Below are 72,089 nucleotides of genomic sequence, written 5' to 3'. Positions count from 1 at the left end.
CAATACTTCCTAATTTAAAGATGGTCACACATTAGACAAATATATTAAACTGAATCAAGCATAGTTGAGCTATTTTTTTTTTAAAGAACTGTCCAATTGATACAGCTTGTCATTGTTGGATCCATTTTTAGATTCCCAGAAATAGATTCTTAGAATGAGTGAAACACAAGGTTGGATTGGAAGTTTCCTGTTACATCTCCAGGGAGAGTAAGTGGTTTTACATGGGAATTATATAATTATAGAAGTAATATAATTGATTCTATTTGGTGATAATCTGAGGTCTTACCTGGCATATACAGTAAGTACATATACTAACTAGCTATATAGAAGTGTGTAGTCATATTCAAGAAGTGTATATATCTTTTGTCTCAGAATAACCCTGTGTGAGCTAGTCTTGGGCACACTTAAATGCTTCTATGAGGAAAAAAACTACCCTCAAAGATCTTAGCCTTTTTTTGCACCTTTTAAGGTTTTCTGGTAAAGCACTCAAACTTGATACTTCTACAAATGCATATTTGTTAGCTGTATTTCATGACACAATGTGTCCTGAATTCAACTAAGAAAACTTCTTTTAATTGTGTAAAGTTAATACTCTTTCCTTTCTACAGTGCTCACCTTCCAATGTCATACATCAATCTAGACAGGGTTGACTTATTTTCTGGGGACGTTTTCTCCCTTACATGACTATAGTTGGCAATGGATTAATCCACTCACATGATCTGTGCTAATGCCTCATGCCTCATGGGAATTGTGGCTTTTCTGTCAGGTAAGTAATCAGAAAAGCCCTTTGGTGTCCCTTAAGTACCGGGTGTGGACCTTGCCTCCTGGACTGAGAAACTTTTTAGTGAGTCAGAGAAACAACAGGTCATGGCATTTAATCTTAAGTCAATCGGCCACCAGGAAACATTTGCTACTTATTCCGCAATCCATCTTCCCTATTTCTCCATCACTCTCCATATTCCACTCATATGACAAAGCTCATCTGAGTGTGAAAACATTGCCAGCAGCCTTTAACTTCTTCTCAACATGAGAGCATTTGTCTTTGTGCATGAATACACCCACTTATTATCAGACACAGTAAAACACTGAAAAAAAATTGGACCATTGTCCACACAATTAGAACGATTGTCTTTTCCTTATAAATCGCTTGTGATTGACTCATTGACAGTGGACACAGGATTTGTCTTCCCATTCGTAGTGGTGGATTTTCAATCATTCAGCCACACTTGTGTGCTTCACTGCTGGTGACCATATAAGCAAGCAATTTGAGAGACATTTGCCCAGAGGTAGGGAATGAAGTCATACCTGAAGTCTTTAATCCTGTCCAGGTATGCTCTTGTTCATGGAGTGATGTAAAACAGGTAAAACAGCAGATACATCGTTGTGGTATTTATATATAATATAATATATGATATAATATAATATAATCAATTACAAATAAACCAAAACTAATCATATCCCACTGGGCTCTGGGAGTGACCACACTCCTCACCAAGGGAACTCAAATAACATTTGCTATCTTCTCCATCTTAAGTTTCTCCTCACACTGTTTTCCTTCCATTTTGATAATACTGTGGTGAGATTTGAGGGAAGTCTTCAGAGTTTCTTCTTTTTGTATCTTCTGCTACCTTCTAGTAAAAGGAAAACGTTGGGGTGGCTGTGCTTTGTGAGATGACTTACTTTGGCTCAGCTCACTTAATTACTGAACTATCTTCTGAGCTAACTGCTTCCACTTCAGTTTTGCCACGTTTTCATTCTTTAATGAGCTTGAGATCCACTGTACTCCATTTGTGAAAATAAAGAGTGTCTACTGTACACAAAAGAAGTGTTCCACATTGTTTTGTGTGCAAGAGTACACCTGAGGACCAGGGGTGTTTCAGACATAGGATGCGAACATTGAGACTATGCCCAACAATCCCTTTGAACTCTACAGCCACTGGTCATACTTTCTACTGAAATTATGAGAAATTTTTGTGGCTAGTGTCCCGCAAGGAACACATCGAAATTTTCAGTGTAAGCCGACTCAATGCCTGTTAATGGTGTGGTGGTATAATTGAAAAGGATTATCAGCATCAGTTAAATTACAGATTAAGTAGTTTTAGTTTTGGTTGGAAGCCCAATCACCATTTTCTAATCTGACACAGTAGCACATTTTTACCATTGAAACAAAAACTCATCTTAATACTCAACCTAATACTTTGAAGTCAGAAAATAAAAGGGACACATATGTGCACAACAGAGAGGCAAGGGAAGATCAATCCAATACACAAGTAGACAGAATTTATGTTTTGTATGAGGACAAGCTTTATTTGAGGGTGAGGAAACATGTCTATGAATTTGCAGAGTTGACCATGATACAGTGATTCCAGGCTTTGGGAGAATAATGACTATCTTTGAGAGAAGGTGACTGACTGAGCAGTCTAGAAGCCTAATAAAAGAAGATTCACTCTACCATGCTGCAATATCCAAGGCCTGGCTTCAAATTAAAAAAAAAAAAAAAAAAAATCAGCCGGGCATGGTGGCTCATTCTGTAATCTCAGTACTTTGAAAGGTCAAGTTGGGAGGATTGCTTGAGCCCAGGAGTTTGAGACCAACCTGGGCAACATAGTGAGACTCCTCTATCCTGGTTCCCACCTCATCTCTCTAAAAAAAAAAAAAAAAAAAAAAAAAAATTTGTTTTCCTGCCCCTGGACTCATTTTTCTTATGTGTCAACTGATTGAATTCCATTAATCAGTGATTTGGACCAAATTGCCACAGGCAAGGCTAATGTGATTCCCTACCGGAGATTATTCTACTTATACAGCTATGAAGATTCAGTCAGTCACTCTTGCGTTTATAGCAGAAAAGATGCTGCAATAGTGGGGCTGCAATAGACAAACTATTCACCTGTGGTCCTTTATTGGTGTAAAACTATTCTAGGCAATTAAAAAAAAATTTTTTTTTTATTATGAAGTTGTGGGGTACAGTTAAGGGTTAGGTATACAATTGCGTTTCATTCAGGCACCCTGTTGATATGGGGTGTTTCCCTGTTCCCAGACAGATATTTGCTACTCTTAATCCCATCTCCCTCCCCCCACCATAGTTTCCCAGTACGGTCAGTCATTTTTCGTATAGTATTGCATTGGATGTTTAAGGTCCATTATATGAGTGAGAACATGTGATACTCGGATCTTTGTTTCTGTGAGAGGTCACTCAGTATTATAGACTCTAGTTCCATCCAGGTTGCTGCGAAATTCATGATTTTGTTCTTTTTTATGGCTGTGTAGTATTCCATCGTGTATATGTACCACATTTTTTTAATCAAGTCCTCTTTTGACGGGCAGCATGGCTGTTTCCAGGTTCTTGCTATTGTGAACAATGCTGCGATAAACATGCGTGTGCAGGTATCTTTTTTATAGAGTGATTTGTGTTCTTCAGGATATATTCCCAGTAGGGGGATTGCGGGGTCATATGGGAGGTTGGTATTTAGAGCTTTTAGGAATCGCCACACTGCTTTCCACAGAGGTTGCACTAGTTTACACTCCCACCAGCAGTGTAGAAGTGTTCCCTTTTCACCACACCCTCTCCAGCAGCTGTTATTTTTTGACTTGTTGATAATTGCCATTCTGATTGGGGTTAGGTGGTATCTCAGTGTGGTTTTGATTCGCATCTCCCTGATGATTAGTGAGGTTGAACATTTCTTCATGTGTTTGTTGGCTGCTCGGATGTGTGCTGGGAAAACTGGCTGACCACATGCAGAAGATTGAAACGGGACCCCTATCTATCTCCATGCACAAAGGTTAATTCCAAATGGATCAGAGACCTAAATGTAAAACCTCAAAGCATAAGAACCTTAGAAAATGAAGGAAATACCCTCATGGAAATCGGAACTGGCATCCAATTCCTGAACAAAACCCAAAACCCACAGCTCATAAGAGAGAAAATAGACAAGTGGGACCTTATTAAACTGACAAGCTTCTGCAAAGCCATAGAAACCATCAAGAGAGCAGGGAGACAGCCTACAGACTGGGAAAAAGTATTTGCCAACTCCAGGTCCGACAAAGGCTTAACATCCTGGATCTACAAGGAACTCAAACGTGCTGAAAAGAAAAAAACAAACAACCCCATTATAAAATGGGCAAAAGATATGAACAGACACTTCACAAAGGAAGACATCCGAGTATTCTAGGCAATTTTACTCTCAAATCCTGGTTACAGGAACCAACATATTAGGATTGAACCACAGTGCCCTCTAGCCTGCTGTCTTCATAGCTGGGCTCCAGGATTCTGTAAGAAAGCCCTGGACATTGTTAGTTGGGGATTTTCACACAATATGTTTTCTTATCATTTGTTTATGTAATTTATAGACTTCAAAAGTGTTGTTCCCTCTTCAAGTTAAAGGAAACTGTTATTCGTTTTAGGGAAATGAATGGTACCACACCCAAGGCCGCCTCTACTACACTTATCTAACAGTCTTTGGTAGTTTTCGTTTTAAGGAAAGAGATTTATAGCAAAGTGTCCTGATATACCTGGCAGTCACTGAGCATTTTATAATCAAATGTTTGTAAAAGCAAATAGACACGCTTATAATATTAGATAGAACCACACTGCATTTCCTTAAATCATGTTTGATCTAGCAAAGTGGCTTTGGGATATGTTTCACCCTAATATCTAAAAGGATAAATAAGAACTAGAGGAGGAGAACTGGGGGACTGGGAGGCATATGAGAGGCAGACATTTTTCTCTACATATTCTTTGAAATCCAAGAGCATTTTTGCCGTATGCATATTCACAAATTAATATAAAACATTTTAAGAAGCCGGGTTCGGTGGCTGTAATCCCACGCCTTTGGGAGGCTGAGGTGAGTGGATTGCCTGAACCCGCGGGTTCGAGACCCGCCTGGGCAGCGAGACCTCAGCCGGGCATGGTAGCTCATGCCTGTAATTTCGGCTACTGGGAAGGCTGCAGCGGAAGGATCGCCGGAGCCCAGCAGGTCGACGCTGTGGTGGCTGGGAGTGAGACTCCAACTCAAAAAAACAAAAAAAAACAAAAAACATTTTAAGAGAAAAAGAAAAATGCATAGTCATACATTTCCCTAGACGGACTTATTTTCTCCTCTTTCCACATTTCCCCCCATTTTCTTCTCTTTTCTGCCAGTTATTTATTGAAAATACAAACCATTATTTTCAAACTTGGGCAAATGATTTTTAGGAATGTAACCCAAGGAAATACATCATCCAAGTACAGAAATATATATGTGCAAGACTTTTTGTTCCATTGTTTTAGAATGATGAGAAATTTAAACATAGATGGGAGATTATTTCAATAAAACATGATACATTCATTTACTAGAATACTATGTAGGCATTAAAAATTATAGGCCGGACTTGGTGACTCAGGTTGTAATCCCAGCACTTTGGGAGGCCAAGGTGAGTGGATTGTCTGAACTTGTGGGTTCGAGACCAGCCTGGGCAACTTGGTGAGACTTCGTCTATACAATGATTAAAAAAATTAGTCGGGTGTGATGGCTCATGCCTATGGTTCCAGTTACTTAGAAGGCTGAGGTGGAAGGAACGCCGGAGCCCAGCAGGTCAACGCTGGGATGGTGGTGAGCGTGCCACTGCACTCCAGCCTGGGTGACAGAGTGAGACTGCAACTAAAAAAAAATATTTATTTTTGTTGATATAAAATATGTTTATAATGAGAAAGTTTATAATATCTAACTTTTCTAATAAAATGTTATGAATAATATTTTTGAACATAAATTCTCAACTTTCTTTGCTTTTATACTTTTAAAAGTTTTTTTAGAGGAAGAGTGATCTTTGCAAATGATTTGAATTCAATTTTTCATGAGACACTGAGGTTCTTCCTAATAGAAGTTAAAGAGAAATTACAATTACAAGAGAAATTGAGCAATGGTACAGGGCAAAGGAGGACAAAGGAAGGTGGGAATGGCCAAGGAAGATAAAACATGCAGTCAGTCTAGACACCAGGAGTCCTGAAATCTAAAAGTGGCCCAAGAGAGCATCCCTCTCCAGAAGGTGGAAGGCCAGCGTGTCTAAGGAAGGACTGTGATAAGGTGCCCATAGCCACATTGGAACAGATACTTGCCAGCCAGGCAACTACACACACTTCCTACGACAGAGACTCTGTCCACCCAGGACCTGTGCCTGCCCATGATCATCCAATCTGTGTTCTGGGGGAACTTTCCTCTGCCTGTACCACGGACTCACCAGCTGATTGTCTATCATGACAAGCCCAGCCTGTGCTTTCTGCCACCACGTGGCTGCTCGCTCAACGTCTTGCAATGTTCTTAGGGCACCTATTAGCCTGAGGGAACTTATTGGTGTGGGGGTGGTATGGGAGGGATGGGGCTGACAAATCACAAATGAAGCACCGTGTGGTGGCTCACGCCTGTAATCCCGGCATTTTGGGAGGCGGAGGCAAGAGGATTGCCTGAACCCAGAGCTTTGAGACCAGCCTGGGCAACTTGATGAGACATCATGTCTACAGTGAATCAAAAAATTATTTGGGCATGGTGGCGTGCGCTACTTGGAGGGCTGAGGCGGAAGGTTTGTCTGAACTCAGCAGGTCAAGGCTGTGGTGGCTATGAGAGTGCCACTGCACTCCCACTCAACAAACAAGACAAACTACAAATGCTTCAGGATCCTAAGTGGGGGAAGAGCACCGGGGAGTGGACTCCACTGTTCTGTCTGAATATACATAGGAAAACGTCTGGGAGGACATACACCAAATTAGTACAGAACAGTTTGACCTCTCTGGGACAATTTTTTCCTCTCTATTTTTATGTGAGATTGACTTTATTTCTAAATATCAGCGCTTTAATGATTACTTATAGCCTGATAGATACTCACAGTTAAAATATTACTAAGTTTTTATTTTCATTTTACTGAAAATATTTTATTCGAGGGATAGCTTTTCTATGTAAACTTTACAATGAAACCAGATGCAGTGGCTGATGCCTGTAATCCTGGCACTTCGGGAGACTGAGGAGGGAGGATTGCTTGAGCCCAGGAGTTTGAGCCTAGCCTGGGCAACATAGTGAGACCTCATCTCTATTAAAAAAGTTTTAAAAAATAGCCAGGCATGGGAGTGTGTGCCTGTAATTTCAGCTACTTAGGTGGCTGAGGCAGAAGGAGCACCGGAGCCCTGGAGATAGAGGCAGCGGTGAGCCATGATTGTGCCACTGCACTCTAGTCTGGGCAACAGAGTGAGACCCTGATTCAAAAACAAAACAAAAAAAATTTACGATGAAGATTTTTATTGAAGCTAGCATCTCATAATTGACCTCTTTTTGGATTCAACATGACCATCAAATCTAAGTTTTCCATGTCAACCTTTGCAAATCTAACCTTTTCAGAGATTGAGTTTTCTCATTAATGTTAGTCAAATTTCCATTGTGTATCACTTTAGTAATATTCAGTTTTATTTTGTGTTCATCCTTTCTTCTAAGCCTAAATTGTTGTGGGTTAATGTGTGCCGTTATCCTTCAGTAGGTTTCCTGTGACAACAGAGTGGGATCCAGGACACAAGGAGAGACAGTAGATGCGGAAGGCAGGTAGATTGGGTCGTTAGAAGATGAGAGAATGTTTATATAGTAGTTCCTATTTCTCCGTAATGTGTGAGACCAGGTGAGCAATTAAAAGTAAGAGACAGACCAGGTGCAATGGCTCATGCCTATAATCCCAGCACATTGGGAGGCCGTGGCTGGAGGATCACTTGAGGCCAGGAGTTCAAGACCAGCCTGGACAACAAAGCGAGACCCCCCCCATCTCTAGAAGAAAAAAAAAAAAGAAAGAAAAATTAGCCAGGCATAGTGACATGTCCCTGTAGTCCCAGATACTCGAGAGGCTGAGACAGAAGGGTTGCTTGAGCCCAGGAGTTTGAGGTTGCAGTGAACTGTGATCATACCATTGCATTCAGGCCTGGGTGCCAGAGCGAAACCTTGTTTCAATAAATAAATAAATAAATCCCAGCACTTTGGGAGACTGAGGAGGGTGGACATGAGTACATTTTTGCAGGGCGGAGAAGCCATCATATTTAAGGAAATATGTTGAATTGTTGATTGGTATGAAATACTCGTTTGAGATTTGCAGTCACATTTGAGGTAAGGCCAGCTGTGCATTTTTCTTTCGCTATGTTCAGCTGCTTGAGTTCAGGAGAGTGGCAGACAATTGGGTTTCACTTTAGCTGCAGTTGGGCAAGGTGTTTATGGTTGAGGGAGAAGCATAGCTCCCATAATTGCTCTCTCCTGCACCATATCACTTTTACTTATTGATTATTTCCCTTGATATAAGACGCGCTCCAGTACCAATCATCCCTCAACAACAACAAATACAACACAAAATACAAATAACATCTTGCTTTTATCCCACTCCTCTGAAAAGAGTCCTACTAACCCATTTATCTGTTTCCCCTTGAGAGCTTCACTTCCAGAATAAACTTTCTGTAGTCTCTGTCCCGTTTTCTTATTTCACATATTCTCTTTATTTCACCCATCCCAATCAGGCATTGGTCCCAACACTCTCCGAGATCATGTGTGTCATAGAACTAGGGACTGCCATTGTGAGGAAGTAATGGGAATTCTCATTTCTCATCTCACTTGATCTCTGAGCGCTTGGCCACTTGCAACCCTTTCTTCTCCTGGCCACCTTGACTCCCTTTCTCTCAGCCCACCCACATTTCATTGGCCGCTCCTTTAGGGTGTCCTTTGCAGGATTTTTAAATATTGGAGATCACGTTCCTGGGAATCAGTTTCTCTAGTCTTGTTTTCCCCAGGGAATCTCCTCTATTGCCAAGGATTTTAATATTACTTGTATGCCAATGAACCTCCATAAATAGATTTGCCAATGTTAGAGAATTCTTGAATTCCTAGACCCACAGTTGGTGATGATATAGTGTTATTTTTACACGTTGATGAGTGGAAATTGCTAATACTTTGAGTTTTGCATTTGTATTTATCAGTAAGATTACCTATAACTTTCTTTTCTTATACAATCCTTGTCCAGGTTTTCATGTCAAAATTATTTTAGCTTTGTAAAATGAGTTGAGTAGCTTTGTCTCTGGTTTTATTTGCATTACATTTTAAAAACATGTGTGCCGGGCTCAGTGGCTCAGCCTGTAATCCCGCGCCTTTGGGAGGCTGAGGTGAGTGGATTGCCTGAGCCCATGGGTTCGAGACCCGCCTGGGCAGCAAGACCTCATCTCTACAATAAATCAAAAAGTCAGCCGGGCGTGGTAGTGCATGCCTGTAATTCCAGCTACTTGGAAGGCTGAGGCAGAAGGATCACCGGAGCCCAGCACGTTGAGGCTACAGTGGCCGGGAGCGGCCACTGCACTCCAGTCTGGGCAACAGAGTGAGACTCCTACTCAAAAAATAAATAAATAAATAAATAAAAAATAAAAACATGTGTTTTAGGATAGGGATCTTGGGAAATAATTTGAATTACTTTGTATTCTTTAATAGCTGTAGCTTAGACAAATTTTATGCTTTTTCTTTTGCCAACTATGCTAATTTGTGTTTTGGTTTTAAATTTTATTTTATTTTTTTAATCAAAGTATTTCAAAATGTTTGTGTAAATTTGTCTCAGTGTAGTGGACATGGTGAACTGGACCCGACATCCATTCAATCTCCTTCCACTGTGTCTTTCTAAAGAATACAGGCTAAAAAGCTAAAACCTGTACTCCCAAGCTTTCTGTTCTAGATGCAGGTTGTCACTTAGGTTTTGTCAAATAGTTGTGTAAGAGGTGAGATTTGGAAGGTAAAGTGAGGCAGAGGTCATCACCCCTCATGAAGGTTGCTTCAACTGTTGCTGCTTGCCAATGGGCCATTGACTAGGTATTGGCTCTTTACTTCATGGACCTTTCAATGTTCTGATATTGATTTTATGAATGTTGAGAGGTAAATGTGACAGCAACAGCGTCTCGATTTCTGAGCCTCAACGAAGGCGATGCGTTCTTGAGTTAACATTTCCAGTGGGGGGTCAGCTGATTCCATATTATCCAGATGGTATTAGTTATCTATTGCTGTGTGATAAGTTATGCCAATGTTTAGCAGCTTAAAACAAACATATATTATCTCATGTCTTTTCTGTGGTTCAGGAACCCAGAGTGGCTGAGCCTGGTGGTTTTCTCTCGGGGTCTCTTACAAAGTGATAAGCAAGCTGTCCAATAAGTCTGTGGTCATCTGAAGGATTGGCTGGGGCTGGAGCATCTGCATCCAAAATGCCTTATTCAGGTGGCTATTAGCTGGAGGCCTCAGCTTCTCAACTTGCTGGACCTTCCTTAGACCTGCTTATAATACTGCAATGGGTTTCCCTAACAGTGAGACATCTGAGAGTAAAATAGAGGGAGATAGAGACAGAAGAAGCAGTATCTTTTATAACCTATCCTCAGAAGTGACCGACTACCTTTCCTGCTGTTATATTATTGGTCACACAGACCAACTCTGGCATGATGTGGGAGGAGACTATGCAAAGGTGTGAATACCAGCAATAAGGATCATTGGGAGTCACGCTGAAGACTGGCTTCCTTTATAATCAACACTGCTTCTGCACATTAAATTATCTCCTAACTCTGGAGAGATTTGCATTTGCAACTTTTGGTTTCTCTCAGTGTATCTCTTAGGTGGATTAACTCTAAGACTCAAAATAAATTACTTTAAAAAGTGAGACGGGAGAATTAGAAACAGCATAAATGCATAACTTAAAAAAAACCTGGAAAATATTATGTTGGAGGCTCATGTTCTTCATGCTCAAAAAGTACTTTAGATTCAACATGGAGTGAATGAAGACGAAGGGACTGGGCGCTCAGAACTCACCCCCTCTGGGGTAAGTGCACCCAGCTCTGCAATTCTGAAATCAGTATCAACGCCATAGCTGGAATCCCCTGCCCACAGTGAAAATACATTTCATAAAGTTATAGTTGGTTGATACTACTTAACTACACTAAGCAACAGATTCCCAGTGTAGACGAAACAGCCTTATATAGAAAGATGGTTTTAAAGATTGTTTGTAACTCTATCATGTCCTTACATTCTCCTCTGTCTCCGGACAACAAAACCGGAACAATAAGTTCCTAAGGCCTTTTCAGCTACTCTAATGTGGAAGACTCTATTGCATGGCTACTCAACAGCCATTCCTTTCTTTCTTGCTGTCAGGATCCCCGTATTTTTGGAATGAGGTAATAGTTTGAATCCTTGTTCCCAATTTTCATTCCTTTTCTAAAATTGAATTATACACCTGGGCATGCCATGCTGAAGCACTTTCCACTGGAGTAGGCAAAGTATATCTGCCTTGTTTTGAACCTAGCTAGGTGATTTGTTTGGCAAATGAGATGTTACTGGACAGAACATGAACAGAGATCCTAAGTGGACTTGTGTTATTTTATCTGGCTTCTTTACACACCTCCTATTTTCCATGAGAAGAACATGCCAAGGGTGGCCAGTAGTGTCAGAATAAAAATATGTGAGGCAGACCTGGGCAACTTGGCAAGACCTCATCTCTACAATAAATCAAAAAATCAGCCGGGTGTGGTAGCGCGTGCCTGTAGTTCCAGCTACTCAGAAGGCTGAGGTGGAAGGATTGCCGGAGCCCATAAGGTCAAGGCTGTGGTGGCCAGGAGTGGCCACTGCACTCCAGTCTGGGGGCGACAGAGTGAGACTCCAACTCAAAAAAAAAAAAAAAAAAGAAAACATACATAGCCTGGATCCAAGACGAGTCAATCATGACCTACATGCCCATAAGTGAAGACCAAATGCTTGCTTTTATAAACCACTAAGATTGGAAGGATTGCTTATAATGAAGCACAGTCATACAGGCAGCAATCTGCCCAGTTCCAGAGGCCGAATCAGAATGAGTCTAAACTAATCCTATCCTTTTCCAGATACTTGATTTTTATACTCTCATGGGACTGAGGGATGGCAGATGACCTAGTCTTGGCCAATGGGATGTATAAAGATGTCTATTGGGACTTCTGAAAATGCTTTTGCTTCAGAGATAAAAGGCATAGTAGAGGTTGGAAGTGGTCTTTCCCTCTACTTGCTTGAAAATTCAATGTCCATCTTGAGACCCTAAGTTGAAAGGCACGGAGATAAAAACCTAACTTCTAAGGGTGATGAAGCAAACAGATAGAAAGTCTATACTCCTGAGGGTGTATGGTTTAGTGTTTGACCAATACCAATAACCACCTCTCTCTAGATTTATTTAGTCAGGTTTTCTGTTTCTGGCTTCCCAAGGCATTCCTAACCTAATGCAGTCTTGCATTACTTAATGATGGGGATACATTCTGAATAACATGGACATTAGGTGATTTCCTCCTTGTGTGAACATCATAGAGTATACCTAGATAAATCGCCTACTCCATACCTAGGCTACAGGGATACTTGTTTTATTGTCCCTCACTTTATAGCACTTCAGAGACACTGTACTTTTACAAATTGAAGTTTGTGGCAGCCCTGTGTTGAGCAAGTCTATCAGCACCATTTTCCAACAGCATGAGTTCACTTTGTGCCTCTGTCACATTTTTGTAATTCTCATAATATTTCAAAATTTTCATTATTATTATATCTTTTATGATGATCTGTAATAAATGATCTTTGATGCTACTATTATAATTGTTTTGGTGGTGCCATGAACCGCACCCATATAAGAAAGCAAATTTAATAAATGTGTGTATTCAAACTGCTCTACCAACTGGCCATTTCCCTGCCCCTCTTCCTCCCCCAGGCCTTCCCATTCCCTGAGTCACAATAATATTAACATTAGGCCATCTAATAATCCTATAACGACCTCTAAGTGTCCAGGTGAGAAGAAGAGTCTCACGTGCCTTACTTTAAATTGAAATTTTTAATGATTAAACCTTTTGATATGAGGAAGTTATGTCAAAAATCAACATAGACTGAAAGTTAGACCTCGTGCACCAATTAGCCAAGCTGTGAATGCAAATAAAAAGTTCTTGAAGGAAATGAAAATTGCTACTCCAGTTAATACACACATGATGAAAAAATGAAACAGTATTAAATGGGAAGAAAATGGTTTTAAAGTTTCCAAGTACAGGCTAATTGTTAGAAGCAAATGCAGCTGGTGAATTTAAGTGAAAGCTAGTGCTCATTGGTTATTCTGAAAGTCCTAGGGCCCTTAATAATTATGCTAAATCCACTCTGCCTGTGCAGTATAAATGGCTTTGTCATCCAGCAAAACACATCTGTTTATATTATGGTTTATTGGATATTTTAAGCCCAGTGTTGAGACCTAATGCTCCGAAAAAAATTTTTTTCAAAATATCACTGCTCATTGCACCTGGTCACCCAAGAGCTCTGATGAAGACGTACAAGGATATTAATGTTGTTTTTATGCTTGCTAACACAGCATCCATTCTGCAGCCCATGGGTCAAGGATTAATTTTGACTTTCAAGTCTTATTATCTAAAAAATACACTTCATAAAGCTATAGGTGGTTGCCATAAATGGTGATTCCTTTGATTGATCTAGGCAAAGTAAATTTAAAAAACCTCTGGAAGGGATTCACCATTCTAGATGCCATTAAGAACATTTGTGATTCATGGGAGGAGGTGAAAATATAAACACTAACAGGAGTTGAAAGAAGTTGATTCCATCCCTCATGGATGACCTTGAGGGGTTCAAGACTTCATGGGGGAAGTAACTGTAGAGATGGTGGAAATCACAAAAGAACTATAATAAGAAGTGTAACTTGAAGATGTGACTGAATTGCTGCAATCTCATGATAAAATTTGAACTGATGAGGGATGCTTCTTGTAGATGAACAAACATGTCATTTCTTGAGATGGAGTTTACTCCTGGTGAAGATGCTATGAACATTGCTGAAGTGACAACGAAGGATTTCGAATATTCCATAAACTTTTAGTTGATAAAGCAGTGGCAGCACTTGAGAGGATTGACTCCAATTTTGAAAGAAATTATATTGAGTAAGATGCTATCAAATACATCACAAGCTATAGAGAAACTTTTCTCGAAAGGGTCAATTGATGTCATAAGCCTCATTGTTGCCTTATTTCAAGACATGGCCACAGCCACCCCAACCTTTACCAATGCTATCAGTCAGCAGGCATCAATGTTCCACCATCAAAAAGATTATTATTGCCGGGCTCGGTGGCTCAGCCTGTAATCCCGCGCTTTGTGAGGAAGACATGGGTGGGTTTTGCTGTGTTGCCTCTTTGTCAGAATGTTTGTGAAAACAATGAAGCAACTGGTACCTTTAAACAAAAATGGGGTGGGATGATTTGGGTACAGTACAGTCCCTCCTGACCAACATGGGAGACCATTTGGTCCAGTGGTGATTTCTGAAAAGGAAGCCAAGTCAACTATGGAGCCACACGGTAAGAGCATCCCAAAGGGGGCCACTAGAGAGCTGTCAAAGGTGTTCAAGAACTGCGTGATGTGTAGGACACCAGCATCTTCAGCCAGCCCTGGGCATACCCTTGGTGTGAACCTGGAGTGTAAACTGCTACCAGACGGAGGCAAAGAATCACCACGGGGTTCTGCCTACATAGCTTTCCGTTGGCCGAGATGCCTGAAGAATCAGGTAACCAGAGAACTTGATGCCTACACAGAGCATTCCTGGAAAAACTCTATGCTGCTGGAGATGGTTCATTTTCACAGTTCAAACTGTGGAATAAAGGTAAATTAAAATTTTGCCTGTTCAAATAGGCAATTCAACCTCTTTTCAAAGCTGGCCTCAAAGGAAGACATAAAATAGACTTCCTGAGTTGCAGGAAAAGCTCTTCTTGGCCTGCGCTCTTGCAGAACCATCGGTACTGGAGCTAGCAGCTGTGGGGTAGGGTGCAGCCTCCATGCCAGCGGGCAGCACCAAGTTGGCCTGTCCAGCTGACACATCTGCTTTAAGCTGGCTGACAACCTAACTAATAGGAAGGTCAACAAGGAAACAAAGAGGAAAGGGACTCAAGAATATACCAAAAATCCTTGATGACATCTTTGCTTCTTTGATGAAAAATCAGATGTCTTCTGGTTTATCTAAGAAATCTCCAGGGTTGATGACAAGCCTGACATTCTGACATGCCTCACAAACTATGTGAGCATCGCTTGCTGTGCTTGCAAAATCCCAACAGCAGGAACACCTAGAATGTGTTCAGGGTGTGGTGGGAACAAGGGAGGACAGTGGGGGTATCTGGGGACACCATAAACTGAACACCAAGCCTTGGAAACCACAATCCTTTACCCAAGAGTCTGGTGATATGGAAATCTACCTAGTTAATTGTAGGAACAATGAAATGATCACAGAAGCCATAGTGGGAGATTTCTGGAGATCTGGTTTTCCAAATCTCTTACCGAAGCTATTTAAAATGAAGAATTAATGATGCTGAAACTTAAGGACTAGCTACAAGAAGATTTTGGAGGTATGATGCCTTGCAGGCTTGACAATCTGATGGCTAGCATTTCATTGCATTGAGTACACAAGGTGAGGTGGCAAGCTAAATTGGTCTCTAGACTGTGAAACGACTTTGGCCAGATCTGGATCCCAAGATACATAATGCTTGTAGATTAATTACGGCAGAGATTGGAAATATGGAGCAACAAATCTTTATTTAGATGTATCTGATGCAGCTAATGATATATGGGAATTTCCAAAGGATAGTGTGACCAAAAGAAGTCCTTGACACTATCCAAGACTGGGATACCGATGATCTCACAATTAAGCAATTTATTATTCTGGAATAATACCTGCAGTTATCTCCCAGTTAGCTGGTTGGACAGTTGAGTCCGAATGCATTTATAAGTATTAGGAACCACTCTGGGTCAGGTGCAGTCTCACATTTGTGATCCCAGAACTTTAGGAGGCTGAGGAAGGGCGATTGCTTGAGCCCAGGAGTTCGAGTTCAGCTTGGGCAACACAGCAAGACTTGGTCTTTACAAAAAATAAAGGATTGCCTGAACCCAAGAGGTAGGGTCTGTGATGAGCTGAGATCAGACCACTGCACTCCAGCCTGCATGGCAGAGAAGAAAAAGAGAAATCAGGAGCCTTCTGGCACATATATGTTGCAAAACACCCAGAGAAGATACAAACATTTTTTCAAATACATCAGAAGAGCAAGGTTAAGAAAACCTAGCAGACTATGACCAAGGGTATGGAGCTCAAGGTTGAGCTAGTGTATAATTTCTCAGAGATGTGGTATTTCTTCCAGCAGGAATTCCACATTGGGCTCATATTGCTGTATCAAAATGGCTGAAGACTGTTTCTTTAGAGCATGTTAAACACTTCTGACTTACTCGGGGAATTCTGTTATCTATCACAGACTCATAACAATCATGAAGATATTTTACGGATGAAGTATGTTACCTACCATGCATTGAAATATGCTCATTACACTAAAAACCAGTGAATCCAGTTTTGTTAAACCATAAGGGTCTTGGAGATGCCTTAACCCCTGCACGACTGAACTACTGGCAGCTGATCAAGGATCAATCAGGCAGGATTCCTGTGGACTTTGAGAATCATATTACATCACACTTTTTATTTATTTTTAACTGCATCTGACTGGTGAAAGTACTCTATATTTCTGGTGTTTACAGATACTAAATGGGTGTATGCCTAGTAACTATTTCCGGAATATGCATCCTTAAACTGTGACTTCTCATCTAGGGCAGAATTTTGACTAAGCTCTAAAAACAAAACCCATGATCAATTCTGGTATAATACCTGCAGTTGCCCCCCAGCTAGCTGGTTGGACAGCTGAGTCAGAATGTATTTACTCAGGTCACTGCGCTCCAGCCTGTGTGGCAGAGTGAGATTCCAACTCAAAAAAAAAAAAAAAAAAAAAAAAGGAAGAGGAGTCAAAGGGGGTGGGGTGGGGAACAAGCACTCTGTGCCTTCATGTTTGGTTTTCAATAGCCAATTAGTCCTCTCTGCTCCTTTATGTAAGAAACCAGGGCATATGTGGTATATCTTGTCTTGTTCAGTGTTTCCTTTACGTTCCTTTATAGTCAATAGGACTAGGCTGTGAATTGAGGGGACGAGAGGAGTGTTATTCAGGTTGGATACACCAGAGGGATGGAGTGGAATAGAGGCAGACATGGTTGGCAGGCGTTCCAAAAATCCTCACTGCCTGCAGAATATATCATTTCTTCAGTGGTTTTGGGGAGTACTTGAAGCCTGGGAAAAAGAATTGATTATCCAGGGCAAGCAGCCAGGGCAAGCTTTGGTCTTTCATTTTCACCTTGACTGTTGAGTGTAAGTCAAGTCACAATCCTGTCTGCTGCTATCTTCATACTATGGTCGTCTCCATTGCACAAACGGGAGAGCCTCTTGTGTGTCACACAGCTGCTCCCTCATTCCATGTTTTAGTTTGCTGAAAGTTCCTAAAGGTGTTGCCAGTGTGGAGTTCTGACTCTAATCCTTATGCTGGGGTAAAGTCTAGAGATTTGGGCCAGGGACATCTTGAAATTGAGTACAGGATCTTTTTTTTTTTTTTTCTTTCAGAAATGTAGTCTTTGAAGCTGCTTGTTTCCTCTTCAGTCCAAAACCAAAAGAGGCTGGAATTAAGCAGCAAGGCATATATTTTTGGAAAAGGTCAACAGAGTTCTGGGCACTTTGGAGAATCACAATTTGAGTCAAGAAAGGGGCTCAGAGGATCACCTAGTGAAACCACGCCCTCTACTTTTAGTGATAAAAAAAGTAAGACCTCAAATTACTTAATACAAGCACAAGCTTAGGAAGAGCTGGATCTAGAGGTCTTCTGACTCTTAGACCAGTACTCTTTCTGGCAAACACTGATGGGTAGGTGGACTTGAATTTCACACATGCAGACATTTCTAAAGAAACGAGTTTAAAGTTCCTTTCCTATGTAAGCTAGAGTATAATGTCAATATTTGCATTTAAAGTGCTTGTTTTCAGAGCATGTATATTCACCCTTCCGTTAAAATAGGCAACTATTGAGTAACTGGGATGATCAAAACTTGACAAAACAATGGAAGGAACTGGTGCACTTTCATGTCTGATTATTTCATTTTGTGAACCAAGTGCTCTGATCTCTCAAGGAGTTTCTAAACCAGAGGTATGTCAAGCCTGAAGATGGGAAACTAAGGTGCCATATCTCTGCATATTTATATACATGCATCGCAAATTCAGTGCTTACAAGACCAGTCTTGGTATTTTGGGACATGGGATGGGAGAGGGACCAACACTACATTACTCTAGCATTGAATTTAATATTGTGGTCACAGAATCTCAGAGCTAAAAGGGGTCATTTTGTCTGATTTTGCAATTTAGATGAAGGAACTCAGAGGCTGTTTGCTTATGCTTTTTGAAAAACAAAGCAATCTGAGCAACATAATGACTGATTGTGTATCTGTGGTAGAGTGGTGCACTCTGAATCTATTCTACTCATTCCCTGCACTCCATAGTGTATGATTATCAAATCCCAGTTGCTTCCATTTTTATTTCATTTCAATGATATTCATCAGTGTTAAATAACAGGAGGAAACACAATTTTTGGATGTAGGTCAGGCAGACAAAGCAGCTTCACAGAAAAAAAAAAATCAGCGCCATTTATAAGATTTAGTTAATTTTGACCAGATGGTTAAACCTGAGAGATTTCTGATAAAGTCTTCATTAGTCATAGTACAAACACCATAAAATTATTTAAAACACATTATTCACAATATATACTCTAATTTCTATGGAAATTATAGTGCTAGTCTATGATTAAAAAAACCAGAGAAGGATGTTATTCCAGCACACTAACAATGAGCCTATATTAATTAAGGCACAATTAACCTAACTTTTCTCTTTAGAGGCATGTTCATTGTAATCAACAGTTGACCTAGACTTTTCATCAAAATTTTGCATATACTGAAGTCCACAATTGAACAATATTCAAATCTTATACACTTGTCCTACATTTGCAATATAATCATACTAGTTGGGCAAATAAAACCATTTGCTTAGGGGAAAGGGGAAGTGAATACTTAGTTTTACAGATGAGGGGTTTCAGCTCAGATGACTTGAAGGACTTTAGCCAGGTCACAGAGCTAGCTAGCTCATTTGCAGCTGGGATTAACCCTAAATCTGGGCTATTTTGTTTCTTATCATGATTTCCCCTCAATTACCGATATCTTTGTAATTCTAACTTGCTATTTTAAGTGTCTAGGAGACAATGTGTTATTCTAGGACACAGGATTTGGGATTTAGTGGGTAGGGTTCCTTCTATCTGGGCCTCACCTCTGATAGTCCAATGATCCAAGTATGGTTGACTTACTCTCACTGGATCTAGTTTCATTTGTCAAACTGGGATAACATCTGACACATGAACCTGTAGACAAAGTGCAATGTGTGCCAAACGCACAGCACATCGTGGTTGGTTTAACGTGTGTTTCACTCCCCAGCAAGGTCGAGATACTAACATGGACACATCAAATGTAACCATTTCATACCTTGATCGATAAATGAGATGAATAAAGAAGGACAGAATCCTCCTGGGATCAGAAGAAAATCTCAAAAACTAACCCTGTATATGTTTAGGGAAATGAGAATACTCTATATAATTGTATAAAATGATGGATACATGTCATTATGTTTGTCCAAACCCAAAGAACGTACACCACCCAGAGTGAACCTTAATTTACATTATAGTCTTTGGATAATTATGATGTATTGATGTAGTTTCATCAATTGTAACAAATGTACACTCTGGTAGGGCATGTTGATAATGGAGGCATCTATGCACATGCGAGAGGGGTTATATGGGAAATCTCTATCTTCTTTTCAATTTTCCTACAGACTGAAAATTATTCTAAAAAATTAAGATCTAAAACAACCACCACCACCAAGCCCTGCAAAGGGACTTAAGTTTAGCATATCAGATTGTGGAGCAATTTGTGCACCATCATGTAAATAACCTCCAATGTTGCAGCTGATTTATACAAGTCTGGTCTTTCTTCAAAAGGTTAGACATAAAGTTACCAAATGACCCAGTAATTCCAGTCCTAAGTGTATACCCAGGAGAAACGGAAACAAAAAGGAATGAAGTACTGGCACACGTTACAACACAGATGCTAAGGGAAAGAAGTCAGTCACAAAAGATCACAGTATCATGCAATTCCATTTATATGAAATGACCAGATTTGGAAAGGTCAGTTATTGTCTAGAGTGGGGTGAGGGAGATTTAAAAAAATGTCTGGCGTTTTGGGGAGATAAAAGTGTTCTAAAATTAAAATTGATTGTGGTGATGGTGCACAATTCTGTATACTGTCCACTTAAAGTGCATAAATGGTATGGTTTGTGAGTTACATCTCAATGAAGCTGTTATTTAACAAAATGTATAGAGCTTACTTGAACACTGATTCAAAAATGCTAATCTGTTTAGGGTACAACAAAGTATCATTGACTGGGTAGTTTATAAGCAATAGAAATTTTGTCTCATAGTTCTAGAGGCTGGAAAGTCCAACAAAAAAGCAATGGCAGATTTATGTCTGGTCAGGGCTGCTTCCTGGTTCGGAGATGATTGTCTTCCTGGTATGGTAGAAGGGGTAAGGGAGTTAGTTCTCCAGGATCTCTTTTGTAAGTGCACTAATCCTACTCACACGGGCTCTACCTTCATGACCCAATCACTCCCCAAAAGGCCCAACTTCCCAATACCACCACACTGGGGGTTAGGTTTCAACCTATAAATTTCAGGGGAACAAGCATCTGGTCAATAGCACAAACTAAAAAGTTGTTCGCAGCAATTTTGTGAGCATTCACTGAGATGTGCTCTTATGACATGTACACTTTACTGCTTTTGTGCTAACTTTTTAAGATGATACATTTTATAGTAGTGTATCAGGGAACTAGAAAACTAAATGCTACATAGCTAAGATGCAGCAATTTCATTACTTTAACATAAAACAGAGAGGGCTTGGATAGTTTTTTTACTGGCAATAAGACTTTGGGTCACATTATTTGAATTCAGAATTTTTCAGATTTTAGATAGCCTATGTTATGACATAATGTCCTCAGTGGAACATCACATAATCAAGTAATATCTAAATTTTCTAAGAGAAAGAGAGAAAGATACTAAGAGGCGTGAATCAGGACTAAAAAACATCACATCAGTTCAGGTCACATATGCACATCAAATGAATTTTGGTGTCAGACAACATCAACAATGCCTTTTGATTTTCCAAACTTTTTATACCTTCAAACTCCAGATAGGGGACATATGCTATATAGTTCAGTCCCAGCTCTGCTGGTTTACCTGTGAAGAAAATACCTATTTTATAAGGCTGATGTGTGATTCAAAATAAAAAATGAGATCCAGTAACTGTAAAGCATGATGCAAATATAGTTTCATATTACCAGTTTTTAAGAGCTCAAGTCTGTCGATATTTAATATTTTAAGAACAGAAATAACATTAAAATAGATATTTTTTGAGTATCAACATACAAAAAACACCAAAGTACAAGAACCCTCCCCCATCTTTGAGGCCTAAAGAGCAGCTACCCAGCTATAGTCTATTTTCCGGAATTTTCTCAGTTCTTTTTCTTCAGATTTTGACAACTGATGTATGTCTACTCCCAAATCTGTGTTATTTGTATCCTGGACTTCTTCAGTAAAATCATTTTCTTCATCTGAATCATCACTTTCCTTTTCTTCTTCCATATCTACATCATCAGGAATTTCTTCGGCACTTTAACAATAACAGAATACAATTAAAAATACCCCATAATATTTCTAAAACAATAATTTTCTAATTTAAGACATCTATGTAGAAATATAATCACTCAAATAAGGTAAATGAAAAACCTTATTATCGAGTGCACTTTAAAAAATATGGGTTATTATAAAAAAGGAGGTGGCTTTGTAAAAGTGTAATTTAAAACTATAGCCTACACACACACACACACACACACACACACACACACACACACACACACACTTTTCTGAAACTTATTTGTAATTTATTGCATTTGACTTAATAATCCTCTATCTTTTAATTACATTTTAAAGCTTATGAAATAAAGAGAAAAACAGCAGAAGAACACTAATAATAAAAGATAACACAAAACATCCTGTTTCTCAAAACAGAGCATCTAAGCCTCTTTAAGAACTGCTTTACCTCTTAGTCTCTTTAGACAACAGCAGTGAGTTGATGAGCATGGAGCACAGGAAAGTGGCTGAGGGCAGGACATGGGCTGGAGTGTGAAGAAGCTAGAGCAAAAAGAGAAAAACAGGGCTGTACTTAAAAAAAAAGATGATCTTCTGGCACAGTCTGTGCCTTCAACATCCTTAGTAAGTACTTTTTCTTGTAAATGCCAAGAATCAAATGTGAAAAGGCTTTCCACTCCCAGCAAAACCAGACCAAAGAAAAACACATCTCTACCTTCCCACACTTACGCAACCACCACCCTCCTTGCACAAAAATAACCACAAGTCATGAGGTTATGTTATTTAGTTTGGGTATTAAAGCTGTGCAGCATACAAATGATTACTGAAATGTTATTTGTTACAGAGTGATTGTATAAAAACTCCAACTTAAGGTGCTTTCAGTGTATTTACTGTCTTACATTTGGTTTGATAACTACTTACCTCACTAATTGCAGGTATGTTTTCTGTTAATGGCAGCTGTACCAGTTCATTCTCTGAAGTCTCATTAAATTTTTCACCCTGCTGTTGCCTGTGCTTTCCCAATATGAAATAAAATGGGGTTGTTGGAAGACTTTCTTCTGCTAACAGCTATAAGGATTTAAGACAAAGGGAAATTATTTCAGTAAAAAGGAGGAACTACTTTTGGCTCAAGAATAAGTACTACAGAATCATAAAATGTCTGCGATAAAAGGAATTTTAGAAAGTATCTACCTAGTATGATTTTCTCATTTTACAGGGAATACAATAGAGGCCCAGCATCCCACTTACATGGGAAAAGCTGACAGTGGACACTTATGACAGAACAAAGTATACATTTACCACCACTTCTTCACCAAAGTCTATAAAAATGACAGACAGCATTAGGGCTTTCCAAAGGGCATAAACTCACAATGATAGAAAATGGAGGAAAGGCCTTAACAACATGCTTAGAGCTGGAAAACAGGTTGAAGGCTAGTCACCAACTCAGACGACCTGAGAAAGCACAGTTCTAAGCTGACAGTGACCAAGAAGCACACCAATTCATACTGTAGGATCCCACAAGTCCTTAGGAGTTGGAAATAATAGTAGCTCTGTTAAGTGGAGGTGAAAATGGGAATGATAAACCCAGATGTGCTGGTTGAGTCTATTTACACCCCAGCAGAGGATGTAAGTCTTCAGACTGTGGGTGGGTGGTGGTGTCTTCATTGCTAAAGGCAGTTGTACTTCACTTATGGGGGTTTTCAGGAACACTGGCAGCCAAAGTCTAAATCCTTTAGGCAAGAACTTAGAATTTTATCTGGGAAATTTGACCAGCCTAAGAGAAAACCTAAAATACAGCTGGCTGTTGAATAACAAGGATTTGACTGCTTGCATTCACTTGGACATGGATTGTCTTCTGCCTCTGCCAGGCCTGAGATGGCAGATCCATTAACCCCTCCTCTTTCTCCTCCTCCTTCTCAGCCTATTCAACGTGAAGACAAGGATAAAGACCTTTCTGATGATCCACTTAATAAATAAATATTATTTTATCTTCCTTATTATTGTCTTAACATTTTTCTCTAGCTTTATTGTAAGAATATAGTAAATAATACATGTAACATACAAAATATATGTTAACTGACTATGTTATTGGTAAGGATTCTGGTCAACAATAGGCTAATAGCAAACTTTAGGGGAGTAAAAACTTATACACAGATTTCTAGCTGTGTTGGCAGGTTAGTGTTCCTAACTCCCATACTGTTCAAGGGTCAACAGTAAAAACAATGGAGATTTTATAAATTATAAAATGGCTCAGACAGTAGAAGAAGCCAGTTCTCTCCACACAGGCAGAGAACTTCCAAATGGCCTTTTTGCCCTCTTTCAAAACTGAACAAACAGCCAAAAATACTCAAACACTGATGAAAACCTCTAAAATGAAAGATAGTGACCAAAAGAGACTGAAACAAACAAAAATGTGGTGGAAAAAGACCATGCAAGAGGATAAAAGGATTTGATGACAAAGATGAGGAAATCTCCCAGAAAACAGAAAGATTAAGATTAGAGGATACGGAAGGATGGCCTGAGCCCAACAGGTTAGGCTGTGGTGGCTGTGACTGTGCTATAGCACTCTGGCCTGGGCGATAGAGTGAGACTCCAACTAAAAAAAAAAAAAGAAAAAGAAAAAGAAAACTAAGCAAATGAAAAGAGAGTTAATCATTAACTCCTAAGAAAACAAAGAGTAGGTCAAAAAAAGGAAAAACAATCTTTGTATTGCCATCACTTCTTCACCAAAGTCTATAAAAATGACAGCATTAGGGCTTTCCAAAAGGGCATAAACTCACAATGATAGAAATTGGAGGAAAGGCCTTCATAGTAACATGCTTAGAGCTGAAAAGCAGGTTGAAGGCTAGTTACCAACTCAGTCAACCTGAGAAAGCACAGTTCTAAGCTGGCTATGAGAAAGCCAAGAAGCACTCCAATTCATACTTGGCTATGAATTCTGTTTACATAGTTATGAAAATGAATACTGACCTTACCAATTTAGGATTTATCTACATGGGGGGAACTGGGGGACAAGTAGATGAAGTATGTGTTATATATATGCAGGGAGTGATGGTGTAAAAAGGAGCTAAAATTCAGCTTCAACATATCAGAGTTAACAGATACTTAAATCTGAAAAATCCAGAATCAGATATATAAAAAATGTTTCTTAGAGATGTGGAGTGAAATAAAAACTCCAGCTGAAAGAGTGACTGTTATGGCAGTGGTGTTGGAGTTGTTCCTGAAGAGCCTTGTAGAACTTTTGATTCTTTAAATCATAAGTGTATATTACTGATATTATAAATTAAAATAATTTTAAAAGAGTACTATACCTTCAAAAGTGGTATACCAGCTTGTAAGTGTTTTTAATTCTATTTTAGGGCCAAGTGAAATATTTTTTCAGAGCTGAATTCTAAAAGATAAGCATATCTTTTTAGGGAGGCAATGCAGCCTGCACTATGAATGATTAAAACATACCTGTTTGCTTGTTGGTGTGAGTTTTTCTTCTGGAGACTTTGTACTGAATGTCAATAAACTCTGAAAAGAGAGATCAATTAATGATGCGAAAGATAAATTGTAGAATGCAAATCTAAATAAGGTGTTAAAAAATAGGAAGGTGACTTTTTCATTTTGATATATCTGATCACAGAAAGGAATATAGGATTTAAAATGTATTTAATAACCACTGAGAATTATAACATTCGTTTTGAGAGACATTTAAAAATTGGCAAAGAAATGAAATACAACTGACAGTTCAAATGCAAGCCACTATTTTTAAAAACTGCAAGTCAAACACTAAAATTAAAAAAAAATCCATCCTAATAAATACAATTTAAAGTATCTTAGTTATTTTCTGCGTTTTTGCTGTCAGTTAATGCAAAGCAATACGTAACCTCAAAGATGTGGGGTTAACTAAAGTGGAAATAATACGCTAGTAATACAGTTGTATTGAGCATATTAGACAATTTGAGAAATAATCCTTTAATGAAACTATTTCACCTAGAAACAAACACCAACAGTCATGGGCTATTACTCTCTAAAATCATATGTACAACGTGATGGCCTTTTTTAAAGGGGGCAGTTACCTGTGATTTTGTTAGGAAGTAAAACTGGGATCTGTTCAGCCACTGGTAAGCTTCTGAGGTGAATGACTCAGGGACATCTCGTGGAACAAACACTCCCCACTGGACTTCCTCTCTAGAGATATTCTTTTGAATATACAATGGCCTTGGTTCACTAGGTTTAAATACAAACACTAGAGGGGAAAAAACAAAAACAAAAAACCAAAACAAAGAGATAGTAACATTGTACCAGCAAAGGTTAGTTCTAGCTTCCGTCTGGAAGACCACACTAATCCTGGGATTCACTCCATTGAGTAATGATGGCCCAGGTCATGACTGTTTTAGGTTTTGTTTCAACAAGTATCTACTGGATGCCTACTATGAGCCAAACAGGTTAGAAAGGAGGGCTAAAAAGATGAAAAAGAGAAAGAAGAATCCTGCTCTAGAGGTCATGGTCTACGCAGAAGACAGACGCCAAAATATAATAGCAGTGTTTTTGTCTGCAGCACTAGAAAAGAGATTTGTAGTAATTGCTTCAACGCATAGGTGATCCTTTAAAGCTTCTCAGGAAAGTTGGGAAGAGGTGAAACCTCTAATGGGTTTTGAAGCCTGAGTAGGAACTGGCCCATGGACAAATAAAGAATGTGTTAGAGCTTTCCTAGAACTAAGTATGAATGGACACAGTAACAAGGGGTGGGCTGGGGCAAGAAAGCAGGTAGTGTCTAGGCAAAATGGCTTCAAACAAACATCTAATCCGAAGGCTAGTTTGATTCAAATTATTTTAAAGATGTTAACAAGAAAATGTAGGCAAAAGATCTTCTACTGCCAAAATATGGCATGTACTTACAATCTGAACCCACTGAAGACTGAGAGATTGCAGCAATATTCTCTGAATTAGGATCAGGTTCCATAACTCTAACATTTAATTTTGCACTCCACTCCACTGGGGCAAACAAACAAACAAACAAAGTATTTTACTCCTAAGAAGGGATTTATTTAAAACATTATTTAAAGTATGTACCCCTAATCTTTACTGGGGACAATCAATTCTCTATTATTCTTAGAAAGAGGGACTTTATGCTTCCAATAAACACATGGAGGCACACAGAAATTATCTGTGGAAGGCTGAACTAAAGTGAGGGACAGGAAGCAGAAGAACAAAGTGGAATGTCAGTTCTCCTTCTACACACAATGAAAAGGTTATTATTTCACTGAAATGTATGTCTGGTGCTTTTATGCTATTGCTAAATGTGGGCAAAATGTTAACTAAGGTCATTGTAGAGAATATTTTAAAAAGTTATCACACATTCATTACTTAGCAACTCCCATGCCTTCCAGACATGCATCAAATGCATAAATGCCACTAAGTGCACATGTGTTAGGAGGACTGTGGTAGACTGCACTAGAATCTTAAGCTGTTAGGGATACAGCAGATTAAGATGCATTATGAATCAGCAGAAACATTCTGCAAACTGTTATGAGGATAGAGACTATGGAGAGCATCAGAAAGTCGTACACACTGAAAACCGTGGAAAAGGGCAAGGCTGATGGAAGCCAGCTCACCAACAAGTAAGTAATTTATAAGACATGTCTATGATAGGCCTACTACTCCTAATTTTGGTGGTATACTGGGTCATGTGAAAAATTATATATTCTCTGTGCACATATCTAAAGATATGATCCCTAACTCCCAAAATGCCAAAGTTTAATGTCAGCTCCCTATATGCTTTGCCAGATCACTTTAGAGTAAAAAATATCTTACATGCACAACTGAGCAGATTCCAACAGCAAAGAATGCCATTTTCAGTAGCACCAAGTAGATACTTTGAACATGTCAATCTCCCAAAGCAAAGGCGCCTAGATTAAAACCACAAGAAAGTTAGCAACAGTAAGTTCTAGCACACTTAGTTATAAACAGCTGCAGACTTCAAGGCACTGTATTAGTTTTATGCAATGCAGATTTTTAAACAGACACATAAGTTTTTCTTTTTAATTAGCCTGAAGAAAAAAGGGACTAAGGAGTATGAAAAGGCTTAATGGCCAGGTGTGGTGGCTCAAGTCTGTAATCCCAAAACATTGGGAGGCCGAGGTGAGAGGATTGCCTGAGTCCATGGGTCCAAGAATAGCCTGGGTAACTTAGTGAGACCTCATCTTTACAACAAATCAAAAAACTAGTCAGGCGTGGTAGCACACCCCTGTTCTAGCTACTTGGAAGGCTGAGGTGGAAAGATCACGTGAGACCAGCAGGTCTAAGCTGGGATGGTTGTGAGCGTGCCACTGCACTCTAGCCTGGGCGACAGAGTGAGACTCCAATTCCAAAAAAAAAAAAAAGGGAAAAGCAAAGGCATATTTAGCTATTTCTTTAGGAAAACAGGTTTGATAACCAACTCTCTAGTATGTTGTACGCATTCCAGTGAACACATACAGAGAAAACGTATGCAAAATGCACAGTTAACAAAAACCCTAATTTCTGTTCTTTACCTAGAAGAGGAAAGCTTGCAATTTGAATTCTGAGAAAAGTTTTACAAAGTAAATTCAGAATCATACATGTTGGGTGTTAGAAACAATCTCATTAGCAATCTGCATTCTGTCCTGGAGCCCAGGTGCCTGAAGCAACACCCTAAGATGCTGCTGTCACTATTTCCTGTCCTTCTCAGAAACAATGAGGCATAAGCATAACAGTTTTTATGGGTCTACATAGAAAGTAAGAATGGTCTGGATCCACTTGGCTTACATATAGCTTCTATTATTATGTAGCACATCCATTAAAGTATTACAAAAAAAATCTGTAGAACAAGAATTAAATGTTAACCCTGATTTCAGAATTGTTGGCATGCATTTGTGTATACTCTGAGTGGCTTGCCCCACTGACCCACAGGTTATCCTTGGAGAAAGCATAAATGATTACTGAAGCTGGAAGACTTGTTTAAATAAATAAATGAAAAGTACTACGCATTCAAATGATTTACTTACGTTATTTTCCCAGCTCGATGGCAAAATGTACATTTAAGTTCCCATGTTTCAGAATCCCATATTGTGACAATTTCCTCAAAACTAACTGCTAGTAAAGAGCCATCTTCGGAGAAACAACAGTTAGTTGCTTGATATTTGTGATAACTACCAACAAAATCACAGGTCCAGCCAACTGCGTTTTCTGTGGAAATACAAGGCATAATGTTTAGAAACAAATGCTATATTTCAGTCATGCTTCCTTATCCGAAGTTTTGCTTTCTGGGTTTTTTTTTCCTATGATTAGTTACTGGAGGTCAATTGCGGTCTGAAAATCAGTAAGTATGGTAACAATATAAGAATATATATATATATATTTTTGAGCTGGAGTCTCACTGTCGCCCAGACTGGAGTGCAGTGGCCGCTCCTGGCCACCGCAGCTTCGACCTACTGGGCTCCGGTGATCCTTCTGCCTCAGCCTTCCGAGTAGCTGGAATTACAGGTGCGCGCTACCACGCCCGGCCAATTTTTTTATTTATTGTAGAGATGAGGTCTCGCTGCCCAGGTGGGTCTCGAACCCGCGGGCTCAGGCAATCCATTCACCTCAGCCTCCCAAAGGCGTGGGATTACAGGCTGAGCCACCGAGCCCAGCTTTGTCGTTTATCTCTTACTGTGACTACTTCATAAATTAAACTTTATCATGAGTATGTATGCATAGGAAACACATAGGATATGTGATTTGCTACTATCCGAGGTTTCAAGCACTCACTGGGGGTCTTGGAGTATCTCCCCTGCGGATAAAGGGGGACTGCTAAACAGGGACATTATAAGCAGTAAAGATTAAGAAACAAACACAAAAACCAAACCAAACCAAATGTGCTCCCCATAAATTCTTTAAGCTTGAATTTTGCTACAAAATGGACTGACTTGAAATTTATTCCCCTTCCTGGAGAACTTGACCTCCCTCTAGTGGAGCAAAAGCTCTTTTTACAGTACCCTCAAAAATGAGAATAACCAGCACATGATCAAGAATGCCATTTTAAAAAGTATAGATTTGGGAAAAAAGGCATGCAAAATGTAATCTCTTAAATCTGAAAATTAAGCAACATCCTATCAGATTTTAAAAATAGAAATGTCTTTCCTGAACAGATATAAGTCTTGAGATAATCAATTTTTAACGTTGCACACCCTTTGAACATAATATATAACTTACTGTATATATCAGAATCATCTGTTAATATCCATACTTTGAAGTGACCATCTTTACTAGCTGTAACCAAGGTGGGGTGCTCAGATTTTTCTGTATTACAGAAACAGAGAGCTGTGATGTGGTCTTCATGTGGCATGTTAATCCTTGTGTTAAGAACAAACCTTGTAGGAAGGAAACCACAGACTTTATTCTTACATTAGGACAATATTACACACTATCATATATAAAGAATGGTAACTGATTGATTACCACCTAGAATGTATATTTAGTGCTCTAATGGTCATAGGATACAGAGTTTTAATCTATTACCTGTGTCCTGTGTGACTTAGGAGATCAGTATGTACACTGATCAACTCAGTGATAAAAACAAGTAAAAAATAGGGGTCATTAATCAATGACACCAAAAAGTCCACTACACCAAACTCTGCAGGAAGACTGTATAGAACTCAGATGCCTGCCTATTTTTGAAAATAAGCAAAAAATGGAATGGTCACAAAAAAGCCTCACTACAAAAAAACACATAAAGAAAACTATTCAAGCTGCCCCAGTCATTATTTACTATTTTCAGTCACCCAAACTACCTCTAAACTTGTTTCCAGCTTACGAGGGCAGTGCTGTGAATGAAAGATAAGCTATGCTACCGCTGTGTTCTTAAAAGAACACCACAGCAGGTTATTGGGGAGTGGGGGTGGGGCGGGAATGACTAGGGACCATTTAATCTCTAGGCCTGTATGCTCAACTGAAAAATGGACAACAGGCTTATCTTACAGTGTTTTTTTAAAGATAAATAAGACAATGGGTATGAAAGCACTAAACCTAGTTCCTGGCACACAGCAAAAACTTGATAAATGGTTATTACACCATTGTATGAGAAAACCAGTGGGTTCCTTGTCTAATCACAACACCCATGCTACACTCCCCTACATCTCTGCTACACTCCCACTTTTCCAAAGGATATAATATGATGTTAATGGAAGAGCAAGGGAACATTTGGATCCTAATCCTGGATTTGTCTGGAATTAGGTATTATGTCCTCGAGGAGTGCCATTTTTCCATGTTCCTTCATTTATGTAATAAGACAACATTCTCACTTAAGAGGACACCAAGGTTTTTTCAGAGCAGAAAGCTTAAGTAAAGCTTCTTTTAGAAGAATAACACTTCTCCCACATCTCTAAATCTAAAACTATCAAAATAAGACATCTTAAAGACTGATGACTGAAATCTTAAAATAGGAAGTCAAATATTGTATTCTCTGAAATTAAGAGGTGGCTGTACAAGTAGTATTACCCTTGTGTTTTCTTATTATACATCCACAGTTTCATCTGCAATTCAAGTTCAGTTTCCTTTTCTTGCCGTTGTTCCACCGTTGCAAGCCAGTTACCAAAGCAGCCAAATGCAGCCTTTGTTAGTTCAATTTGGATCAGACCATAATCATTTATATATTCTTGCTGTATAATATCTAGCTGATGGGTTAAGAAAAATTCAAAATGTTTATTAAGGTAAACACATAAATGTTAAAGCATTCAAGGAATGATAATTAACTACATCTCAGACGACTTCTAGAACACCCCAGATAACTTCTAGAATCTACAGAATGGATTTTTAAATAAAGGTAAAATGAACTAACTTACTATGGACACCAAAATCACCACCATAAAAGGGAACACGTTATACAGCAACAATATAGTAGCAACTAATCTTCAATAACCTTAAATAAGCCGGGCTCGGTGGCTCAGCCTGTAATCCCATGCTTTGGGAGGCTGAGGTGAGTGGATTACCTGAGCCCACGGGTTCGAGACCCGCCCGGGCAACTTGGCAACTTTGCGAGATCTCATCTCTACAATAAAATAAAAAAAATCAGCTGGACGTGGTAGAGCATGCCTGTAATTCCAGCTACTTGGAAGGCTGAGGCGGAAGGATTGCTGGAGCCCAGCAGGTCGAGGCTGCGGTGGCCAGGAGCGGCCACTGCACTCCAGTCTGGGCAACAGAGTGAGACTCCAACCCCCCCCCAAAAACAATCTTAAATATTAGCAATTACTAACATCCATTATATGGTAAAAGTTACAGTAGTGCTTTTCTCTTGTTTCTAAGAACAAATACCTTTACATGAAACCTCAGGGCTAGATTTTATATCACCAGAAACAAGCAGAGCAGAAATAAACCTACAATCTTTAAGAAGTGAAAACAGATAAGCATTGTTGTAAGCCAGCATTCTATTTATGGTTCTTTTTTTAAAATCCCACCGTCTTGCCTATCAGTAGAGAGTGAATAAAGTGTCTACTATTAAGTGCATTAAACACCTACGAGTTCCAGGTGCTGACTGTACTAGTTGTGAGCATATAAAGATCAATAAGCTTCCTTTTTTGAGGGCCTCAAGGGCCATGGAGAGAAAGACAGTGAGTGTTACAATTGCTATGATAGAAATCTGTAAGTACTGTGAGGCACAAGAAAAAGTAGGACATCCACATTGCATTTATTAGGATTATAGGAAAAATTCCTCTTCAACCTACACTAAAATTTTTTTTTTTGAGTTGGAGTCTCACTGCTGCTCAGACTGGAGTGCAGTGGCACGCTCCCGGCCACCACAGCCTCGACCTGCTGGGTCTCAGCGATCCTTCCGCCTCAGCCTTCCAAGTAGCTGGAACTATAGGCACGTGCTACCATGACCGGCTAATTTTTGATTTATTGTAGACATGAGGTCTCGCCAAGTTGCCCGGGTGGGTCTCGAACCCGTGGGCTCAGGCAATCTGCTTACCTCAGCCTCCCAAAGTGCGGGATTACAGGCTGAGCCACTGAGCCCGGCTACACTAAAATTTTTATCTTTAATATGTAAAGATGGTACTGTTTCACCAAAAAGCAGATGCAGATTTGTACTGCCAATCTACCTATTCTCATTTCCTTATCCTTGTGACTCCAAGGAACAGTTGTGTGGGATAGCAGTGTACTCTGAAACAAAATAAAACAGAGACAGAGGGCGAGTGTAGGAGTGTCAACCGGCTAACACACAATTGGCAACTATGGTCTCACTGGAATTATGCTCTAAACAACTGAACTAAGTAACCACAGATAATACTATTTTCAATGAACACAGGCACAGAATCTTGTTTTAGAAGTTACCAAATGAATTACTTGACTCTGGTGGTAGTGTAAAGAATTTTCATTAGTTTTAAGGCCAGTTGATGGATCAAAATCTTACATTGTATAACTGCTTATCACTCTGGAGAGAATAAAACTGCAGGTGCCCAGGCTTTCCATTCAAAACTAGAGCTTTAGTTTTTGGATCAATCATCAAACCTGTGGAGATACTCCTATCTGCAAAAGAAATGACACACAATAGTTGAAATCAGGGAAATATTCACTCTCAGAATGTATGTGATTCCAAATCCACTGTGTTCTTCAATACCTTTCACTAAGCCTTGAATTACTGCAGATGCCTCAAGGTTTCGGTGAATAACGATTATCTCTGTGGGTTAAAAAAAAATTTTTTTTTTTAATTAAGTAAGTTAGAACTTCAAGGTGAAGAAGTTCCCTAGATTTGTATCATTCTGAAATATGCCAGAATACAAAACAACCCAGTAAGTTCAATTAATTTGCAGTGTTACTAGAAAATCAGAAACGTATATTGTGATTTAATTAAAAAACTAGGGGTGGGAGTGGGGACTAGTTTCTGCTGGAGTCTTTAACTTTTATCAGTTGTGCCTATGCATACATTTTAAGAGTTAATTAGGATGCTATCTATGCAAAAAGATATCTAAAAAAGACAGCCACTCATGGATCGCTCAGTTATGTTCTTTTTGATGGAAAAGGGAGTGGATTTACAAAGAGGCCCTGGTCTAAGCTGAGTAGTTATAGGATGAACAAAGTTTTTGAGAAATACAAGACTCCTCTATTTCTATCAGAATCCACAGGACTCCCACACTGAAAGAGAACCCTGCAATATTCTTTGAAAATGCCAATATACTTATGAAAGCACCAATATCCACTTCCAATGCTCCCTTTACCTCCCCACATCATCCAACACTAAAACATTTTGCAAACATAAGTGGCACATCAATAACCAAATAACACTTAGCCCTCCCTTTCATAGAAAACAATTTTGAAAATGTTAGATTCTGGAAGCACCTGGGAGTACAGAAGGGTGAAGAAAGCAGAAATGGAAGAGAATAATGCTTACAAAGTCTCAACTACTCTGAATTCATTTTAGATCTCTTTACTTCCTGTTCCCTACAAATTATATTTCCTCACAATAAAAAACAGACGTACTATTATCAGAGTGAGAAGTACAGAACAGATCTCCTGCAGGTGAGACCGAGATGTGCTCAATCGTAGCCCCCAAGCGGGGGAGGAACTCCTTGTTCTTCTCCATCGCGTCGCGCCACTCCACAAGCACAGACTCGCGGCCGCCACTCAGCAAACTGGTGCCTTGGCATCCACCCAAAGCCACAGGGACAGTGTTTTGGGGAAAAATGGAAAGAATACAATTAACACTTTCATATTTCCTACTATATTACAGAAATAAGCTCTTTAAAAAGACAAAAACAAGTGTCTTCACATCTTTTAATATACTCTCAAGACCAATGATCACTGGTTCAGAAATTTTCCTGTTCAGTGACAGCTGGACAAACAAACCTCTTCTAGGCCCAGATGCCTTCACTGATAAGTTTTTCCAAACATTTAAGAAAGAAACAAATTTTATACTCTTAAATGTAACCAAAAAAGTACTTCTTCATAATTTGTTTCACAAGACCATCATAATACTATATCAAAATCAGCACATTACGAAAAAGAAAGTACAAACCAATTTATGACAAATGAAAATTCTCAAACAAAACATTAGCAAACTGAGTCTGATGATATAGTAGAATAATAATATGTCATTGCAAAGGTTTTTGTAGAAATGATTTTTAACAGCAGAAAATAGTTAACGTAATTAATTCCATTTACAGAATAAAATAAAAAGATCATGATTATCTAAATAGATGCATAAAAAGTAAATGATACAGGGGTAGACCCCTGGAAAAAGCAGAATTAACTTTTGAGGGGCGGGCCCCTTGTAGTGCAGGGTTCTCCCTCTAGGTAAGTGTTCTAGGAACCCATCGGCATCAGTGTACCAACTAAGCATTGTTTTGAGAGGCTGCGTTTGGCTTCAGTGAGTTTTTTTGGGATTTTTTCCAACACAACTGCTCATTTCATGATGAGTGATATATGAGCACACCTGCCCACGCTGTGCTCAGTGTTCAGCAGTTTTGACCAAAAATGACAATGATCCCTGTGCCCCACCCTCCCTATTCACCTGATCTCAACCTGAGTGACCTTTTCTGTTTTACCAGATGAAAAAGTCCTCAAAGGAAAACATTTTGCTGAGGTGCAAGAGGTGAAACAAAAAAATGGCAGAAGCACTAAAAGACATCAAAATGGACGAGTTCAAAAACTTTTGAGCAGTAGAAAAGGCATCTTAATGAGTGTACTGCATTGAACGAAGAGTACTTCGAAGGTGACTGAAGTTTAAACATGTAAGAATAAACACACAATTTTTAACAAATATATTCCAGATTTTTTTTACGTCCCCCCCCTGGTAAATTCTACATCTATTCATAAGAACTCTCCAAAACCGAGGGATAGGACATTTTAAATTCTATCCAGAGTCCTTACAGAAAATCTATAGCAAAGATCATACAAAAAGGTAAAATATTAAAAATTTTCTCCATGATTAAGAATGCCATGCCATTTTTATTTAACATTAACTGAACATTCTAATGTACTGAAGTGAAAACAAGAAAGGTTTAAGGATTGAAAAGAAGGAAATAATTACTTTAGTGTCCACAGATAGCATGACTACATCAAGACACAGCCAAGAGTTTAGAGAGAAACTTTTATAATAAGTGAATTTAGCTAGGCAGTTAAACATAAAAGAAATGTATAAAAATCAATTTTATTTTTAAAAGCTAGCAGGTCAATTAGAATATGAAAAAATGAATAGAATCGAAAGACAACAAAATACCTAGGAATAAGTCTAATAAAAGATATATATTACAGAAAAAAAATTCTAAGTCATGGAGATTAATTAAATCTAAAAAATAGAGATATTTTTAATCACAGATTAAAATACTCAATACTATAAAATTATCAATTTCTCCTCAAATCAGTGTAGAGCTGCACTGTCCAATATAGTAGCCACTAATCATAAGCAGCCACTTAAACTTAAGAGTTACAAGACAAACAAGATCTCTAAGAGAATACCTCTATTAACGCTTATCTTTATATAGGGTCTATACTGACATTTCATGGACAACTATATATTGCATTTAACCACTACTTCTCATTTACAAATATTCACACTACTTGAAATATAAAATCAAGAAATCAATCTCTAACAGGCAAGATCACCTGCATTATTACCTCCTATACTAAAGTCCTGGCTCAGGGTAGAGGTGCTTTGTATTCTCCCTTTTCCTTTCTTTGAGAGCTTCCTAGTCTAAATATTCCTTCTTCCTCAATCTCCACCTGAAAAAGGCCAACATGAATGACCCTGGGATAAAGGGAAAGGTCACTATAGAAAGCCATCCTTGCCAACTACTGTGAGAGAAGATGGACAAGACAGGTAAGGGCGACAAAACAGAAAAGTCCAAATGACAGTAACTGTCACTGGTCTTTACCCTGACTTGGGCAAGTGCCCCAGCAAGAAAAGAAGTTGAGGAAGAGGGGCAGAAGACATGGTCATAGGCCAGAAAAGAATGAAGCCACTGCCTGGACACACACAGACAGACACACACACACACACACACACACACACACACACACACACACACACGTACATATGCATTCCTAACACTCACCACTGTTTCTGGGGATGGAGTGGAGACACAGACACACACACACACACACGTACATATGCATTCCTAACACTCACCACTGTTTCTGGGGATGGAGTGGAGAAGATAAACAAGTAGCTGGCTGTTTTATCTGTAGGATTAGATAAATTCCTCTTCACTGCTCCTCAGTCTCAACTACCATGAGTCACCACTATACCCCTTGTTGTATTACTCTAAGTGTGCTGTGCTAGGCTGGGTCCCGCCTTCACACTCTAGTCATTGTTCCCCAACTCAAAGCTTCAGTAGGTTGAAGATGCGCTGTAGTTCCTGGGGCTTCAGACAGTTAACCCCAAGGAACAGTCTGAGGATCCACAGCACATGGTGCCACCTAAAACTTGTTCTGCTAGTCCACAGGAGGACCTACAGAAAGAAAATCACTTTTCCCCCTTCTCATTTTCCAGACACATAATCTTCTCTATCATCTAGCAACCTTCTTACATGACCAGTCACACGGTACTGTCATAATGTTTACTACATGGGTGTGAAAGGCTAAAAGAGCCAAAGACAAGATGTACTTCTCCATATTTCTGGTAATGACTACCTTACAAGGCAGTATTTTTATTCACTACAGCCACACTCTCATGCAGCTTAAATGAAAGAAAGATCTGAATTAATTTAAAATACTGAATATTGAATGGAGTAATCTATTAGTTAAAAAGAAGACCTTAAGCCGGGTTCGGTGGCTCAGCCTGTAATCCTGCGCCTTGGGGAGGCTGAGGTGAGCGGATTACCTGAGCCCGCGGGTTCGAGACCCGCCTGGCAGGCCTGGGCATCTCTACAATAAATCAAAAAATTAGCCGGGCTTGGAGCGTGCGCCTGTAGTTCCAGCTACGAGGAAGGCTGAGGCGGAAGGATCGCCGGAGCCCAGCAGGTCGAGGCTGCGGTGGCCGGGAGCGGCCACTGCACTCCAGTCTGGGTGACAGTGAGACTCCAACTCAAAAAAAAAAAAAAAAAAAAAAAGACCTTTTAAATTAGACCAAAGTCCAAATCCCACTTACTAGTTATGTGACGTTAGGCAAGTTAGTTATCAATATCCAACCTCACTTCTTTTTTCTGTAAAATGAGATAATGATACCTATTTCGTAGGGTCAAGGGTTAAATTAGATAATGGATGTAAAGCGCTAAGTAGTTATTTGCACCTGATAAATTGTAGCTACAGTTATGAACCACACACACTTAGCTATGGAGACAACCATTTAAAAAAGTAATAATATAATTTAAATAGATCCTTTATGTTAACAACAGAGACTTTATCACAAAGGTACACTTCAGATCTGTGAAGGACATCAAAACCTAAAATCTACAGTATTGTGCTGAGCAAAGCCCAAGATGCAAGTGTTTGCAGCTCATTTGGCCCATGCAATGGTGTCTTTCACATGATATAGTGAATAAAAACACTTGATCCATATACTCTGAAAGTTCATTTTAATTATGAAACCTACACTCACCTGTCACTGAAAAAGCCAGATCCATAACCATATCATGGTGCCAATGTAAACAAGTATAAATATATTTCTTATCATCATTAAAATTCCTCCTATTGGAGAAAAACAAAACTTAAATTTGACCAAAGGTATAAGGAAGATAATCACATGACAAATATAAACATATGCCAAATATAATAAATTGTATAGCAAGCTTATTGGTCTTAATGTGCCAAACATACATTTTCTATTTCTAAACAGTCACGTCTACACATAACATGCCATCTGTGATACCCTCCTAGGTATTCACTACTGTTGCTCTTTCCTTTTTAGATAAAGGCTGACAAAAAAAGTTCTCCTCAATCAAATGATTAATAGGCAGCAAGGAATTTTTCACTCCCCCTATATGGTTAAGGTTAGAAATCCTAGAATGCTAAGTATGGAACGAAGGGCACAAGAATAAAAGAAAGGAAGGTTATTTTGTTAGCCCCAGAATCAACTCTGTTCTGCAGAACCCAGTGTATGAATGATTACAATGCCCTTCATGAGTTTACTGACCAAAGGCGAATCTTGCCATCCATGTGACCAGATGCGATGCAGTCTTCCTTCGGGTGACATGCTACACATGTAAAATTGTTCCTAGCATGTTTCTTATTTTTTGATGATGATAAAGTAAATCTAGGAGGAAAAAAAAAAGTTCCCTTGATGATTATAATGGTGATGCACTTAAGCAAAAAAGGCACATCCAGCCTTGCTGACCCAAACTGGAGAACTCTCAGAATTCAATGAATAAAAGTACAGGATTTTTTTTTTAAAAGAGAATTTTGATCAAGAATCAAGCATTCCATTTTGTAAACATATATTAATATACAACATTAACATCATGTAAGTAATATTCTACAATAACAATTAGTCTATGGAAGCCTCTGACACTGAATTAAAGAAAAGACAGTCCTTTTAGTGATTCTTTTGGCCTAGGCAAAGCTTGTTCAATTTCTCACTGAACCTAAGTTTTAGCACGAGGTTTAAACAAGCCTAAGAAATGCTAATGTGTCTCAAGGGACAAATCCAAAGGGCTAGATCACTTGTTATATCTTAGCCTATTTCCTACTCTTAGGTTGAGTATTTGTCAATCTCCAGGCTCTGAAGAAGTCAGGATCCTTATTTTTTTTTTTTGAGTTGAAGTCTCAACTCTGTCGCCCAGACTGGAGTGCAGTGGCCGCTCCTGGCCACCGCAGCCTCGACCCGCTGGGCTCCGGCGATCCTTCCGCCTCAGCCTTCCAAGTAGCTGGAACTACAGGTGCGCGCTATCTACGCCCGGCTAATTTTTGATTTATTGTACAGATGAGGTCTTGGCAAGATGCCCAGGCGGGTCTCGAACCCGCGGGCTCAGGCAATTCACTCACCTTGGCCTCCCAAAGTGCGGGATTACAGGCTGAGCCACTGAGCCTGGCCAAGGATCCTTATTATACTAAAAGAAAAACAAATGGTAATCTTGGCAGCATAAAAGGGAAGAGAGGAGAGGGTCTCCTGAAGAGTACTTAGCACCAGTCACTCTAAATGTTATCTTATTCATTGTTACAACTCTATTAGGTAGATATTATCTCTGCTTCAAATATGTTAAATTGAGGTGCATTGGGGTTCAAATGGCCTAAGGCCTAAGCATGACCAATTTAAACCCAGGTATCCCAAAGCCTAGATTCATTTTTATAGTCATAAACTATATGAGGATTACCTGGTGAAGTCTTTTCAAACTTTGACTCCAAGTATGCAGACCAGAATTTAGGGGCATAGTGGCTTTTGGATGGAAAAAGCTCCCTAAGTTTTTGTGACTAACACACCTCCACGACCGTACCCACTGAGGGTTTAAAACTATACCTCTATAACTCACGGTCTCACAATCTCTTATAACATGAAACTAGAAACAGCTTTGAATCACAGGTAAAAGGACGAGATAAAATTGTAACAAACTCTTGAGGAAACAAAGTAAAGCTAACAAAAAAGAATTTTTACCTTGATGTTGTTTTCTTTTTAAAAAAATAAACAGACAAGTAAAAGTCCCGTACTGCAGCAACATATTCTGCCTGGTATTTCAAAGAGAAGGTAACATTCACAAAAACAGTCAACACTCCTTAAGGAGAAATATCACAAAAGTTAACAGTAACAATAACTTTGTCTGGCAAATTAAGAATATGTTAACACAAAATGATATATTCTACTGTGGCTGTAGAGAGGATGATCTTACATTTAAAAATAATACAAAATTAAAAGATGAATTTAGGTCTGAAATAATTCTAAAACTAGATTCTCTAGATTTATGTATAATGATTTATTTTTTACTTTTCCGTTAAGAAATAATTTATATGCAATGTCTGACATATGTGTACACCCATACGACCACCACCACAAGCAAGATCTACAACATTTCTGTCTCTCAGAAATGCTCCCTCTTTCCTCCTCAGTCATTCTTCAATGTCCCCAACCCTGTCAGCAACTACTTATTCTATTTCCATCATTACAGTACAATGTACACTCTTGTGTTTGGCCTCTGGCTCAACATCTTCCTTCTGAGGCTCATCCATGCGCTCAGGTGTATTATTAGTCTCTTTCTAATGCAAGCAGCCTTCCAGTGAGGGAATATATATTACAATTATTTGTACTCTTGATGAACATTGGGTTATTAACACTTTGGTGCTATTAATAATAATCATTCCTGTACATCTCATTTTGTGGTTATGTTTTCATTGCTCTCTATCTTGCCAACATTAGCTCTTCTAGATATGAAGTGGTATCTCTCTGTAGTTTTCATTTGTATTTAATTGATGACTAATGATGCCAGAGAATGCTGCTATTAATAAAGTTAAAAAAAGTTTAACCTGAGAAATTAACTTTTCAGAACAATGCCAAAATAATGCTATAAAACTTCAGGAGAAAGAATCTTCCTGCCACAGTGATGCTCAGGGGCTTTTGATTTTAAAATAATAAAGCAATTATTAATAGGGGATGGCTAACTAAATCATAGTATCAACAAGAGCTGTTACTTATAAGAACATTTTAGTATATACTCATTTAGTAGGTACTAACTATGAAGTTAAGGGCAAAAAAAGGATTAAAATGGCTTCTGATCCTAATTCCATTTGGGAAGTTATTGCTATTTTGGGGACAATTAGAGGGTTTACAAAGGCAATAAAATATAATATACAAAATTAAGAATGGTCCTAAAAAATCTATACTATGAATACAGGCTAAAGCAATGAAACAGACTTAATAGTCACAAAGATAGTAATTCAGGCTAATGCAAAATCACTGTAACATAAATGGTCAGAGAAAAGATTATAGGAAACAGAGTTTATGTACAAAATCAAAAACCAACACAACAAAACTTACCTCATTTCCAAAGGCAATGCACTTGGGGGACTGGTTTATGTAATCCAAAACAAAGGACAGCTCCTTAGCTTCTACTTCCTGACTTGATGACTTTGGCAGTTTCACTGAGACCAGCTGAAAGACATCTATGCAAAGGAAGTTGAATTAACATAAAGCTTCTCCAGAGAAAGTGAACCTGTGCATTTATTTATATGAAACTGTGCATCATCATCAGTTCTCTAGAATTCAACTGATGCCAAGAAAATCATTCTACGCTATCCTGAACAAAGTTAGACTCTAAAGTTAGACTCTTCCTTTGAATATACAAGTTTTAAATGGAAGTTCAATTCTGCAACTCATGACCCATATATATAGAAATAGACATTAACCTGTGTTTGGCTGGTGCATTCTATATTTCAAAGTACTAAACTAAGCTTCAAAGTACTAAGCTTTAAAAGGGAGGTGGAATTTGAATACTGGTCAACTGAGTGGCCAAAAGCAACATACCATCTGAGAGAGCTCCTAGAAGCATCATGGGCTTGCCAGGAGCATTTACAGGATATATCTCTTTCTGTAATACCAACATGCTTTTCTCTTTACATTCCTTTAAAAAAAATTTCTCCTGAAGGTTCTTTTTATTCAGAGTAAAAGCAAAAATCCTTCCAATAGCTTCTCCAGCTAGCCTCCCTGTGATTATGTGAACATGTCAGGAATGCTCTAGAATAAGCTTCTCCAATAGAGATGCAAAGCTTATTCTCATTCCCTGACCACTTATGTAATATGTATACCTCCAATGTTGCGTATTTCCTCTCCCTGCTTTATTTTTCTCTAGAATACCGTATTTCATCTTATTATAGCATATAATTGATCAGTCGGTTTACTGTTGGGACTTTTTATCTGTTATGTTCTGTGCAACCAAAATAGAATCTAGCACATAGTAGGTGCTCAATTAGCTGAATGACTAAGACATATAGTACAAAATGATCCCATTAACACTAATGTGTAAATAATACACACATTATTTGTATATCATTATTTGTATATTTGTATTATCTGTATTAATACAGATTAATTTGTTTTTAAACTTGAGAAGTAATTTAAACATGATTTATTCCATTTTCTATCAGAGACTTCTTGTGGGCTGTGGAACACAGATGACACAAATGTGTGTATATATATTTCATATATACTCCCGTGTTTGAGTACAAAAGGTTAGTAGTGCAGTAAGCAAGGCAGTTAGCACAGGGGACCTTTGCAAGCCTGACTGACATTTTCGTACAACAGATATCCATATTTTTACATGCTGGGCGCCCACTGTATGCAAGTAACACTAGATCCCATTGTCAACGGAATTCAGATTAGACTGTATTATTTGCAGTTTCCACAGTTAACTCCAAAAGGCTAGTGACCAAGGTCTTTTAGATCAGTAGTTTTCTACCCTGACTTATACATTAGACTCAACTGGGAAAGTTTTTAAGCAAACAATCAGGCCCCGTCAAAGAGAATTTTATTAAGTTTCTTGGGTGATTCTTATGCACCGCCAATGTTAAGAACCACTAGTCTTACACATATGGATAAAAGTTTTGTTAAATGTGGGGGGACACAGGAGATCATTACCAAACATAAGTGATGAGTGGAATCTTCTGGGAAGACATTAAAAATGCATATTCCTAGATGACATCCTAGACCGACTGATCAACTACCAGTCAGGAGGATTAGAAGTCTGAACTTTTAGTAAGCATATGGACTGACATCAAGGATCCACGTATTTATATACATAACAGAACTTAAATATCAAAAAAAGTGTTATCTTTGAAGCAGTCATCGAGGAAGGTGACCTTTTTTTTTTTTTTAAGAGTGCTGCACCCACAGAATACTTTTTGGAATGTCCTTTAGAGGTGGCTTATGGGGTCACATAAGCAAACTAAATGTAATGAATGCCACATTCTTGACAGATACAGTACTACTTATTAACAGACTTGGCACTAAATGACTTTTATTAGCTAAAAAAGACTTGGCTTTCACAGTTTTGACTATTCACAAATTACTGTAATTAAAGTCTATGATATAAAATAACTTTCAGTTTCAGTAAAAAGACCAAAAAATCCAAAACAAGTAAAAACATGGTAGAAAGGGTTCACTTAGCTAAGAAACCACGAACCAATCTAGCTCACTGCCCAATAACAGCCTTAAAGCTGCTTCACATTTTTAATTCTGAATACAACTATATCTTATGGAGGACACCACAGGGTGCAGTAGCATTCTTGAATTCTGGGATAATAAAATATCCCTTGTGTCAGTGTTCTGTTGCATCAAATACTATATGAAGGACAATTTTCTAAACCACTGACAATATTCCAGGAATTGCTAAAATGGCAGTTTTCAAAGAAAGATGTTCTAAAGATAGCAAACATATAATGAATAAAAATTTAGTCACACTACTGATTCTCAATAACCTATTTTTAATTTTTTTGAGCTCTGCAGGCTATAACTACAACCATATAAAATAATCATTCCCTCAGTACATAATTCAGAATGAATACAAAGCCTTCTCAAATGAACACAATGATGATACTAATCAAAAGACACACTCCAAAACCTGTTACCTTCAGATGAAAACCAAAATGTTACGTTTTGAGAAAATGTAAAATGCAAAGAGCCACTCTGCCATATAAAAACAAGTTAATTATACTATACCTGGTTCTTCCTTATTTACTGTAACAAAGACAGAATCCTCAGCACGGGTGAGAATAAAAAGGGCATGAAGTTTACATCCAACTATGAAAGTCTGAAAGATAAAAAGCACCACATTTCTTCCTGTCTGTTCCCTCCAGTAGAACATAAGATGCATGGGGCAGGGACTTTTATCTGTTTTGCTCACTGCTGTGTTCTCCACATGAGGAGCACCTGGCCTTATAGTGCGGTACATACAGATCTATCTGATTCTTTTTCATGATTGCATGGCATTGATAGAGTAAATGTTACATGATGCTAACTGACATCATGGTTAAATCTAGTTTTTATCCACCATAAGCAATGTTATAAGGATTATATACCTGCCATTATTTCAATGAGAGATTTTTAGAGGTGAGACTGCTGGAGCAAAAGGTTTGTTTATATTCAGTTTTACTCTGACTGTGTACAAAAGTGCCTGTTTCTCTACACTTGACCTACCACTAGATTGCTTCAATCTGTAATCTGGCCAAACTGACAGGGAAAAACGCTGTCATTTATTTCAATTTACATTTTTTTAAGTAATAATAAGGCTAAGCATGACTTCATATTTATTGGCTATTGCTATTTCTTTTTCTGTGAATATATATATGGCTATTTTATGCCAATCTTTTCTACTAGGCTATTAGTTTCTCCTTACTGAGTTTTGGAAATATTTTTGTATATTAAGGTTAATACCTTTTGTAAATATTTTCTCCCAATTTTTTTAACTTGTCTTTTAATGTTAGAAGTGTAACATTTTAATATTTTTATAATATCAAATTTACCTTGTTTTAAAATGTAAATTGCATAACTTGTTTAGGAAGTTCTATCTAAAGATTAGGTCTTTTAAAAGAAAAAAATATGTCTACCATTAATTTATATTGCTGTTTCTTTTCACATACCTTTATCAAAATGCCATCTATGTAGTCCCACAGTTTAATTGTGCCATCAAGGGAACAAGAATATAGCTAAAAGGGTAAAAACAGTACAAAACTACATTAGAAATCCATTAAGATAGCAAATGAATAATTAAGTGCTGCTCAGAAGGCAGTTTCTGTTCATTATTTCACTATTAACTTTAAAGAGGTGAAGCCATTTGCTTATATTAGTTCTGCAAAATAGACAATCTTATCACAGCCCTCTGAAGGAAGCAGATCTATCCATTCCAAATTTTAACTAAACAGCAGAGAAAAAAAGTCAACCTTCTATCTTGAAGAGGGAGATGGTAAGGTACTGAGTTATAAAAAGCACTCAATGTTTTGCTTTTTTTCCCAGAGTTCAGTCCCTTTTTATTAGACAAACTGCTTTCATCTGACAAGAGTATTAAATCTAGTGATTGGAGAATGCCCGGTTTAAAAAAAAAAAATTCCAATTCATCAAAGACTAACATATTAAAATACAATAGAAACTCTTATGTGCTTGGATGGTGTGGCAATGCCAAAGCGCTTCTTAGTTTCAGGACACTCCGTCTCTGTACTCATCTCACTATAGACTCACTGCAGACTCACAGTCTGTGGACCATGGACCATACTTTGCTTATAATGTTTATAAAGAAATTTAAGTTTTTTAAAAGAAAGTGGCAATCTTAGTTTTTCTACAAATAGGACACAGATGCAAAGAATAGAAATTTTAAAATGTTGGTGTAAGATCATATTACCTATCCAACTCAAAGGGTAATACTTAGTAAGAAGTACACATCAGTTAATGCATATAAGAATCATAAATATTGATGAGTAAAATATAACAAGCCAAACATATAATCACTGGCAAAATACTGGTTAATAAATACTTTGGTTTCTAAGTCCAGAATTGCTCCTCTTCCACCAATCAAACCTATTAGTAAAACTGACCTTCTCTAATTTTATTAACTTTCAGTCATTGGAAACACATCTTTTATGCAATGTGTATATAGTTTTTGGTTTTGCTATAAAACTCAGTAATAAAGACGTCAAAATTTTCAATTTTAGCAAAAGAATGCTTTTGCTGTTAGATATAAATTCAAACGCTACACACAGCAAAATACTTTTGTCAAGCCCTCAGAAGACAGTAAGAACAAAACGTGTGCTTAAATCCTGCAGAAAAGTTACTTAACTTTAATTTTAGGAGTAGATCATTTGGAAAGAAAAATCAGTGTTACTTTATGCTTCACTTCCTTTGTGATAAGATTGAAAAGCGATGCAAATCCATTCTCAATCAGTAACTTTCAAGTTGGTTGTGACTAATCCAGGAAAATGGAACTTCATTAAAAACCAGAGCAAGAACAAAATACTGTTGAGATAAATTTTTAATAGCTCTGCTGAAACTTAAGAATTAAATTGACCTTTTGACCTTTTTATTATCCTCGGCTTCTGAAAAACAAGGGCTGCTTTGTGGGGGAGGTGGGGGGATGTGGACTAAACTAAATTCCCAAATTTGTTTTGAAATTAGCTGGTTAATTCACCAACTAGGCCATTTCTCTTATCTAGACACTGGTCTTAAGATTAGCCAACATCTGCATAAACCTTACCTCTAAAGGAATAGATCTGTTCTTGGTCAACATTTTCCAAAATATGTTCCAGAAACCAAAGGTTTCAAAGGTCAAATAAGTTTGGGAAACACCAAATACTACATACCCCTTTTGGATATTCACAACAGACATAAGGGAATCCAGAAGACTGTAAACCCCTTTCATGATGCCTAACCCTGAACTTCAGGAACCCACACAGCCAAGCACGTCTTTCTCAAGTAATACCTATTAGCATATCGTGGGACAAATGGTTCACAGAGAACACTATGGGCAAGGTAGTGCTGTGTCTTATTTTAATAACTAAAAACAAGTGGGAAATACCCTGTATCCAAAAGTCAACAAATATTTTGGTGATCATAACCTAGAAAGTTTCTCAGCCAAATTCAGCTCAGATTTTTCGGTCAAGAACAAAGCCAATGTTAAAATACCCAATTACAAACTGTTTGACACCTGGAGATGGTTGTTGGGGTTGAGCTGGATTCCGGTTACCAGATTTCTGTGCCCATGTAGTATGTGTACACACTCTTCTGTAGCTGTGCTATAAACTTTAATAAAGTCTCCGGAGACACAAAAGATATACCTGTAAAAAAATATTAAAAAAATAAGTTTCACGTACTCTATCAATAATAAAATCCTTTTGTTGTCCATGATAAAAATAACAAAATGCAATAGACGTTTCTTTCAGAATAGAGTAAGAATTGCATATTCAAATCTGTATGCTGTTGAAGTCTATGGGAAGATGTAAGACCAATCACTTCATTAACTCAAGAGATTAATGAGGCCAATGTCTTATCTCTTGCCTGTTCATGGGCAGAGGCTACAAAGAAATCATTCCAGAAAAAGAACCAACTCAACCAAATTACCTGCTCATTAAATGTATGCAGACATTCTGCTATTTACTATCAATATTATTCTACAATGGTTCTACTGATAGCAGTGTCTTCCTATGTCCCCAAATTCTCCATGATTCACTGGGGACAGTAACTCCAGTTGGAGAGGTCTTGGCCTCTCTAGCACAGAAAAGTACAAAGATTTTATGACAGTTTTTTGCCCTTGTCGCTGAAATGCTGGTTTTACTTTGTCTTTTTGGATTTCTTCCATGTAGAGGTTACTAAATTACTGAAAGTGGTTAAGTTGGGGGTGGTAGTTGCTTGACTATTTTCATTACAGTTATTATCACAGAACAAAGTTTGGAAATAAAACTTTTTTAGTAGCTTACAAATGAAAAATGTTTGCTCTGTGCCTATCCTATCTACAGTAGTCCCTCTTATGTTCGATTTTGTTTTTCCTGACTTCAGTTACCCATGGTAAACTTTGATCTGAAAATATTAAATGGGAAATTCCAGAAATAAACAATTCATAAGTTGTAAAATGCATGGCATTCTGAGTACCATGATGAAGTCTCTCACTGTCCTATCTGGGATGTGAATCACCCCCTTTCCAGTATATCTGCTGCAGACATCGCCTGCTCATTAGTCACTTAGAAGCTGTCTATGTTACTAGATTGACTGTTATCACAATACTTGTGTTAAAGTAACCCCTATTTTACTCAACAATGGCCCTAACGTGCAAAAGTATTGATGCTGGCATACAGTTTTATTTTTTTTTAATTAGTTATTGATATTAGTTTCTTACCATGATTAATTTGTAACTTAAACTTTATCATATGTACACACATATAGGAAAACACATAGTAGGTATAGGCTAAGGCACTAAACATATCAGCTGTGGACAAGAGAGGACTACTGTATACAGTGTACTAAGAGTAGATCTGATACAGACTGGAACTACTACTACTTTATTTAATTAATTCTAAGATAATTGACTTTTCACATGTCCGCCTCTTTGAAATCAGGAAGCATCTTATAACCATTGAAATCTTGTAAGTGCTGTCAGCCACAGGCAAGGTTGTGTGAAGTGGACTAATAAGATCAAAAAAGTTCAAGCAACAAAGCATTTGGGATACATGGTTGCCTTTTGGTTGGGGCCTCCCTCCATTCTCGTGTGTGAGTACCTAAGCGCAGAGGCTTCACATCTCCAGCCCTGACAACTCTTCAGGCTTCCTGCAGTCTCTAGGAAGGGTCCTTCAATTCAGATTTCAGGCTGAAACTAGACTAATCCTAACATGCTTCTACCCAACAGCGGGCTCAGCTCCATCATAGCACTCACCACATGGCCTTAAGACTATTTGTGTATGGTGTCTCTCCTCTACTAATTAGAAATAATAACAGAAATAAGAAATGGTGGGAAAATGATGAATTTTTAATAAGTCAAACACAAATGGGTTCAAATGCTAGCTTTATCGTGTTCTAGCTGGATGGCGTTGGAGAACTGACTTAACTTCTCTAAATTTCACTGTTCACTATAAAATGCAGGTATTTTCTCATAGAGTTTAAGTGAAATGATGCATGCAAATACAAGATCAGCAGCTATAGTTAGGCATCAATAAACAGGGGAAAGGCTCATAATACCTATACCTTGCAGGCAGGAAGGCGTGTAAAGCACCCACCACAATGCCTGTTATGTACAATTCACCTTTGTGGAAAAAGTGGAGAAATTAGGGATGGTTTTATGCAGGAACCAGGATTTCAACTAAGCTCTCAAGGATGTATGATTTCAGGGGTGAGAAGGAAAACAAAAGCAGCATCAGCATATATGAGGGAATTAATTAACATGGCATGTACAAGAGACAGGGACTGGACATGATACGCAAAGTGTGCACAATGGGTAGTATCAGGAAAGAGTTAGAGGAAAAGAGCTAGATCAGGGAGGGACTGAAAACCATGGAAGAGCTGTAGGTAAGGCAGGCAACAAAAACTGAGTACAGGGTTCTGAGCAAGACTAGGAATAGGGGTCAACATTATAAGAGTATCACTTTGGAAAAATTATTACAGCAGCAGTATCCAGAATGATCTTCAAGGGAAAAATATTGAGTCCGGGACATAAGCTTTTTGGCAATTTAGAATGTAAAAGCAGTGCAATCTAGTAATGCAAAAGGCAGGAGTGACTCACTGTTTGAGTTTTCTAGGCCCTGGTGATCCTAATGCTATAATGTGCAGCACCTTGAACTGGGGGAATGTGATGCCACAGCACTGGATTGGGGTCAGTGATATCTGAGAGGGGAACACCAGGTATTTTAACGCATACCTACCTCCCTACCTGCCTCTCACAACAACCCACTCAAGTAGGCAGAACAGGGTTTTTGTTCTAGTTCTAAGAGACTCTACTGACCAGAAAAAGGCTGCCAAAATTCTACACTTCTGTTGTTTTATTTAATTGTCAGCTTTGTTGATAAGCACCATGAGGTAAAATTCAAAATTACCTTATTTCTCTATGTAAAACATAGCCAGTCAACCCCGTGGTACCTTTTAGATACTATTTAAATTATTGATGAGTTCATTATAGATATTCATTTGCTAGAGAAATGGTTTTACTTATTAGCTTCTCTATAGAGAATGACCCCAAAAAAGCACCTCTTAATCTTCACCAAGTTCTCCAAAGTCAGTTCTGAATTTCTACCCACTGCTACCTACATTCACCAGGTTGTTTTACAGTTACCTTTAAACTCAATAGGGCCCCAAATCAACTCAACTTAATCTTCTCCCCATTAATACTAATTGTGAAATCACTCTTAAGCATGTCTGTTTTCCTATCTAACTTCAATATTATCTTAGTTTGAGCCAAAGTCATTTCTTGCTTGGACAGCTGCACTAGTCTTCTAACCCATGATATCTCGTCTTCCAGACTCTTCTCCATTTTCTATCCACTATGCTGCAACCATATGTATGCTTTGTAAAGCCCAATCCCCCCAATTTTCACAGCTCCCAGATTTCAAGCAACTCCGTTTATCTGGCGTTTCCTCCTCCAAGACTCAGCAAACTCTTGCCAGTGTTCTCCGACCCACTACTGAAGGAAACTGGCTATGTAACTCCCCCTTCTAGGCCATCACTATACTGTGAGTACACCAGTCCATTCACCTCTGATTTCCCTACACTCCAACTCTTATTAAAGTTTTACATAGCATTCAGACTAATATTAAACAAACACAATCATGTAACAACCTCTGTCCCATTATTTAGAGAATGAAAAAACAACTCTTTGGACCAAAGAGCAACCAAGAACCAAATCCAAATGTTCTTTCCCACCTCATTTCCCACTAGCTCCCTGTACCAGACTATTCAATCAATATAAATATGCTTCTACCTTTCCTGCTTACATTGTGCCTTCTACCTGGAATGCCTTTAGCTCACATCCATCAGTCAAAACAATCCCCCATCAAAAACCTCTCAGTTAAAAAATATTCCCATCCAGGTCCAGCCTAAATGTCGTTTTCTCAACAACCTTCTCCATCATTCTCAGCGTGAAGGAATCTCTCCTTCCTATGAGCTCCCTACCACAGTACCACAGTATAAAACACCTGTTACTGAGTATTTCCTTTTCCTCACTGGACTGTAAACTCCCTGAAGGTAGGACCAATATTTAAATTAAATTAGTTTTTCTCATCTCGGCTTCATTATATATAATATACAGTTAACGAATACTTAAAATAAATTGTCAGGCTTAGCAAATGAAACACACAATGGATCTCATTATAAGGAAAAAGGTATAGAAACACTACAATGGAGAAACTGGATACACGGATATGAGTCTGAAGTGGCAGCTCTTTGACAACCTCTGGAAGCTTCCGGTTCTTCCTCTAATTCACAAGACGAATGGCAATACAGTCACCTTTATTTGTAAAGACTAAAGGCTCAATTTTGGTTTCTGCCTCTCAGGAAATTTATGAAAATTCTTTCAGTCATGTATATACATTCATCAACTACCTGCCATACCCAGAATACTGAAGGGGATACAAACTCTCAAAAGATACTAATCTCTACTCTTCTATGATAGGAAGGCTTTTTTTTTCTTTTTTGCTGCTTTTTAAAAAAATCAGGTGTCACTCTATCCTTAAGTGATTTGAAAGCCTCTTCTTAGTACAACGGGTCACTTCTAGATGATGCTGACAATCAATACAGTATAGCAATAATGTTGACAGCAGACATACCCCGCACCATCAAATATCAGACACTGTATGTGCTTTTTATCTATTGAGACATTTAATCCTCCCAACAGATGGATCACTAAATATTATTCCCATTTTACAGATGCGGCAACTGAGGTAGAGATTAAGCAATTTACAAAGGTCCTATAATGTAAGAACTGGCTTTGGAGCCCAGGGAGTAGTTTGCTTTCCCACTCCACGGAAGAAAAGGACCAAGTCTTAGCAGGTTTGCATCTCGTACAGAGTCTAACATCAGTTTTCATGTAGAGCTTCAAAAAAGATTGCCAATATGCCTTTTTGGTGGGTGAGGGCGGGTGGGGAAAGAGTAGTTTAGGTTGAGTCACTCCAAAACACGACTCCGTACGAGAGAGCAGAGCTAGCCCTCGAGGTACTGCAAGGGCAGCGGCGAGCGCATCCCTGCCTGGACCACTTGCCGGCCGCCCCAGCGCCTAGCGGCTGCCGCGCAATCCCCAGCAGGCAGTGCCCGGGGACTGGAGGCGAGCCCCCGGCTGCGCGGCCCCACGACCCCGCGGGCCCGAGCCCCAGGCACGCGCGCGCCCCGCAGAGCCCGCATCCGCCAGCGGGCGGGTCTCAACGGGCCTGACGGGTCTCTCTCCTCCGCCTTCCGGGACTCACGCCGCTCATGTCCCGGCGGACAAGGCGGGCGCCCTCTTACTTGGAATCCGCAGAGAACACAGCTCTCCTAAAGTTCAGCTCGCTGCCGCCACAACGGACCACGCGGACGCTTGCCTCTTCCCCCATCTTCGCGCCGACGCAAGCCCTCTGGGTCGCCGGCCCCGCCCCGAACTTCCTTTTCGGAGCCGGGCTGGGTTCCCGCCCGCGGAACTCACACTCGGGCTCCTCTAGGCCCGAAACTCCATGGTCTAACCCCGCGCCTGTGCCGCCATCTTTCGTTTGGGCGATGTCAGAATAAGACACTTGTAAGGAAGAAGAGGCCAAAACAGAGACATAGAGACGATGAGTTTATTTTACATACATCCACACGATTATTTAACGCGGACGTGGTTTTCTCCGGCCTTCTCAATCTCATCCTTTAGCTTCTTCCGCCAGAAGCTAAAAGTGCTTCACAGCCCACCACGTGATCTCCAGTCGCCTCGCCCGCGGCATCTCCTTTCCTGTAACAGAACCCTGCGCCCTCTTCCCGGCTCCTTCTGATGTCTTGGTCACTGGTGGGTTAACGGGATGGGAGGGAGCTTTCTGCTTCTTGCACAGCTGCTTCTTCCTCTCATTAGCCACAACCTTGTCCCGTTCCCGTGAGCGTCACATGCGTTTCTACATAAGCTCCACTGCTCCGAGGCCTTGCTTTTTTCCTTTCGGAAACCTGGCTCCTGCTCCTGTCGCAGGTGCGTTCCTTCTCTTGTCCTCCGGCTAGCGGCCCGGGCGATCTGACGTTCCGTCCAGTACCCGTCGGGTTTCGGGACGCCGCTTTCTGGTTTTTTAAGGGTGGTTTTGTGCCTGTTGCCTTGGTTTTAGCTTTTCCCGTTAGGCGACAGAGCCTGTGGGTTACGATGGCATGAACCCCCACGATGTTCGTTTTGTGCCTTTATTTCCAGGTCCTTTCTGTAAAATGATGTGAATCATTTTCTTGGTCCCTCTGTATTACGATGCTTATCTTGATTTTACTCCTTGATTCCGCTCCTTGACTTGTTAATCTGCCATAAAATTGCCGAGGTCACAAATACAGTCACGTGCCACATGGTGATCTTTAGGTCAGTGATAATACTCTGGAGATCCCATAAGATTATAATACTGTTCTTACTGTACTTTTTCTATGTTTAGATGCACAAATCCCATTGTGTTGCAGTTGCCTACAGTGTCCAGCGCAGTAACGTGCAGTACAGGTTTGTAGCCCAGGAGCACATAGCCTAGGTGTGTAGTAGGCTATACCATCCAGGTGTAAATACACTTTGTTATGCTCACACCGTGAGGAAATCGACTAATGTATCCCATCATCAAGCAACACGTGATTTCATTGTGGAGAAATGCTACTGTTCCAAAGGTTAAGACCTATCTCCAAACATCACCATTGCAAAAATCAGGAATAATTTTACTTTTTACCGAAGAGTCATCCATCTGAGAAAATGCTCAAAGCTTTATTGTTTTGGGGGCCAGGACTAATTAGGGAGACACTGATTAGTTTATCTCAAGCTTCATAGAGTTTTCTTTTCAAGATGATGATATGCTTTGTCATATTGGATGAAGCACAACATAGTGTCAGTTTTAGTCTATAGACTTAACATCTTTTTGATGCGGATTTTTCAGATCAGCCTGGGCTTTGAGAGTGTCAGCTCAATGGGTCGGCCAGCCAAGCCCTAGAGAGGGTCGTCAAGGGACTGGTAAGCCTAGCTTCGGAAGTGTTAGTTCTAACTGGCTGGCAAGCTAAGCCCTGAGAGTGTTGCGATTTGGTGGGCTGGTAAGCCTAGCCCCTGTAGTTGACTCTAATGGGCTGGCAAGCCAAGCCCTGAGAATGTTGCTGGTTTTGTGGACTGGCAAACCTAGCCCCCAAGGTGTCACAGCTTCGGAGTTTTGCCTTCTTCCAGCAGCTCTCCTGGTTCAGCTGGCTCCATCCGCTGACAAGCCCTCTGGGGTGCACGACTCTTCCGCTCTGATGATCTTCTGCAGCTCTGTAGCTCTTCAGGTCACAACTCTTCAGGTTACAGCTCTTCAGGGTCAAGGTTCTTGTCTTATGCCCAGGAAGAATGAGGGACACGGACAAGCGGAAAGTGAGAAAGATGGATTTATTGAGAGGACAGAGAATCTTCCACAATGGGAGGGGACCTGAAGGGGCTGCCCAGTCTGGAGCCGAAAACTTGGTGCTTATATAGCCCTAAGTCCAAGCTGATTGCCTAGCACTAGCTGTGAGCTGCAGCTGTTTTGATTGGTCAGATTAAGGACCAATCAGCAGGAAGTAAGGGCCTAATGGTGAGCTGACTTGTTGCTTTTCAATGCAGCAGTGAGTGCCTAAGCTCTAGCTTGAGAGGCTCAAGGAACTTGTTTGCCAATGCTGAGCCTGAGAGACCCACTGGGAATTCGCTACATTGTTACCAGGGGACCCACCTGTCTGCCTAGCCTTTAGCTATCTCCTGTGTCATTTTTGCTCAGCCTCTTGATATCTACACAGTAAATCTTTTAAAGACTTTCACAGATATGTCAAAATCTAATGTATGCATATTCTTAGAATCTGAGCCAAGGGATAAAATAAATAGACTTTCAATCAAATCAGTTTGATTGGATTTGAATACCACTCAGCAATAAAAAAAGGAAGCCTCAATGAACACAATAAAAATGCATAATACAAAGTGAAATACAGTCATATGAATATTTTTGTGTGAACATAAGCTTGTATTTCTCTAGGATAAATACCAACCAATGAAATTGCTGAGTCAAATTGTAAGTGTGTGTTTAAATTTTTCACAAACTTTTCCCCCCCAGAGTTTCTGTACTATTTTCACATTCCCACCAGTAATGTATGAGAAGTTTAGTTGCTTCATATCTTTCTCAGCACTTGGTATTGTCAATATTTTTTATTTTGGCCATTATAGTAATTTTGGCCATTTCATTGTGGTTTTAATTTTCTTTAAAGTAGTGACTAATGATGAGTATCTTTTCATGTATTTACTTCCCACCTGTAAATCTTTGGTGAAATGTCTTTAAATCTTTTACCCATTGCTTTATTGATTGTCTTCTTTTCCCCTCCCTCCCTCCCTTCCAGCCTTCCATCCTTTTCTTTCTTTCCTTTCATTTCTTGTCTTTCTTGCCTGTCTCTCTCTTTCTTGAGTTGCAATCTCACTCTGTTGGCCAGGCTTAAGTACAGTAGCACACTCATGGCCACTGCAGCCTCAACTTGCTGGGCTCAGGCTGTCCTCCCACCTCAACCTCCCAAGTAACTTAGGCACTGGGACTACAGTCATATGCCACCATGCCCAACTAATTTTTTTATTGTAGAGACAAGGTCTTGCCAAGTTTCCCAGGCTGGTCTCAAACCCCTGAGCTCAGGCAGTCCTTTTGTCTCAGCCTCCAAAGTACTGAGGTTACACATGTGAATCACTGGGCCTGGCTCATAATCTATTTTGAATTTATTTCCATTTGAACCTTTTTTTGTCTATGAGTGTGACTCTCTTGCCCAGGCTACATTGTATTGGCACAATAATGACTCACTGCAGCCTCCAACTCCTGGTTTCAGGCAATCCTTCTGCATCAGCTTCCTGAGTATCTGGGACTACAGGTGCATACCACATCTGGTTATTTTTAATTTTAATTTTAATTTTTATAGCGATGAGGTCTTACTGTGTTGCCTAGGCTAGTCTTGAACTTCTGGGAAGCAATCCTCTTACCTCAGCCTCCTAAAGTCCTGGGATTACAGGTATGAGTCACTACTTTTTTTTATAGTCTTTTTTTATAGCCTTTTTTTTTTCCATGAAAATGTCTTTCCATTCCTTTTTGAAGTGTTTACTCTTACTTTTTAAAAATATTGTTTTAATAACTAACTTGAAGTCTTTTTCTGATAATTTCAACATTTGGAGCATCTTGGAGTTGGCATCTGTTGATTGCCTTTCTCCTGAGAGTTGTTCAGGTTTTTCTGGTCCTGGTTTTGTGTGTTTAGAAATTTAAGATTATGTTCTGGACATTATTTTGAGACATCCTGGATCCTGTTAAAATCCCTGAAGTCTTGATCATGCTAATTCTGTTCAGTTTCATGAACGAATAGCTCAGAAGAACGCCAAGTACTTCATGGTGTAAAGGATTCCTTTCTCCAGCTTCCTCTCTGTGATAGTCTACATTCTTTGGTTTGGGTGATTTTCTTGTTGGCACTCTTATTAGAAAGCCCAGGCTTTCCCTTCATGTTGTCACCTCCCTTCCTATAGCTGGGCCTAAGCTGAGGCAAAGTGGTGAGGGCAGAGCACATGTGGGGCCACCGCTGCTTTCCACGCTAACACCACCATTACTATTGCTGCCAAGTGAGTGTAGCTTCACTGCTGGTCTCTCATCTGGGTTGGAGCCAGGAGAGTCAAAAATGCACCTTTTACAGGGCCATCACTGACTGTAGTAGAGGAAGGGGAGAGCTGCTTCATTTCTGGTACTTGCTACGGTCTTCCTTGGAGTACTCATATTCCTACCCAGTTCACCCACTCTTATCCCCTTTTTAGAGACCTCTGCTAGTTCCTCTTGTATTTTGTGTAGGGTTTGTAGCTGTAACTGGTGGGAGAGAAAGAGTGGAGTGTAATGATCCTATATTAACAGGAACTGAAGGACTCTGGACTCTGGGGGTGTATTGATTCAATATTAGCAGGAACTTTTTAACAGGTTCACTCTGATTATTGTGTACAATAGATGGATGGTAGACAAGGATCAAAACTTAGAGCCCAGCAGGGTCTCATGCCCGTAATCCCAGTGCTTTAAGAGATCCAACCAGGAGGATCACTTGAGGCCAGGAGTTTGAGACCAGCCTGGGTGAGACCCCATCGCTAAGAAAAAAAAAAAAAAAGAAAATTAGCTGGGCATTGTGGCTTGCCTGTAGTCCCAGTTATTTATGAGGCTGATGTGGAAGGATCACTTGTGTCCAGGAGTTCGAGGCTGCAGTGAGTTATATGATTGCACCACTGCACTCCAGCCTGGGTGACAGAGTGATAATTTGTCAAAATAAAACAAAACAAAGCAAGACAAAAAAAGTTTAAGCTCAGTAACCTCTTGAAATGATAGCATTAAAAGATAATGGGGACTTAGACTTGGGCACTAAGTGTGGCAAGAAATGTTTAATTGTGGATATATCTTGAAGGTAGAACAAATGATGTTTTCTGGTAAACCAAATATTGTATATAAGAAGACAGGTGACAAGATGACTCCAGAATCTAGGCCTGAGACCTTTGGAGTATGAAATTGTCACATATGGAGACTATGGAAGAACAAACGAATGGGTGGTGTAAGACTACGAGGGACCAGGTGTGAGATTCTTATAAGACACACAGATGGAAATATTGAATAGGTCATTCCAATTTCCAATCCTATTGGAATCTAGAGCACAGGTCTCTGCTGCAGATATATACTTGGGAGTCACTGGCACATAGACGATATATAGCAATGAGACCTGATAAGATTGCCAATGGGGTGGTATGGATAGAAAATAGAAGAGGCCCAGGGACTGGATCTTATAGTTTAATAGCTAGTGGTCAGGAAAATGAGAAGGAAACTAGCATATGACTGGCCAGTGTAGGAAGAAAACCAGGAGAATATGGTATCATAAAAGCCAAGGAGATAACATGTTTCAAGGAGGAAGAACTGATCATTTTTTTGTCAACTGCTACTGATAAGAAAGACAAAGAATTGAGCATTGCACTTAGCAATATGGAAATCGTTGGGGACCTTAATAAGAGCAGTTTCAGTAGAGTCATGGGAATAAAATTTTGATTTGATGGATTCAAGAGAGTGTGAATGAGCAAAATTAGAGACAGGACTTTTTAGGGATTTTGCTTCATAGAGAAAGGGGGAAAATGGTGTAATAACTGGAGGGAAAGTGAGGCCAAGAGACAAGGGCTTTGGTTTCAGAGGTAGAGATTACAGTAGATAGGAAGGACCCAGGAGAAAGAAAAACCGACAATATAAGAAAGTAAGGATAGAATTGCTAGAGCAATTACTGGCACACTTAGTTTTATTGCACTCTGTGTATTATGCTTTGCAAACACTACTTTTTTTATTTAAGAAATTGAAGTTTTGTGGCAACCCTGCATTGTACAAGTCTGTTTGTGCCATTTTTTCAACAACGTGTGCTCGTTTCATGTCTCTCTGTCCCTAACAAGACTCTGTGTCTGATAATTCTCATAATATTTTAAACTTTTAATTATTATTATATCTGTTATGGTGATCTGTCATCAATGATATTTGATGTTACAATTGTAATTGTTTTGGGGATTGATGAACCGTGCCCATATAAATGATGAACTTAATTGGTAAATGTTTATGTTCTGACTGCCTCATCAACTGGCTGTTCCCCCATCTCTTTCTCTCTTCAGGTCTTTTTATTTGCTGAGACACAATATTGAAATTAGGCCCACTGAGTAATCCTATACTGGCCTTTAAGTGTTCAAGTGAAAAAAGAATTTCACGTCTCTCGCTTTAAATGAAAAGATAGAAATGATTAACCTTAGAGAGGAAGGCATATTGAAAGCCAGGATGGGCCAAAAGCTAAGTCTCTTGTACCAAACAGCCAAGTTATAAATGCAAAAGAAAAGTTATTGAAGGAAAGTAAAAGTGTTACTCCAGTGAACACATGAATAGTAAGAAAGCAAAACACTGTTATTGCTGATATGGAGAAACTTTGAGTCGTCTAGATAGAAGGTCATAAGCCACAACATTTTCTTAAACCAAAACCTAAGAAGCATGTTCTTTTAGAAGAAAAGTTGGACACTAGCAGGCCAATTAATGTTGGTTCATGAGGCTTAAAGAAAGAAGCCATTTCCATATCATAAAAGTGCAAAGTGAGGCAGCAAGGTGATTTAGAAGCTACATTTTCTCCAGAAGATCTAACTAAAAATCATTGATGAAGGTGCCTACACTAAACAACAGCTTTTAAATGTAGGTAAAACAGCCTGCTAGCTAGGACTTTCATTGCTGGAGAAGAGAAGTCAATGCCTGGCTTCAAGACTTCCAAGGACAGGCTTACTCTCTTGTTAGGGGCTAATGCAGCTAGTTACTTTATGTTGGAGTCTATGCTCATTTACCATTCTGAAAATCCTAGGATTTTTAATAATTATGCTAAATCTGCTCTTTCTGTGCTCCAGAAATGGAACAACAGAATATGGATGACAGCACATCTATTTACTGCATGTTTACCAAATACTTTAATCCCAGTGTTGAGGACTACTGCTCAGAAAAAGATTCGCTAAAACAACAAGCAAACAACCAAAAAAAACCTTACTACTCATTGACAATGAACCTAATAATTCAAGGAAATTAATGTTGTTCCATGCCTACTAACACAACATCCATTGTACAGCCCATGGATCAAGGAGTACTTCTGACTTTCAAGTTGCAGTATTTAGAAATAGATTTTGTAAAGCTATGATAGTGATTATATAGATAGTGATAGATAGCTGCCTTAGATTGTGATTCCTCTGATGGATCTGAGAAAGTAAAGTGAAAACTTTCTGGAAAGGATTTACCATTCTAAATGCTATCAGGAACATTTGTGGTTCATGGGAGGAGTTCAAAATATCAACGTAAACAGGAGTTTATAAGAAGTTGATTCCAACCCACATGTATGACTCTGAGGGGTTCTAGAATTCAGTGAAGGAGGTAACACGAATGTGGTGGAAATAACAAGAGACCTAGAATCAGAAGTAGAACCTGAAGATATAACTGAATTTCTGTAATCTCATGATCATACTTGAACAGATGAGGAGTTGCTTCTTATGGATGAGCAAAGAAAGTGGTATGTTGAGATGAAATATACTCATGGTGAAGATGCTGTGTACATTGTTAAAATGATGACAAAGAATTTAGAACATTCCATACATTTAGTTATTAAAGCAGTGGCGGGGTTTGAAGGAATTCACTCCAGTTTTGAAAGAAGTTATATTTTGAGTGAAATGCTGTCAAACGGCATTGCTTCCACAGAAAAATATTTCATGAAAGGAAGAATCAATTTGGCAAACTTCATTGTCTTATGTTAAGAAATTGCCACAGCCACGCCAGTCTTCAGCAACTGCCACCCTGATCAGTCAGCATCCATCAACAAGGAGGCAAGACCCTCCACTAGCAAAAAGATTATGACTCACTGAAGGCTCAGATAATCCGTACCACTGTTTAACAATAAAGTATTTTAAAATTGGCGTATATACATTGTTTTTAGACATAATGCTATTGCACTTAGTAAGCTACATAATGCTATTATACACTTAATAAGCTATATAACTTTTATATGAACTGGGAAACCCCCAAATTTGTATGACTCACCTTATTGTGATATTTGCTTTATTGCAGTGGGCTAGAACCAAACCCGCAAAATCCCTGAGGTATACCTGTGCTTAAATAGATGAGAGGGGATGGAATGTAGCATGCAAGTAAAGAGACTGGTCTAAAGTAGGAGCACAGACAATTCATCCATAGTAACAAATTAAGAGAAGAAAAAGGTGCAGGTAGATGGGTAGATATGGTTATGGGAGATTTGAGAATTGTTTTTTCCTGTTTTCTTTCCTTTTTCTTTTCTTTCTTTTCTTTTTTTTTTTTTAGTGAAACAGGAAACAAGATGATCCATTGAGATAAAGTTTGAGAAAGAGGCTAGAGCTGTGGGAGGTTTGAGAGGAAAACCTAGGAAATAATCATAAAAGACAGGGACGGGGTTCAACAAACTATGGCCTGCCACCTCTCTGATAAATACAGTTCAATTGGAACACAGCCATGCCCATTTGTTAATATATGTCTATGACTGCATTTTAACTACAGAGTCAGAATTGAGTAGTTGTGCAGAGATTGTATGCCTTGTAAAGCCTAAAATACTAACTGGCCCTTTTCAGAAGAAGTGTGCTGAGTCTTGGCTTAGGAAATAGAAGAGGTAAATGAAAGGTGCTAAAAGAAAAAAACACAGAGATGAATTAAATTTAACAGAGTTTAATTGAATAAGACAATTTGTAAATCAGGCTGTCTTCTGATCCAGAGTAGGCTTCGAGAAACTTCAACACAGCCACATGGTGGAAGTTTTATGGACAAAGAAAGGAAAGTGACATACAGAAAACAAAAGTGAGATACAGAAACTGCCAGACTGGTTACAGCTCAGCATTTGTCTTATTTGAACTTGGCTTAAAATAGTTGGTCACACTTGATTGGCCATAACTTGGTGATTGGCACAAAAGTGGGCTATAGTCTGTTTACACAGCCAGTTAGGTTACAGTAAAAGGTTACAGAGAAACCTATGGGTCAAACCCAAAATATGTAAGGAGGCAGCTTTGGGTTAAACTTAATTTAACAGGAGTATCCATATAGACTGAAAACATGGATATTTTAATTTTTAGCCATTGAAACTGGCCCTGACAAAAGATGATCGTGCTGAAAATCTGCTGAGTGGATGGTAGGGTTGAATATTGATGGCTAACAGAGCACTTCAATGCATGTCATCCCAGAAGACATGCTGTCTTCTATAGCATAGTTGGGAAGTTGGTCCAGAAATCCAAGAACATAGGTAATATGTTGGGCACACCCTGTTGTAACTATCATCCATTTCTGATCAGATAAAGGAAACAGTGATAACTAACCCAAATAGGCCAACTCATGGAACATGCAAGAAATGGGGGTGCTTCTTAGTACCATCCAAAAGATGAAGACAAATGTCTTTTTTCCATATAAGATGCATTTCCTGCAAAGCTTATCCAAGGATGAGTCTGACTGTCATGATGAGGGACAACATAGTCGATAATGTATGTGACGTTAATGAACATTGTGTGTGATAATAGTTTATTTTTCTTTTGTTTCAGGTGAGGGAACAGAGTTCCCCAAATTCAGCTGTGTTATTCTTTAGTTTGTCAGCAGTGTGGTACCAGTTATCAGTTTACACAGTGATGAATAAAATATAATGAATGAGAAATTGATGCTGCAAAAATATGTCTGCCTCACATAACACTTTAGTGCTATTGTTGTTAAATGTCTTAGGGTTTTGAACTAAATATATATGCTATTTATATATATTTTGGAAAAAATAAAATAGAAACAGCATACATTCAGGCATGCAGCATCAGCAAAGCACTACGCTGTGCTATTTATACCATGCTGAAATTTATTCAATGTATGTGTTGACTTTTTAATAAATATAGTTAATATGTCTCTGTAGTATGTCATATGATTTTTATGCTCATTTGTGCCATCTATTACAAGTGTGTGACATGACTACTCAATAATAGATTTATTTCTTATCAAATTAATTCATTTTTCTTCCCTTTAAGACTTTGGGAAAGGGACCAGAGTGATGCCTAGAGACAAAACTTGATAAGACAAAACTTGATAAGACAAATAAATGAATAACTTCTGTGGAATAAACTGTAGAAATTAGTTCCCAGGTGATAATAGAAAACTCTATCATAAAAATGTACATTTGGTTACAGGAGAAATCATAATAACTTAGGACTAGGTATTCACTTAACAGATATCTTTTGGGTGTTCTAATGCTGCAGATTCAATATTGAACTAAACAAGACCCCAGTTATTGTAGAAACTGCATTATAGTCCCGTAAGTAAGAAACATAAAGATAAACATGAATATGAAAATTAATGGAACACTTAAGAAATGAAGGGAAGGGAATGTTTGAACCTCCTTGAGAAACTTTAATTTAAGCAGTTATGTTGGGATTGGCAAATTTTCTGTAAAAGTTCAGAGAGTAAATATCTTAGGCATTGTGGGTCACATGTAGTCTGTTGCACATTTTTTTGTTGGTTTGTTTTACAACCCTTTAAAAAGGGGCTGTACCAAAACAGGCTGGCAGTGGGATTTTCCCAAGACTGTAGTTCCCTGGGAAGTAGGACTGCAAAAGAGAACCTGTGTCGTTGTGCTTTGAATTGTTTTTCTCAGATTAGAAAAGTGATGTCTCAAATTTTAAAATTCTGTTGAACCCTTAGATCTTAAGTTGAAGACTAGACAACAGAGAATGACTTCATAAAGCCAGAAAAAAAACCCCAACAACCCACATCTTAATGACAACTATGTGAATTAATAACATTTAAGTGGACCTTCAAGCCCCATCTGGTAATAAATAATTTATGCAAAATACTATGCTTTTAAGTACCTAGCCTCAATAAGTACTTTATGCCAGTTGTATTCCCGTGGGATATTCTAGCTATTTATATCAATCTCTTACTAAATTCTCCTTACTATAAACAAATAGTTAATCATGGCTACCCATAGGAACTACCCGAGGTGCTTTAGATAATTTAAAAAAACAAGAAAAACCTGATTCTACCTCTAGAGATCCTCATGTAATTGTTCTGCCAGGGATTAACTGGAGGTTGAACTGTCATAGGTTGCTGTTTGCCAGATTTAGAGCTTCTTTGCACAAATTCCATAAAAATTTAAGTCATTTAGTCAATACCATGGTAAAGAAGTATGAAACAATGACGATAATCACATATATAAAGATAATCACAGTTACATGGTTACTATTGCTGTGTTACAAGTCACTCCCAAACTTAATGTATAAAATAATCATGATTTTATTTTTTCTTACAATTTTATGAGTCAGGAATTTGGGAAAGGCATAGCTGAGCATTCTCACTTGATGACTTTTATGAAACTGTAAGTAATGTATTGGCTAGGGCTGCAGTCATCTGAAGACTTGACTTGACTTGTCTTCCAAAATGTCTCACTCATGGTTGGCAGTTGATGCTTACTGACTATCAGCTGCAAGCTCAGCTGGAATTCTCAACCAGGGCACCTAAACATGGCCTCTCAAGATGGCAGTCTCAGGATAGTTAGAATTTTTACATAGTGACTGATGTCCCTCAGAGAGAATAACTCAAGAAAACCAAGCACAAGCTTCATGACCTTTTGTGGCCCAGTATCAAAAGTCACACAGGACTCCTTTTGCCATATCAAAGTAGTCACAATTCTGGTCCAGCATATAAGGATCTGGGAGTCATCATTTTCATCCAAACAACAACAACAGATGCTGATCAAACTGAAAATGAACAACTCTTATTAGATCGATCCATCCAAGAGATGATGTCATAGAGTGAACCACTGCCCCCCAAATTGGAGAGACAGGTGGACACAGAATCACAGCTTACCAAAACAGACGCCCAAGATCAGAAAATTGCCACTGTTGGAGCCAGTACTCGGGAAAGAAAACAAACTGTAATTGACAAATTACTGGAGGCTCAGTGTGGAAGAGTTTGAGAGTTAAAAGCTCCAGGGGGACTAGTTCCTAGTTCCAGAGGGTAACTCACATTTTTATGTGTTTTACCTCCAGGTTATCATGGTAAAGATTGGGGAAAAAAAGTCCCCTTCTATTTTTGGCAGGGGAGGAGGAAAAGTAGCCATTTTGAAATATGACCAGAGTATTTAATTCTTCTTCAGAATGCCCCAAAGACAACTATTTTTACTGTGGCAGGATGCGGCAAATGCTCAAATATATTTCTTATATGATTGAGTGAATAAACACAGAAATGCTGGTTCAGGATCAGCAGTTGGCCTCATGGCAATCACTAGCCCAGGGCCGGAAAGGAGTTGATAGCAGTTAAAGGTATTTCCTTTTGAAAGGCAAGTTGCAACTTTAAAGGCCCGCTGGTGCCAGGCAGGTTTTGTTTAAGAAAGGCCAAATGGCCCAGAGACTGGTTATTTCATGGAATAGAAAATGGAAAAAAGTCTTATCTAAAACCCCCCTTCTGAGTTTGACAGTTTACAAGCCTGCAGTTCCTGGAAACCATTTGTTCTTTGAAAAATCTGATTTTGCTGAGTACAACCTTGTAAGATTCCAAAGGAAATATGTATGTAATCACTCAACACCACCCCCCTCCCTTACCTAAAGGAGGGTAAAAAAACCTCACATCTCCTGTTCTGAGGTGCTCGAGCTTGATTTGGATGCATGAAATTCTCGGCCCTCTGTGCTAGCCAGCGTAATAAAGTGCCACTTCCTATAATAGTCTTGGTGTCACGATCTCTCTATTTTTCCTGCTACATTACCAGAGTGTAACCAACTGAAGTTTTACTACAGTCTAACTGAAATGGAGGAAAGGAAATACATAACTTCTACCCTCTTTAGCCTTCTATATGGAGGAAGGGAAGTACCCAACTCTAGCATACTTGTCACTTTCTGTGTCACCTAAAAAGGAAGAATCTGAGAGGTACTTGCGAAGGCCATGGCCCAGAGGAAGATGCTCACTAAAAGGCTGAGACCTAATCATAGGACTACAGAACACTTTTTCTCCTTTCCACTTTACCACCACATCAATAGGGCTTCTTTATAATAATAGGGAATATAATTGAAATAAAGCATGGCTTAAACCTTATTTAAGTAGAAGTCTGTAGGGAAACTGAATGACAACAGGGGAGACAAGGATACCAGAGAAAATTTTAGTTTCTGACACCTAAAGCTACTATAAATGGTAAATAGCCTAAACCTTGGCCAGATGAATATAAAACCTCACATTAAAGGCCTTTTATCTCAATCTCTTTTACTTCACATATTATGTCTTGCTTTCAGATGAGATTGAGTGTTTTCACAGTGCTATGGCCCTAGACATATGTTTGGCTCTCAATTAAGTACAGGACATATTAAAAGACAAAATAACACAGTTTGAAGAAACAGAGGAAGCATCAAAACCAGAGTCATATCACAGAGATGCTGGAATTATCAGACTGGCAATTTAAAATAATCACAACATACTAATGGAAAAACTGGACAACATGTAATGACATATTGATAATGTAAGCAGAGAGATGAAAACTCTAAGAATCAAAAGGAAATGCTAAATTTTTTAAAAAAGCATTGTAACAGAAATGAAGATTGCCTTTGATGGGTTTATTAATAGACTGGACATTGCTGAGGATAAAATCAGTGAGCTTGAAGAAATGTCAACAGAAACTTCCAAAACTAAAATTCAAAGAAACAAAAGAATGAAAAAAGATGGAACAGAATGTCCAAGAAAAGTTTGATGATTACAAAAAGGGTAATGTGTGTATTAGAGTTCTCCAGAGAGCTAGGATATTAGGAGGATCATTAGGGGAATGGGCTCATGCAATTATGGGGGCTGAGAAGTCTCAGACCAGGTTGTCTATTAGCTAGAGACTCTAGGATGCTGGTAGTATGGTTCAGTTCAAGTCAAAAGTGTCAGAACCTAGAGGATCACTGATGTAAGTCTTGGAGTCCATCAGCTGGAAAGCCTGGAATTCTGATGTCCAAGGATAGGAGAAGAAGAGTATATACCAATTTCTGGAGAGAAAGATACCATTTTGTCTTTCTTCTGTTTTTGTTTTGTCCAGGCCCCCAACTGATTGGATGGCACCTGTCCACATTGAGAACAAATCTTCCCCACTCAGTTCTCTCAGACTCACATGCCAGTTTCCTCTAGAAATACCCTGACACACACACCCCAAGTTTATTTCCTTATTAGGAAAAATTACTTTTCTCTAAGTATTCCTTAAGCCAGTCAAGTTGACACCTAAAAGTGATCAGCACAACACATGTAATGGGAATATCAGAAGGAGAAGGAAAGAAAGGAACAGAAGAAGTACTGAGAATTTTCCAAAATTAATGATAGACACCAAATTACTGATCCAGAAAGTTCAGAGAATACCAAGAAGGATAAATACAAAAAAAAAAAACCCTAAAAAATGCATATTATAATCAAACAATAGAAAAATCAGGCTGGGTATGGTGGTTCAAGCCTGTAATCCCAGCACTTTGGGAGGCCAAGGTGACGGGATTGCCTGAGCCCATAGGTTCAAGAACAGCCTGGGCAACTTGGTGAGACATCATCTCTACAATAAGTAAAAAAATTAGCTGGGCATGGTAGCATGTGCCTGGAGTTCCAATTACTTGGAAGGCTAAGGTGGAAAGATCGTCTGAGCCCAGCAGGTGGATGCTGGGGTGGCCGTGATTGTGCATGCCACTGCACTTCAACCTGGGCAATGGAATGAGACTCCAACTCAAAAAAAAAAAAAGAAAAAGAAAATAAAAATAAAAATAAAAAACAGAGAAAATCTTGAAAAAAACTGAGGGTAGAGGAGGAAAATTTTACCTATAGAAGAACAAATATAAAATTTACATTAGATTTCTCTTTATAAACCATGTAAGCAAGAAGAGACTGGAGTAAAATATTTAAAGTGTTGAAAGAAAAAACTATCAACTAAGAATTCTGTATCCAGCAAAATTATTATTCAAACGTAAAGATGTAACAAAGCCTTTCTTAGATGAACAAAAATTGCGGGAATTTTTTTCCAATAAGCTTATCCTTTAGAAAGAAGGCTGGTATAGGTTAGAAACTCAGATCTACATAAAGAAAGAAAGGGTGCTAGAGAAGGAAGAAATGAAGATGGCATAAAATCTTTTATTTTTCTTATTTTTAATTGATCTAGCAGATAACGGTTTGTTCAAAGTAATAACAGCACTATTACTGAATATTGAGTGATTAGAGCTTAGGGATAAGTGAAATAAATGTAATGAGGTTGAGAGGGTGGAATTGGGTATACTCTGATATAAAGTATTTGCATTGTATTTGAATGTGGACTAGTTGGATTAGTTGTAAATTTATATTACAAAATCAAGGGCAACCACAGAAAGTAAAGTATAATTTATGCTAAAAAGGAGAGAAAATGGAATTATCAAATGCTTAATTAAAACAAGATAAAGCAGAATATGTGTGGAAGACAAAAAGAAGCAAAGAACAAGGGCAGCAAAAACCAATAAAAATATGATAGATATTAATCCAAATATATCAGTAACCACTTTAAACATCAATGGTCTAAATACACCAATTACAAAACAGAAAATTTCAGAATGGATCAAAAAGCAAGATATAACTTTATGCTTTATTTTTATTTTTAATTTTTTTTCTTGTTTGTATTTTTTTTTTTTATTTTATACTTTGGGTTGGTAGTTAACCAAATAATACACATGTGTATACACACGTGTGTGCTATTAAAAATTATGGTGAGCACAATAAAGGAAAAGTGTAAGATGCTATCGGAGGCAACTCTTAGTACTTAATTTACACTGGAATTCAAGAAGAACTTCTCTAATAAAAGCAACATTTAAGATAAGAAGGATGAATATGCAAAGTGTGCGTGTGTGTGTGTGTGTGTGTGTGTGTGTGTGTGTGTGTGTGTTTGTAAATGGTGGGGGGACTCATTCTAGAAAGAGGATATAGGAAGTATTAAGGCCTCAAAACCATAAAGAGATTAGACTTTAAATGTCAGTATATCTGAATCATTATTATCAATGAGTGGGAGTTTTATTTTAAATGAAAAAAATCAATATACATATACTGCAAAATAATTTCCTAAATCAAGCAATTAACCTAGCATCTCACATAGTTACCTTTTTTTTTTTTTTTTTTTGCAGGAACACTTAGGATGTGCTCTCTTAGCAAATTTCTAGTATGCAATATATTCTTATTAACTATAGTCACCATACTATACAATAGATCTCCAATACTTATTTATTGTATAATTGAATGTTTGTACCCTTTGACCAACATCGCTTCATTATGCCTGCCCCCAAACACAGCCCCTGGCAACCACAGCTCTACTGTCTGCTTCTATGAGTTTGACTGTTTTAGTTTCCACATATGAGATCATGCAGTATTTGTCTTTCTGTGTCTCTCTTATTTCACTTAGCAAAATGACAGAATTTTCTTTCTCTCTCTGTGTGTAATCACATTTTCTTTATCCATTTATCTGTCAACAGACACATTATTTCCATGATTCTGCATGCTGGCTGATATGAACAAAGCTTCAATGAACATGGGAATGCACATATCTCTTTGAGATATTGATTAGATTAAGAGTAATAAGAGGGAGAGAGATACACCCTGCCAACAATGATTTAAAAGAAACAAAAAACTTGAGTAATTATATTAATTTCACACCTAGCAGACTCCAGAGCAAGGACAATTATAAGGAATAATGAAAGGGTCATTTGTTCAAGAAAACATAACAATCCTTATTATGTATGTATCTCAAGAAGATATAACAATCCTTATTGTGTATATATCTAGCAACAGAGCATCCAAATATGTGAGACAAAAACTGGTAGGAGAAAGAGATAAACCCACTATTATAGTTGGAAACTTCAAAGCAGTCATGAGTCTGCTCAGTTACAAGAAGAGGGGAAATGCATTCACTTTTCAATAGGAGTGGTAACATCCCCTCGTAGAAGAGCCTATAGGATGGGAGACATTGTTGTGGCATCTTTGGAAAATGCAGTCTTCCAGAGTTCACATTCTTACATAGGAAGTCTGATCTTTTCCCGATGTTTTTCTCCCCATTAGAACATTCTGGTCTCACCAGGTGAGGTTACTTTTTATCAAGGCACATAAAGGTGTTTAGATTGTCTATATTATCAGAGCCTCCAACCTTTCTACTCTAGTCACTAGTGTCCTGTTGAAGTTTTCCTGTTTTATCCTGTAAGGTGGCAGTGCCCAGTCTTTGTTGGCATCAGGGACCAGTTTTATTGAAGACAACATTTTCATGGATGGGGAGGAGGGTGGTTTGGAGGGGGTGATGTACAGTCAAACCTCACTGCTAACGTTAATCTGTATTTAGAGCTTCTCCCCAGTGCTAGCATCATTGCCTCAGCTCCACCTCAGGTTATCAGGCATTAGATACTCATGAGTGCACAACCTAGATCCCTCACATGCACAGCTCACAGTGGGGTTCATGCTCCTATGAGAATCTAATGCTGTGGCTGATCTGACAGGAGGAGTAGCCCAGGCAGTTATGTGAGTGATAGGGAGTGGCAGTAAATACAGTTGAAGATTTACTAGCTCACTCGCTGCTCACCTCTTGCTATGCTGCCTCATTTCTAACAGGTCACGGACTGGTACAGTAATCCCTATGGCATTATATGAGCCTGTAGCAATGCAGTCTTTTCATTTTACTGCTTTTGGGGGATGCGTAGGTATGTTGAGAATAGCCTGAAACTCAGAGTAAGGCTGGCTTCATAGCTTGAGTTTGGAAGTATTCCTTCCTCTTCAATTTTTTGAAATAGTTTGAGTAGATTGCTATTAGTGCTTTAAATATTAGGTAGAATTCAGCAGTGAAACCATTAGATCCTGGGCTTTTCTTTGATGGGAGACTTTTTAATTACGGCTTCAATCTCATTACTCATTACTGGTCTGTTCAGGGTTTTTTTCTTTTTAATGGTTCAATCTTGGTAGGTTGTCCAGAAATTTATTAATTTCTTCTAGATTTTCCAATTTCTCAGCATATAGTTATCATAATAGTCTCTAATGATCCTTTGTATTTCTGGGGTATTAGTTGTAACATCTTTTCTCGTTCTGATTTTTATTTATTTGCATCTTCTCTATTTTTATCTTAGTCTAGTTAAAGTTTTGTCAATTTTGTTTATCTTTTCAAAATAGCAACTCTTCATTTATTGAATTTTTCTATAGGTTTTGTAGTCTTTATTTTATTTATTTTTCCCCCGATCTTTATTTTGTCCCTCTTTCTACTAAATTTGGACTTAGTTTGTTCTTGTTTTTCTAGTTTCTTAAGGTAAATGTTAGGTTGTTTGTTTGAAATCTTTCTTCTTTTTTGATGTAGGCATTTACTGCTATAAGCTTCCCTCTTAGAACGTCTTCTGCTGTATCCCATAGATTTTGGTATGTTGTATTTTGAATTATTATTTTTTTCTTATTTATTTATTTGTTGAATCAGGGTCTCACTTTGTTGCCCAGACTGGAGTGTAGTGGCATTATCATAGCTCACTGCAACCTTCATCTCCTGTTCTCAACCTATCCTCCTGCTTCAGCCTCCCCAGTAGCTGGGACCACAGGCATGTGCCACCAAGTCTACTAATTTTTTTTTTTTTTTGATAGAGACAGAGACTTACTCAGTTGCCCAGGCTGATCTCAAACTCCTGGACTCAAGCAGTCCTCCCACCTTGGTCCCAAAGTGTTGGGATTATAGGCATGAGCCCCTGCACATGGATTGTGTTTTCATTTGTTTGTCTCAAGATATTTTTCAATTTCCCTTTTAATGTCTTCATTGATCCATTGCTGGTTCCTTTATTTGTGAATTTGTTTAAGTTACTTCTGTTATTAATTTCTAATTTGATACCACTGTGGTTAGAAAAAAATACTTAATATGATTTCAATATTATTAAATTTAAGACTTGTTTTGTGGCCTGGAAAATGTTCCATGTGCTGTTTAGAAGAATGTATATTCTGTAGCTGTTGGATGGACTGTTTCACATATCTTTATTAGATCTGTTTGGTCTAGAGTATAGTTTAAGTTCAATGTCTCCTTATTGATTTCTGTCTGGATGATCAGTCTATTATTGAGTGCGGGATATTGAAATCTTCAAGCTTATAAATTCTTTCTTTTGCTGAATCACTTCTGCTGTTGATCTTGTCTATTGCATTGTACATTTTGTTCATTATATTTTTCAGCTCCAGAATTTGTTTTGAGAGACCCAAGAAACCAAGAAACTTAAAAAGCCATACTTACTGTAAAAGTAGTGTTTAGTTCACTATATTTTATATATCCCTACCTCATGTTCATTGTACTTTATGAAATCTTAGTACTTTAAATCCTACCTCAGACCCCGTAGAATTAGGCATATGTCAGGTGCCGGGTAGCGACTGATTGTGTAATTATATAATGTCT

The 72,089-nt window shown here is 38.6% G+C and overlaps 1 protein-coding gene across 1 annotated transcript; it reads right to left on the bottom strand.

Moving 5' to 3' along the window:
- Positions 1 to 21,323: 21,323 nt before the first annotated feature.
- WDR75 (WD repeat domain 75) lies at positions 21,324 to 52,588 on the bottom strand. The gene is made up of 21 exons (XM_008062665.2): positions 52,443 to 52,588; positions 47,173 to 47,302; positions 45,119 to 45,184; positions 44,199 to 44,289; positions 41,523 to 41,647; positions 40,149 to 40,219; positions 38,694 to 38,813; positions 38,160 to 38,248; positions 34,103 to 34,261; positions 33,243 to 33,302; positions 33,036 to 33,151; positions 31,127 to 31,302; positions 29,843 to 30,000; positions 28,654 to 28,834; positions 27,443 to 27,537; positions 26,528 to 26,623; positions 25,705 to 25,874; positions 25,097 to 25,156; positions 22,562 to 22,708; positions 22,092 to 22,183; positions 21,324 to 21,662 (listed from the first exon to the last, which is right to left on the bottom strand). The coding sequence occupies exons 1-21, from the start codon at positions 52,526 to 52,528 to the stop codon at positions 21,461 to 21,463; spliced, it is 2,490 nt and encodes an 829-aa protein (XP_008060856.2). The 5' UTR covers positions 52,529 to 52,588; the 3' UTR covers positions 21,324 to 21,460.
- Positions 52,589 to 72,089: the final 19,501 nt, after the last annotated feature.

Source organism: Carlito syrichta, unplaced genomic scaffold (genome assembly GCF_000164805.1).
Source record: "Carlito syrichta isolate Samal-C Ts95f unplaced genomic scaffold, Tarsius_syrichta-2.0.1 Scaffold305791, whole genome shotgun sequence".
In the NCBI taxonomy this organism is placed as follows: Eukaryota; Metazoa; Chordata; class Mammalia; order Primates; family Tarsiidae; genus Carlito; species Carlito syrichta.
This window is presented reverse-complemented; position numbering and strand designations above follow the sequence as displayed.

Excerpts from the sequence above, each read along its gene's own strand:
- WDR75 (XM_008062665.2), bottom strand. The coding sequence starts at position 52,528 with ATGGGGGAAGAGGCAAGCGTCCGCGTGGTCCGTTGTGGCGGCAGCGAG. Across the intron at positions 33,303-34,102 it reads TACTTCTCACTCTGATAATA|AGATAATCGTTATTCACCGA; the intron begins GTACGTCTGTTT and ends TTTAACCCACAG. Across the intron at positions 25,875-26,527 it reads GTCTTCAGTGGGTTCAGATT|TGTTTGTATTTAAACCTAGT; the intron begins GTAAGTACATGC and ends TTTCCCCTCTAG.